The 72,089-nt window shown below is 42.2% G+C and overlaps 1 protein-coding gene across 1 annotated transcript; it reads right to left on the bottom strand.

Annotated features, from left to right (window-relative positions):
• Positions 8,357 to 23,214, bottom strand: ARRDC4 (arrestin domain containing 4). The gene is made up of 8 exons (XM_018066402.1): positions 22,769 to 23,214; positions 17,493 to 17,559; positions 16,633 to 16,780; positions 14,611 to 14,713; positions 13,409 to 13,665; positions 12,299 to 12,461; positions 11,518 to 11,672; positions 8,357 to 11,140 (listed from the first exon to the last, which is right to left on the bottom strand). Exons 1-8 carry the CDS (start codon positions 23,058 to 23,060, stop codon positions 11,084 to 11,086), a joined length of 1,242 nt encoding a protein of 413 aa, XP_017921891.1. The 5' UTR covers positions 23,061 to 23,214; the 3' UTR covers positions 8,357 to 11,083.

A 72,089-nucleotide genomic window follows, 5' to 3' on the forward strand; every position in this document is an offset into this window, starting at 1 on the left:
CGCAAACCTTTGTAACCTACCCTAAGTCAGAGTTGAGGTTGATGTTACCCTCAGTTCAGTTCAGTTCAGTTCAATTCAGTCGCTCAGTCCTGTCCGACTCTTTGCGACCCCCTGAAGTGCAGCACGCCAGGCCTCCCTGTCCATCACCAACACCCGGAGTTCACTCAAACTCACGTCCATTGAGTTGCTGATGCCATCCAGCCATCTCATCCTGTGTCGTCCCCTCTTCCTTCTGCCCCCAATCCCTCCCAGCATCACAGTCTTTTCCAATGAGTCAACTCTTTGCATGAGGTGGCCAAAGTACTGGAGTTTCAGCTTTAGCATCATTCCTTCCAAAGAACACCCAGGACTGATCTCCTTTAGAATGGAACCCTCAGTGAGTGTTTATTCAAGGGCTACCTAATGCGAAGAGATGACTCATTGGAAAAGACTCTAATGCTGGGAGAGATTAGGGGCAGGAGGAAGAGGGGACGACAGAGGATGAGATGGCTGGATGGCATCAGCAACTCGATGGACATGAGTCTGATTGAACTCCAGGAGATGGTGATGGACAGGGAGGCCTGGCGTGCTGTGATTCATGGGGTTGCAAAGAGTTGGACACGACTGAGCAACTGAAATGAACTGAACAGAACAGAAGAGAGCCTTTAGAAGATAACTTTAAAGGAGAATAACAAGTTTATCTTTCTTTAAAGTGTGTGGCAACTTGTGATGGCTTGCAAAATGGATTGTGATCTTTCCCCAGGGTCTCAGAAAAAATACTTCTTTTTAATGTTTTCTTTCACTATCTGTTCATTTATAGCTGAGTAGCTTCTTCTCCAAGTCTTGTCTCTTGAAGGCATTAGTCATCAGAGTTGAGACAAGCTACGTCCAGTCACAGAGTCCTGTGTCTTCTGGGGTTGGACCCACAGGAGGCAAGTTGAGGGTTTCTTGTTTCTGACATTGTTAAAGAGGTTCATGGGGTTTTATGGGAGTTTATGGAATTGGGGTTCCAAGTTTTTGGAAACTACCTGAAATTCCTCCAGTAGCCCTCTTTACATGTTTTAGGGATGAGAAGTTCCTGCCCAATCGTGCTTTCAAAGGAGAGAACCAGGGATGACGTGAGGGAGTCATGAGGCTGGGTAGCTTTGAAGGTATTTCTCGGTGTGGACTTCAGCATCGCGGCTCTAGTTCAGCGTCTACCCACCCCCACCAGATCTGGTGTCTCATTGCCTCTCGTGCTGTAAAACCCAAATGAGAGGCTTTTAAATTATTTCTGTTGCCTAGAAAAGAGAAATATTATCCCTGGTGACAAAATCATCAAATTTTATTATGTGCAAACCAGTGCTATATATTTCAGAGTTTTGCTTTAAAGGATATCATTTAGAAAAATGGCATGGCTTTTCATGGGCTTGGAAGTTTCTATTGTCAAAACATATTACCAGGGAAGTACAATACATTGTAAAATTACAAAGAATCGCAATTCAGTCCTGTTTTGACTTTATTTATAAAAAACAGATTAATAGCAAATGAATAAAACTTTTAAACCATTCTCAGGGTAATAATACTAAACAAAACAACTAATAAAACAGCCGCATTCAAACAGCTGTTTAAGAAACCCCGATGATATTTCATCCATTGTCAAACTTGGCATTTGGGCAGAATAAAGACCAAAGTAAATATTTATTGATTCATGGGAGAACACTGAAAATCCCTCCTTTATAAGTAGAATAAGCAAATAAACCATGATTTATAAAAACCCTGGCTAACTAAATCAGCTAATGGGTCTATTCAAAAAATTCTTATCATGTAAACTGTGAATTGACAATTATAATTGAAAATTACCAGTTTCTCTATGAATTTAATATACATATAGTTAACCACCTGCTTAACTGTTATACAGAGCCATTTAAACGTGCAAATGGAAGTACAAATGTTTGAAGGCTTTTGAACCAAACACATTAATTGCCAGTGTGTGTTAATGGAAGCAGGCAGAATGGATGCTTACTTCTCTCTGTAATAAACATGAAATTTCCCTGGGCTTCTGAGCCTGTGCTGGGCACAAATGGAGGCCTTTTATAAGAGACACTCGTCGGGGAAATTGAGGCCTGCAACCCCAACAAAACAGGTGAAAAGGAGACAGGGTGGAGGCTGCAGCAGCAAGATTCACTACAAGTGCCACACTCCTCTCACAGCTCTGTCCAAGCGGGGGATCGGGGGGCTCCCTGTGAGCCCAGAGCACTGAGGAATCGGCAGTGAGGACTGGGATGAAGAGTGAAGCAGGCCCGGGGCCCATCCGTGCCTGGCTCACTCCTGCCGACCACCTGTCAGCACGTGGCCCTGTGCTCTCCCTCAGCGGCCCTGTTTCCAGCTGGACCTGCCCTCACTGGGGTAGGTGAAGCATGAGTAAGGTACCACATTTGAACATTTTTTCAGAGCCAGCTGGTCAACACCCAGGAGGGCACCCTGCTGACTGCTGTCCCCCACCTCTGCTCTGGCCAGTTTAATCAGTGCCCCCTGAGTCCATCACTCAGCTTTACACTCCAGGCTAGTTTCTGGATGGTCTTTCAGTTCAGTTCAGTCGCTCAGTTGTGTTCAACTCTTTGTGACCCCATGACAGTCTCAAATATAAATTCCAGTCTCAGAAGATAAAGACTTTTCATCAGGGAGATGTTGAGAAGACTGTGCCATAGGCTCTAGGGGGCAAGTTGCAGAGAAGAAGGCATCCTGTGGGCACAGCAATGCCACAGCACTTAATGATGGGTCCTCCTATGCAACAGCTTCCCAGCTCACCCCAGTCATTACCCAGCATGTTGGCTACTCAGTGAGAAGGGCCAGCTTACCCTGGACCCAGGTCTCTGTTGGGATTGCTGCAAGAGGAAGAAAGGGACCCCAAAGCTCTTGGGAAATCAGGCTCTCCTTTCTTAGAAAAGAGAGAGACAGAAAAGGAGAAGTCAGCCTGAAGAGCACCACTGGCCTCTGACCATATGCGTCTATGCACAAAGCTCACAGCCTGGGAGGAAGTGGCTTGCAGAGACGTGACCCAAGGTCCAGACCCTGGTCCCGGGGAGCCCAGAGCCGGCCTTGGGCGGGCTGGGGCCTCTGCAGCAGAGGGAAGAGGAGATGGGGGAGGTGGAGTCTGGACCAGCTGTTGGGCTGGCCTCCAGGGGTGGGGTTCCCAGTCCCAAACCCAAAGGCTTAAGGGTCCTGAGCTGCTTCGCCCTGTCTGCAGAGGACCCTCTGCCGCAGGGAGCCGTTGGGTGACAGTTGGAGGGGTTTGGGGCTGGAGGCGCACAGGCAGTGACTGAGGAGAGGGTGCTGTGGTGCGTCCAGGAGCGCGGGGCTCGCCCCCCGGTAGCCAGGCCAGGCTAGGTGACCCACTGGGCCCTTGTGTCTGCGATCGAAGGGGTCCTGGCGTGCGGGGAAAGTCCCGGGCCAACAGGACAAGTTGGTTTCCCTGGACAAGGATGAGCAACCACAGGGCAGGGCACTGAGGCTCTGGCACGCAGGAGGGGCGGCATCTGAGATATAACCTTCTCTCACCAAATTCAGGGACAGATCTCATACCCCAAACCAAAACCACCGCCCAAAGGGACAACTTCCTGTCAGCGAACTTATCTGATACAGGGAGCCCTCAATTCTGCTGATGGCAACCACTTCTGATTTATCCCTGGATTGAAGGAATTTCTTGTACCTTCCTCTCCCTGGTGTTGGGATTGAGGTTCTGGGTCTCAGCTCTGCAGGCCGGGGAAGCCCTGCCTCCCAGCACAAATCCAGTTCTTAATGTGAGCCACACGGTCAGCAAGAGGCGATTGAAGAGCCAGGGGATAAACCAGGCTCAAGGCAAACTTTGGGCTGCGAGAGACATTCCACCCCAGTATCTGCCTCGGAGCCTGCCGAGGGACAGTTTATCTTGGAACCAGCCAGGCAAGGCTGAGAGGTCAAAGGCCTGGTATCTATGACTGGGTGAGACTGCAGAAGAAGGTTAACATGTAGATTGCCCAGCTACCACCAGCTCAGTTTTCCCCGAGACCTCTGTATTGTAATCTGAAACAAATCTGAGACCATCAGAAATCCCTCTGATCAATGCAGATATCATTTAAAACATCTTCCTGTTGGCAGCAGGGGTCATTTTTATTTCTGGGAGGACAATTCTGAAGGTGGTTGTTTTAAGATGGTTTCAAGTACAACGCAACTAATTTTCTTAAAAATATCACATTTATCGGATGCGATCCTACAACTCTCTTAGAGGAACAGTTGTTGGGTTTGCATCCCTCTGTGTTTGACATAAGCTATCTTTTGACAGCATTACTGAGGTTTTTTTGTTATGTCAGATAAGATAAAAGTAGGTGTTTGTTGCTAGAGTTTCCCTTAGTACCTAGAATTCTGCATTTATTAAAATCTAAATGTTCCATATGTTGATTTGAGGATGGAATAACAAACATTGTGATTTGCTTTTAAAGACACAATTGTAGAAGTAGGCTCTCTTAAGGGATTTACAGGGAATCTTGGAGTTCATCCTTTCCTAAAGAAGATAAACTAGATTTTTGCTCAGTATTGTATTCCTGCTGTATTGGCCTTTTGGCTAAGATCAAGTGGTGGCTCAGACGGAAAGCGTCTGTCTACAATGTGGGAGACCTGGGTTCGATCCCTGGGTCGGGAAGTTCCGTGGAAAAGCAAACGGCAACCCACTCCAGTACTCTTGCCTAGAAAATCCCATGGACGGAGGAGCCTGGTATCCACGGGGTCGCAAAGAGTTGGACACGACTGAGCGACTTCTCTTTTCACTTACACTTACATGTACTTGTGTTTTAATTTAGGAAGGAGAAACAATTGTAAAAGAACTTAGTTCCTAAGCTGTTTTTTCATGATCTCAGGTCTCTCGAAACTATTTAAACGAATCTGCATAAGGCTCTGATAGTGAAAACTTGGTGTACAGTTTCTTACGTGTTCTCACGTGAGCTCCTGGATCCTTCTGAATTATGCCAGAGATTATTACGGTTCAGTACTAGCGTTTTGCTTTCAACTTTCCGAACTGCAGTGACACGGGCTGTGTGTGAAATATGGAAGTGTTTCGTCGAAAGCTTCCTTCACTCTTATCTGTTTACTGCCCACCAGTGTATCAGCTACCAAAAATAAGGCTAACCCTTTGTCTTCTAGTAGAGGGATGCTTGGTGATGGTAATGTGTCCTTTCTTGGCTTCCCAGATACATAAACAATATAATTCTTGATAGCTATCTTGCCTGCAGAGGGAAGTTTCCAGGTAAGAAATTGTGTGTGCACACGTGCACACACACACCCAATATATTTTGAAGTAAGCTAACTATACACCATAAACCTTTACACTTTATATACATGGGCATCCCTGGTGGCTCAGAAGGTGAAGAATCTGCCTGCAGTGCAGGAGACCTGGGTTCGATCTCTGCGTTGGGAGATCCCCTGGAGGAGGGCATGGAAAGCCACTCCAGTATTCTTGCCTGGAGAAGCCCATGGACAGAGGAGCCGGGCGGGCTACAGTCCATGGGGTCACAGAGTCGGACATGGCTGAGAGACTAAGCGCAGCAACTATAGACCATAAACCTTTATACTTTATGTGTATTAACTCAATAAACCAGTCAAGACTGAATATTTGCAGTAAAAGATACTACAAATAAGGTATCATATACCAAATGCTTATCAAGTGGACTCAGATGGATTCTGGTATCTAAACGACCAAATTAAAAAACAACGGACATTTTTATGTTATGATAAGGAGTGTCTATATGTAAAGTTAGCATTTTTAGAACAGTTTATATCCTTTAGTCATCAAATAGGTATGGGGCTGGGGTCCCAGTGGGGAAATGGCTGAAGTATCAGGAAGTAAATTTTTAAAGAAGTCTTCCCCTAGATAGTACAAGACTAGTAGAGAGGTATTTGTTGTTGTTCAGTTGCTAAGTTGTGTCTGACCCTGTAGCCCACCAGGATCCTCTGTCCATGGGATTTCCCAGGCATGGATACTAGAGTGGGTTGCCATTTCCTTCTCCAGGGGATCTTCCCGACCCAGGGATCGAACCTGTGTCTCCTGCATTGGCAGGTGGATTCTTGACCATTAATCCATCAGGGAAGCCCCAAGAGAGGTGTTGTGTGCTCAGATGTGTCTGACTCTTTGCGGACCCATGAGCTGTGTAACCTGCTGAGCTCCTCTGTCCACAGCATTTTCTGGACAAGAACTTTGGAGCGGGTCGCTGTTTCCTCTTCAGGCCTCTTCCCGACCCAGGGATTGAACCTACACCTCTTGAGCCTCCTGCATTGGCAGGCAGGTTTTTTATCACTAGTGCCTCCTGGAAAGCGCCAAGAGCAGACTGGGGAAATATTGTTAAATGAATAAATTCAGGGCAGTTGATGCCCTTTTTTTTGTATTTATGTTCACAGACTTCATGGATTTTGGCAAGCTGAGTACCAAAGGTTGTGGAAAGCTGCACTTCTGTATTTTCAGCATAAAAGGTAGTTTTCAAATGTTAAACCACAATATTTACAAAGGTAGCCTGTGCACATATGTGTTACATATTTTCTTCGAAAATTGCAAGATGACATTTTAAGTAATAGCCAGTTTCTTTCGAAATTTTGTAGGTAGCTGAAACACAAAGGGAAAAACTCTCCATGTGAGTATGTACAACTTGTATGGATCTTCAGGGTGTTATGCTGAGTGGAAAAGGCAGTTGCAAAAGGTATCTAAGCTAAGCATTCTCAAAATGGGAAGATTACAGAGATGAACAGTCAGGGATTAGGGAAGCAGAGGGTGTGAGTGCCTTAGGGCAGCCCAAGGGAGTTTCCTTGCGGTGATGTAGTTATCTTGATTTGTAATGGTAATATAAACCCCAACATAGAATTATATACAAAACCAAGAATATATATGCATACATACATGCATGAGAACAATGAGTACATTCAAAAACTGGTAAAATCTGAAAAAGGCCTGAACACTAATTAATCAATTACTGTCAATGTCAATTTCCTGATAGGGTTATAGCTATGGGTGGGAGAGCCTGGGTGATGGGCACACAGGATCTCTCTATAGTGGTAATGCAACTTTTTGTTAAACTCAAATGCCTCTGCTGAAGAAAGGATTCCAGCTACCAATCAAAAGTACTTCAGAAGCAATTCAGTCAAAGACTGGTATCCTTTCAGGACAAAGGTTTTTAGATATAAATGCTGTGACTCCTCATTTAGGATATGCTTATGAATACCCGGGTCTGTAAGTCTTAAACTGTGTAATTTAAAGCAATTGCTGTTTACGTAACTTCTATTAAATTGATAGAATCAGGAACTTTTAGAGTGAGCAGCAATCTTACAGAGAATGTAGGCCAAATTTTCAGGTTACACCTCTGGGTTTTGGTATCCCCATTTTTAATCTGAAGGTTATGTCCTAGATTGCAATGCCCTGCCTAGTTCTAAATGTTATAACCCACAACTTTACAAAATAAACGACAGAAACTTTAATGGTGATCTTATAAATTTTTCCTCGCTATTTAGTGCATGAGACAAACTTCTTAATTTATGGCTGACTGCAAATGTGGATGCAGAAGAGACTCATTTAACATCATCTCACACATCACAGGGCTTCCCTGGTGGCTCAGACAGTAAAGCGTCTGTCTGCAATGCAGGAGACCCGGGTGCGATCCCTGGGTTGGGAAGATCCCCTGGGGAAGGAAATGGCAACCCACTCCAGTATTCTTGCCTGGAGAATCCCATGGGCGGAGGAGCCTTGTGGGCTACAGTCCACAGGGTCGCAGAGTCGGACACGACTGAGCAACTTCACTTTTACACATTATAGACACTTGGAGAGTAAATTATCTGGGTTTATGTTTACCACTTAGCTAAGGTTTATAATTTTCCAGGACAGAGGGTCAAGGCAGTTTTCTGAGATGACATATTGTTACATATTTCCTGTACAAAATGTATGACTTTGTCCATTTGAGTATGTATCTGGAGAGAGGAGGCTACTTAGACCTACCTAGCAGGTCTGCCACCAGACCTACTAAATTAATCCTGCAAAGATTCTGGCCAAACAAACATGACAACTCAGGAAACTTTAAGAAGTAGTCACTATCATTTCAGAATAAATGGAGATAATGCTCTCTCAATGACCAATAGAGCCTAAGCTTTATCTTTCACATCAATTACTCTTTTTCCTGGAATGCTAATAACTGATTACCTTTTGGGGAAACTCAGGCCATCACAGAAACAGGCTCAGAATGCACCAGGGTTGTGTCTGGCCTGATGACAGCACACATCTACAGAAAGATCTTAGTGGTAACGCTCTGTATCATGGTGTTGATTTCCCTTAAATCTGTAACAATCTGAGTTATAGTCTTAACAAAAACAAAACACAACTAGTAACTCACAGCATCAGTGGAATCATTTTATTAACAAAAGGAACCCATGGGGTTCAGACAAGAGTACAAAATACAATTATTTTTTTTTCCTTGTGGGTTAAATTGTTACATTTTTATAATAAAAATAAAAAGCTTTGATAGTTAACTTATCAAAAACATAACCCCTGCCTATTGAGTTTCTTATTGTGCAAAACAAAAACATCAAAGTTCTGCCCATGGAAGAATTGTGTGAGCCAAAAGATGCACATTTTCAATTTCAAAAAATTCTGCATCAAAAAGAAAATTCTAAGGCCACGGTTTCTTTGCAAACGAAACAAGAGGAGAATGAACAAGCAAATAGCAGCTAAATTTTTATCGTCATTCCCGAGTATTCTCTATTCCAATGTAGAGTCTTCTACATTCATCAAATAACTTCTTGATTATAAAAAGGTATGCAGTTTCAACCTACTGCTTAAGGTCAGATATACCAATATCAATTCAATAAGGCAGATCATGCCTTTTAGCTATTCTTGGTAAGTGCTAGAAAATCAGCTCTGTTTTACTTTGATGGGTGCGCTTTATGACTTCTTTAAAAGAGGTGGCAAGACAATCCAAGTGAAGACCCTAGTAAGCAGCTGCCTGTCTACCTGCAGTCAGATAGTTAAACTTGCTCTTCCTCCGTACAATTCTGTTGCTTCTTTCACTGTGTTTTGGTATCATGGAGATGGACCATGTCTTGACGAAAACATGTAAACTGTAATTCAGAGGTCAAGAAATAGCTGGAGATGATCTTTTTTTAAAGTACAAATAAAACTGTTCAGACAACACATGGCTACTTACACAGAAAAACAAAGCAGAATAAAAGATCACCAAAAAGCCAAAGGAAGGAGCAACGATCCAGGACAATTTCAGTACCACACTTATTGGGAGAACAGTTTGCACTGTGATTTTCAACAGGGGCGTACAACAGAAGAACGGCTTAAGACGCTCACGCGATTACAGAGAGGAGAGGTGTGCCCAGAAGGACTAAGTGTACATTTACCTAATGGTTGTATAAAAATCCCTGACCAAATGTCCATCTAATTTTTGCACACAAAATTTAACCTTAGGACTTTTCTAACCGAGTACACTGACCGAAAGAAAAGCTCCTCGTTCAGTTGGGTGAAGTACAGCATTTGGCAAGGGAAGCACCAGGGTTTGTAGAGCAAACCCTTAGGACGTGGAGAAAACCAAAGCACTGGGCTGGCCTGAAATCTCTATCGCGGGGATCCTGACCTCCCTTCCGCTCAGCATCCAGAACTACTCTCAGCTCATGAAACCAGCAGACTAAAGTAAGAACAAGTGGACGTTTGGCTCTGACTAGGAGGTGACAGAGGGACATGAAGACACTGCTCAGACTTTCAGCAGCAACACAATCTTGTTGGTCTGAATATCCTGAGGTTAAAGGATAGTAATATATTGCACCAAAATGATAAAAAAAAAAAAAATCACAGTTTAAATAGAATGACTAAAGAAGTGGAATAACAACAGACAACACAGTGACTGCCATCGTATTAGTACACTTATGTCTCTTGAGAGGAATTAACTTTATGACTTTAAAAAAAATGGTGTTTCTGCCTTCTTGATTTTACATTACCTTGAAATACCCTTTGGTATACACATACTAACCTTCATCTAATGCTAACCTTACCAGTTTTGCCTTTAGTCCAGTTTCAGCTTTGGGGATAGGAGAGAGAAGACTGCTATAGACAATTGAGCAGAAACTCCAGAGAAGACTTCTCAGGCCTGGAGCTTTAAACTGAATCTGATTCTGATAACACCATTAGAGGTAGGTAAGAAAAGGCCTTTTCCCCCCCACTGTGCAGTTATCAACGCATCCTAAGGATGCAAGCTTTTTTGTTTTTTTTAACCCTTTTTAAAATATGCTCCTAGGTAATTAAGACATGAGGAAAATCAAACATGTACCGTGCTAAAGTTCTGAAAGGGGGTTGGTTAAGAAGTGGCAACTTCAACAAAATGTGTTCTCCAGTTGAATTCACCTTTCCCCTTTCAACTGACAAGCCTTTTAAGGAACTCATTCTTGGTTTCATAATACTGTAGAGCCAATTTATAAACTACTTCTTAGACTATCACTAAAAGAGTGAAAACTGTACTTCATCAGTACCTCCAAAGACCGTGAGCTCAGAAAAGGATTCTTTTAAGGACCTTCAGTCCCATCGAGCATGGGAAGAAATCACGCCGACCCCGACACTGGAGGGTCTCGCTCCGTATTGAGAGTGGGCCCCTTTCCCGCGCATGCACATTCTTGCGCTGCTACATTCTCTAAAATCAAGTCTCCTCCCGACACGTCCACACTGCCTCTGAGCTTAAGATACAGCGGCTCCACTTTGAGAAACCTTCTAAAGACACGCCCACAGTGTTTCCCCTCTTCACAGGCACCTTTCTTTCTCCTGGGTTGGCACAGGCACCCCTTCAACTTACTCTGTCACTGTCTGGACTTTCAGCACATTCTGAGACGTCTCACATCACATCTTCATCCCACTGTTCAAAGGGAACACAAGACCACATCACAAACTTGCGCAACACTCCTGCTGGCCCACTGGAAAGTTCTCGTTGCATTTTTTTAATTTCTTCCACCTTCGGTCTTGACGTTATGTTCTTAAGCTAATCTTCCCTCCCTATTCCCCAAAAAGGCAGGGGGGAAGAACCAACATTCTAACTTGATGACGAACACAGTGATTTCTGAAATATGTTCAAAGAATGAAGGAAACAGGCTGGGTCTCTTCTACATCACTAGGATGTGGGTCAACCTGAAAAAGCGAGCAGACCAAGATTACTACTGCAATGTTCTCTAACATGACTGTAGAACCTGCTTCTAATTACATGACGACAGTTAAGCCAAGCTGCTCAAAGCTACTATTAAGAAGTCCCAAAGACTTCTAAGTTCTAAGAACACTATTAAGTTCTCTGTATTCCGGGTCCTTAGAGGCAATTCATGGTTCTCTACAGGCATGCTAGAAAGCACCAAGAAAGTACTGCAAAATGAGGTAAATGGACCAGTGATAATCTATCATCATCATCACAGAAAATTGTTGTATGTATCTTTCAATAACTGGGAATCAACAACGGACACAAGATTATTCACAAACAGAATAGCACAAGCCTAGTTTCCTTTTAATGTGTTTACCTCTGAATACAGCGGCGGAGGCTGAAATCGGAATTCCTGGATGCAGGCAAACATAGGACAGCACGACTCTCCCTCACAATTAGGGGGCTGAGGGTAAGGAGGAACGTGTCTAGAGAATTCTTCCTCTGACACCACGTCTGCATAATTTGGTGGTGCTGAAAAAAAACAAAAAACAAACAAACAAAAAAAACAGTTGGATCTAAGAAATCCAGGCAGAGACTAACTACATTAATGTCTTCTGAACTCTGATAAAAATAAGAAATTTAGCTTAATTTGAAAAGAAAACAAATGGTATTCTTCCTTCTAATCAGGAAGCTTTTATGCCCATTACAACAAAAAATATTCAATAGATCCTGCTTTTATTAAGTACTACACAAAGAGTTGGACACGACTGAGTGACTGAACTCAACACTGATTCTATCCTAGTCTCTTGAGTTGCATACATTACAGTCTAGGCAAAAAAAAAATCATGAAATGTGGCTACAAAAAATACATAACCACACTCTGATTATTTTTCATTATTTACCTATTATCAACAGCAGTCGGGAGATGTCGATGGATGGTATTTCTGGACATGCCATTGGGAATTCTGTGTCTTGGCTAGGCCAGACTCTCAAGTCCCTGCCTAGAATAATGTTTGCTGATTTCGAGTAATAAGCAGAGTGAGGACAGCCACAGTGGCAGTAGTGATTATCATCTGAGCACTTCCTATCTCATAGGCGCTGCTCTTGCGTACTCTGTACGTGTGACTTCATCATGAAAGAACCTCAAAACATCTTACCTTCGGGCTGTTCCGGCAGAGTCAGTGTCAACCAGCTCATATCCATAATGAACTGGCTGGCAACGCTGGAGTTTCTGCTGCCAAAACCATTGTATGGAACTGTGCCAATCACTAAGGGCAGCTCAAGCATCAGCTTTTTAGCACCAGGAATGTGAATGTACACCTAATACGCCAAAAACCAAACCCACAACAAGAGAGAGAGACACAAACGTAAGTTAAACCTCATAGTGAGTAACCCAAGTATTTTTTCATTAAAAAAGCTTCTTTTGTCTGCTACTATTCCCAACACAATCGCAAACTGTCCTGACAGAATAAAATGAGCAAGCTGAATGAAGAGCCCACAAAATACAGAGAACGCTCTGTGCTGGAGAACTGTGGCCTGAACACGCTTCACTGTCAGTGAGCATGGCTCACACAAAACCACAGGAAGTTAAGGACGCATCTTCACTGTAGGGAGCAGCCTTAATTATTTAAACCCCTCAGGGGGCTAGTTTCTGATGAAAAAACAGAGGCCGACCCTCTATTTCACAACCTGTTGCGACAGTGACATAAAAGGACCCCCTTCAGCAGCGGCACAGCACCGGGCCTGGCTCCAGCCCCACGCCTCATGCCCCGAGCTCCGCACTCACGGCTAAGGGGCAGTGCACGCCCCACGTCTCATGCCCCCGCTCCGCACTCACGGCTAAGGAGCAGTGCACGCCCCGCGCCTCATGCCCCCGCTCCGCACTCACGGCTAAGGGGCAGTGCACGCCCCGCGCCTTACACACACGGCTAAGGAGCAGTGCACGCCCCGCGCCTCACGCCCCCGCTCCACACTCACGGCTAAGGAGCAGTGCACGCCCCGCGCCTCACACCCCCGCTCCGCACTCACGGCTAAGGAGCCGTGCACGCCCCGCGCCTCACACCCCCGCTCCGCACTCACGGCTAAGGAGCCGTGCACGCCCCGCGCCTTACACACACGGCTAAGGGGCAGTGCACGCCCGCGCCTCACACCCCCGCTCTGCACTCACGGCTAAGGAGCAGTGCACGCCCGCGCCTCACACCCCCGCTCCACACTCACGGCTAAGGAGCAGTGCACGCCCGCGCCTCACACCCCCGCTCCGCACTCACGGCTAAGGAGTAGTGCACGCGGATAATGCAGCAGTCCAGGATGGACGGCGTCACGGGCGGGATCTTGAGGGTCTTCCCGTTCCAGGTGTCGGTGCTCCCAGAGGCGATGTGGTTCCCGCGCACATTGGCCACCATGAGCCGCACGGTCTTCGTCTTCCCGCTGGCCAGGTACGTCTGAGTCTGGAAAATGGCAGCTTTGGGAACAATCAGACGAGAGGAACAATTCTCTATTTCTGCATAGATCGGAATAGCTTCTCCTAAAAAGAAAACAGAAACACCTTCAGAGACTGTTCAGGAAGTTCTCACCACAGTGGAACAGAGCTGTCCCTGACAGAAGCTGAAATGTAGCAACGTGACTAAGAAGTTGAGAAGCCTCATGGAAAAATTTACCCTGCAAATCTGGGTCAGAGAAAAGAAAATTCACTGCAGCTTGTGCAGATAATGTTCCTAATTATTCCATGATTCACTTTTCTCATGTAGCAATATTAGGCTACCAGTTCTAAAGATCTATGAATGACCATGATCTATAAAAATTGAGAGAAGATATACAAATAAATGATTTAGTACTATCTTAAGTACCAAACTCATCAATGCTTAATAAAATCTGCCCAAAAAAAGAACAAAGTTTGCACTTTAGGAACAGATGTTAGGCAATAGATGGTGTAAACAAATTTCACATCCACATTACACACCCACTGTCGTACTATCCCATACCACCCCTGTCTCCAAACAGCCAGAATCCTGGAGCAGGGCCAAATCCACTGGATGGAAATGGGCCTTTCACAGATGGTTGTTCTGGTATTAGTCTGAGTGTTAAAGAGTGTCAACATTCTACATTTTAGCCCTGTGTGTACAATACCCAGCATGGAGTCAGAATGTCTAACAGTATTTTCATACAGCAACAGCTCTCTTCCAAGCAACACTGCTTGGAACAGTCTTTTGCAACATTAAAATAAATTCTGGCATCTTCTCATTTTGGTGTTAGTTATGAATGTACCAGGACTGAAGTCAGAAACATTAGGATTGTTGGGATCTACTCATCTATTTACAAATATTTAAATATCAATGACTTATACTAGAATCATATTACTCATGTTTTAAAATAGTATATACTTCATTAATCACAAAACATATTATTGCAAATTACTTTCAATTAGCTAATTAATGAATCTTGCATTTGGAATTGTAGACAGTTTGCTTACCATTGCAGTATCCCTTTCTTTCAATTTTGGCACTCAGCGATACTGGACCAGAAGTGAAAAACCAACAGCCAACCATTTTCTCTTGAGTTTTCAATACAGGGGTCTTTAAAAGTTCAAATAATAGAATTACTTAAATTGATCTAGAAAATTCATACAACTTATATCATTTTTTAAAATAAAATAGTTGTAAAGAAATGTCTTCCAAAAAACAAATCAACCTTTTTTTATCTTCCTGTGACATTTTATGCAACATACTGAAAGAAAGCATTAGAAATCATTCCCTTTTCAAGAAAACTAAGTGAATTTTCAGATTCAAATTAGGGTGACAGCATGCTATTTTATTCTATACTTTCATTGTGTTTCTGGGAAATGATACATCATCCTTTAAAAAAGCAATCAGAACCTAACTGTAGCAGTCCCTATTAACACGACAGAACTACCTTTTCTAAAAAAGGACTTTAGGTGTAGATCAGGAGAAGGAGAAATGGCATTCAAATCAATAATCAGAATGTTCTACTTGTCTTGGCGTTTAAAATGTTGAATAAGCAAACAGCCTTTTGTCCTCACTTCACATGCATTAGTAGGCTGAAATTTCAAGGGTACTTAGAGTAATTTGGGGCTTCTGTGTTATGGCAGGGCAACAACACACCAATGTAATGGGTCTAAAGGATTATTGAACTCAGCACCCCACTTTCTATTCTATATCAGCAAAACAAAAAACGAAAGACACAAGGTTTAAAATAACTCAGTTTACAAGAGGCACAAGCCAAAATTCACTGTAAAACCCAAAGTTGCAATATATAGCTTTTTAATTGTTGAAAGATAGTAAAGGATAATTAGCATCTCTTTTTGAAAAAAAAAATAAATAAATAAATAAATTATTTGCCACAATGGCCCCATAAATAAATTAGAATTAGTTAACCACCCAATTCTAAGTAGTTTTCAAAACCACAAGGCAGTCATTAGCATCATCAATTTTCAAAATAGGTGCTGAACAGGTGATAAGTCACAGCTCTAAGCTGGGTCAGGCTATTGCATGATTTTGGCCACAAGGAATCATGCAGCTAGGACTTATCTGTTACATTTTCATAATAATTTCGTAACAGAGTAAATTCTATTTTATTTTTGTGTGAAAATAGAGTTAAACAACTTTTAACTCCTGTTTTTCATTCCCCTGATGTTTAAAAACACTGGCTAGAAAGAAGAAACCTCCAGTACTAAAAATACATCTTTGCAACATCAGTATCATGACGGAAAGTTTACATTATTAAGTTAAAAAAAAATCATTCATTCATATTTAAATGACGAACCATTAGGTCCTTACTAGCTATCATGAAAGTATAAGGTATAATTTTATATTATTTTGATAATATGGGTTTAGATAAAAGAATCTACCTCATTAGCTCCCATCTTGCCTATTCTGTTGTTACTTACAGCCTGATCTTTCTTATCAGCCTACAGTATTTCTGGTGATTATTAGAAGTTCAATGCTTTAATGCAGCCAAATCTGTCATAAGGAAATGAGAAGTGAAAGGAAGTCCAGAGCAGCTGCACAGACTCACTTAGCATTAGAGAATGACATGCAAAATGCAGGAGACACAGCATAATGGCCTGAGCGTCAATAACAGGCTGAGCGTGATTAGTACTCTTCTGTAATTACTGTTCCTCACCCTGCTATTAGGGAAGAGTTTAGAATACCACAGCCCTGTGACTGTGGCTGCTCTGGAAAAGTAACTGCTCTGTGTGTGCGCATTATTATTATTAAGCCTTATTAATGCATTTCGAGCCCATGTAACTTCTTGGCAAAAGAAGCCCTGAATAACAGGGACACAATCAAGAGTATTACGGCACACACTTCGTAATTTGCCCGACTCAGAATCATATACTTACAGTGAATGCATATGGGTTATAAGATTACATCAAAAAGTGACAGGACAGGCGGCCGCTAGACTTGCTAAATGCAGGGAGGATGGCTGAAAGCAGAGGACGAGGGGCAGGGGAAGGGAGGGTGGAAGAACGTACTAGCAATGCTGGTGTGTTGACATCGATGTGACTGACCACCTGGAGTTCCCGCTTAACGCTCTGATCAGGTGCCTGGGGTCGTTCCAAAACTGCTCTCACACAGTACTGAATGCTTCCATATTTCCCAGTGAAGGAGGTTACCAGAGGTCTGCAAGAAACCGAAGACGTGATTTTTAAAGTTTCTTTTTCAGTTCAAAACAGGGAAAAACTCTTAAAAAGTGTTGTGGTGGTTTAGTCGCTCAGTTGTTGACTCTTTGTGATCCCATGGACTGTAACCTGCCAGGCTCCTCCGTCCATGGGATTTTCTGGAGTGGGTTGCCATTTCCTTCCCCAGAAGATCTTTCCCACCCAGGGATCAAACCTGCATTTTCTGCTTGGCAGGCAGATTCTTTAACACTGATCCATGTGGCTGCTGCTGCCAAGTCACTTCAGTCGTGTCTGACTTTGTGAGACCCATAGATGGCAGCGCACCAGGCTCCCCCATCCCTGGGATTCTCCAGGCAAGAACACTGCAGTGGGTTGCCATTTCCTTCTCCAATGCATGAAAGTGAAAAGTGAAGTCACTCAGTCGCTCAGTCGTGTCCGACCCTTAGTGGCCATGGACTGCAGCCTACCAGGCTCCTCTGTCCATGGGATTTTCCAGGCAAGAGTACTGGAGTGAGTTGCCACTGCCTTCTCCAATCCATGGGGGAAACCCCTTAAGTGTCAGTTTAAAAAAAGAAAGGTGACAGGGGTGGGATCTATCAGGGGTTAGTTAGGATAAATATCTACACCTGAATGTTAGAAGGTACTCAGTAACCATACAATGTACAGACTCGTTCAGGGAAACAAAACCCCCAAAGCTTCCCAGTTTCACTTACTCAGATGGAAGTTGAAAACTAAATGGAAATTCATGTTTTCCAGGCTGTAGTAAGAGGATGCCTTCCCCTAAAAAAAGACAATATATTTTTATTTAAGTTTCATATTAGATCAAGAATTTTCAGTGTAAATCACAATTTTTTTTAAAGGGAGGTTTTCCTGGCTGTACCACTGAATACACTTCAAAAAGTACATTAACCCAAGATTTAGAAAATTATTGATAAATTTTGAATCAACTTTTACGAAGCTCAATCAATTTCAAATTACATATATATGTATATAAACATATATGCTATCTGCAAATAGACCAATTACATAATTGCCATCAAGTACCAGAGCTCCCACATACATATGTATGTATACACAACCATACATACCTATATACACATAAACATTTATTTTCCCCACCTGTATACTAGCATGAGTATAATATGTTAGTATACTATTATACTAACCTGAGATACAAATATTACATAGGACCCAAAACTAATTTAGAAAAAAAAAACAGATCTATTTATTTTAGGCATATCACAAAAATCAGACTATATACTCTTTGGGCAGAGCTGGAAAAGGAGGTGAAAAGTTTCCTTGGTGCGCTATGCATATTGGGTATAATACTTAACAGCCAATTCAACAGGACCAGTTACTAGGCAGGAATCACTACTGATCAATAGAGAATGTTGTTTCGCTTGGGACAGAGAGGTGTGGATGACCAGGCATGGCCACAGCTCCTTCCTCCTGCTCTGGGGTCAGCTGGCCCCATTTCGTTTCAAACAGCTTACCCCTGACCATAAGAAAGCTGGGAGGCAGACTGTGGATGGACTGAGCAAGGTCAGAGGCACCGCTGGAGTGCCAACTGAGTGCCCAGACTCTTGGTCAGCTTCAAAGCCAACGCCAGGGACGTCAGTGTTGGTTGGGTGGCTCCCCAGAGAGACCTATAAACGTTCCCTTCATTCTGTGTGCACAGATCCAGGTACAGAACTAAATCCCCCAAGGGTGGGGTGTCTTGAGATGAAAAAAGTGCAGCACAGATTGAGCACTTTCTCTATTGTGGCCATTCATTAAAAAAAAATTTAAAGGTGAGAAATCACTAGTGAAATGGTTAAATAGTTAACAGGTCTTAGAACACAATAGTCTAAGCCCTTCATCAATTCAGTTAGTATTTCAACTCTATACTTTTGAAAGTTATAAGTGTTAGTCACTCGGTCATATCTGACTCTTTGCCACCCTACAGACTGTGGCCTGCCAGGCTCTTCTGTTCATGGGATTCTCAGGCAGGAATTCTGGAGTGGATAGCCGTCCCCTTCTCCAGAGGAGCTTTCGGACCCAGGGATCAAGCCTGGGACTCCTGCAATGAAGGCAGATTCTTTACCGTCTGAGCCACCAGGGAGACCCTTCTCACTTTCAACCTTGTACTTTTAGGAAAAGGGAACGCATCATTGGCTCATTAACTCTCCTAAATCTATCTCCGATTTTCAATGTGTGATATATTAGGTGAAAAAAATCGTAACAGCATTTGCCACTTACAGTCATTCAGATAGGAATATTCAACAGGTGGTTAACTTGGAGGCAAAGTGATAAGCCATAGGGACACATTAAATGTTAATAGCATGTTAAATAATAGTGACAGAGTGAGTCCCAGGGCTCAAGTGTGTCCAGGGCCACTAACAAGCCCCAGCACCAGAAGGCGGGAAAGCCTCTCTACTCTGTAACTATCAAGTACGAGGCTCAAGGAATCCTGATACTCCTGAGACCTGGGCTAAAGTTCCAAATTGTAATCATCAGATAGCTCAACACAATAAAGGACTTAAAATGTTTAAAGACGTGGATTTCATTACGTCCAAAATCTATAGTGATTGTCAGGTACAAAGCTAAGTAACTTCAATCTCCAAATAGACCTTGGGAGGAAAGATGGCTGCAGACACTTGTATGCAAGTAATGACCCTAGGCTGGACTGCAAGGAGATCCAACCAGTCTATTCTAAAGGAGATCAGTTCTGGGTGTTCACTGGAAGGACTGATGTTGAAGCTGAAACTCCGATACTTTGGCCACCTCATGTGAAGAGCTGACTCATTGGAAAAGACCCTGATGCTGGGAAGGATTGGGGGCAGGAGGAGAAGGGGACGGCAGAGGATGAGATGGCCGGATGGCATCACTGACTCGATGGACATGAGTTTGAATAAACTCCAGGAGTTGGTAATGGACAGGTAATGGACAGTTGGTAATGGAGGCTTTCCCTCCAACACAAGTTGGAGGCCTTGTGTGCTGCGATTCATGGGGTCACAAAGAGTTGGACACAACTGAGCGACTGAACTGAACTGAATGACCCTAGGATGCCCAGTCTATTGCGGTGGGGGGGGGGGAAGGTTGGGGTTGGGGGGTGAACCATCTCCGCAGTTGATGTAAGGGGTTGGCATGGAGACAAGGGTTAGGTGAAGGGAAGGGCATGGCAGGCAAGCATGAAGAACAGAGTTGTGCAGGACACTGGAAGGGAATAAGAGAGATGAAGTTCTCTCTTCAGGAAAAAAAACAAATAGGAACCAGAACATTTAAAATGACTTTGATGTACACCCATGGCGGATTCATGTCAATGTATGGCAAAACCAATACAATATTGTAAAATAATTCGCCTCCAGTTAAAATAAATAAATTTATATTAAAAAAATAAAATGACTTTGAACTACCTCAAAACATAAAGAGGAAAAAAAAAAAAAAACTGTTCAGAAAGTTGGGTAGCTCAGCTGGTAAAGAATCTGCCTGCAATGCAGGAGACCCTGGTTCGATACCTGGGTCGGGAAGTTCCACTGGAGAAGGGATAGGCTACCCATTCCAGTATTCTGGGGCTTCCCTGGTGCCTCAGACGGTAAACAATCCGCCTGCAATGCAGGAGACCTGGGTTCAATCCCTGGGTTGGGAAGATTCCCCTGGAGGAGGGCATGGCAACCCATTTCAGTCTTCTTTCCTGGAGACTCTCCAAAGGACAGAGGAGCCAGGCAGGACACGCCCCGTGTCTCCATGGGGTCACAGAGAGTTGGACATGACTGCGTGACTAAGCACATAGGGCAGCACTGGGATCAAATCTTGGCTTGCTTTCTTCCTCTTTATTAACTTTTGATTAAGAAGGTCCATAAACTGAATCATGTGTCCATTTCTGCTCTCAGGGTTTATTACCTTTGCCTTATGCAATGACACCTACAATGTCCCAAGATGCTTTACTCACTCATGGTTCCTCAGCCCAAGCGCAGAATTCAGGGCACTGCTGAGTCCTAAGCTACCCGACCAACACAGCGGCAGAGCCTGGAGCTCCGAGGCTGAGGAATGCGCACAAGGTCATCCTCCTGGTGCGCCGCCAACATGCGAAACCAACTCTCTGATGCGTCTTGTTTTTCTACCATTACTGATAAAAATATGAAGGAAACCAACCACCAAAACAGCAAGTAGTTAGATTAACAAGGCTAACAAATTATCCAGGAGATTTTTTGAAAACACATCCCATCACCTAGACTTCAAAAAATCTCTTCAGCTGACTGGAATTCAGCTAGATCTTGAAATTAAACAAACCTAAGATCTACAGTTATATAATGTTGCTAACTTTTCCCAGACTATAGATATTAGGAGGGTCCCCCCCCCCATTAAGTCAACTAAAATAGACTTATGATTTTACTTTTCGCCAGTGTTTGTTACTGTATGTTCTAAAACAAGCTAAGATTTTTCAGGTTGTCTAGAATGACCCATTCTATTTCATCAGAATAACAAAAAATCTGACTTGTGAATCAGAACACTATTTCAGTCTGTATTTCACCAAAGCGTTTTTCCCACTGCAAATCCCAGGTCTAACTTCTATTAATCTTATATCTATTTACTCAGTAGTTATGGGCACAGACATACAGGCAGTTCAAAGCCATGGACAAAAACTCAGTAGATATGGACACAGAGAGTCTGAAGTCCTGGACAAATCTCAGTTACTTCCCTCTTCCATTGCCCTTGACTCCAGTCAGCCATCTTGAAAATCTGTGTTGTCTGTTACCTTTGGGGAAGGCCTGTGTGGGCTGATTCTGGAAACCATACTGATGAAAGGGCATAAAGTAAGAAAGAACTGTCACCTAATATACTGCATTTATTAATCCCAGAGAGGGCTTTGGTTCACATGTGCTTTCCTCACTGAAGTTTTTGGAATTAGTTGATGCTCACATACCTTAAAGATTTAACTGTGAACTACTGTTCCATAGCAGGACAAGGCAAAACTGCGTTTACTATTGATTTTTGTATAATACATAGCAAAGGGTAAACACTGATACACTGCATTTTACTCTTCAAAGGCGGACAGTCTACATCACTGTTTCATTTTACAGATAAATGCTGAAGCTGATGAGGCAAAAAGGTAAAACAGTTTAAAGGAGCTCCTCAACTGAAAGGAGAGTAAGACTCACTGTCCCTCCTATTTTAAGGTAATCTATTTTTGCACCAACATTAACGGAATCCATGCTGTGAATTTTCACATGGGTACTTCTGGAAAATCCTACACTATTAACGACTTCAGAAGCAGGGTCATCATTCCTCCACAAACTCTTTCAGTGGCCAGATCCCATTGTAACTCAAGATTTAGGGGCGGGGGGGGGGGGTGTAAGGAAGGAAGGAAGAAGATGCAAAGGGAACAAAAAGAAGCGAAGGATAAAGACAAAGGAAGAACTCTTAAACCCGCTCCCCCAAAGCGGGGAATCCCGGGATGATGGATCAAGTCAAAGAGCACTTCCTTTGAACTCCTAATGCTCAGGGAACGACTTCCCTCCTAAGATTTGAGCTTTTTGCTAACTCATCATGAAGCAAGAAAGATACGAGTTGGGGGTTGATGGCGGGGCAGGGAGGAATGCTGGTGAAGGGAAGACCCGTAAAACACCGGGCACATCAGGACAGACTGGTTCTGCCCTCCATTCCTTAGGCCACAAGGAACAGGACCTAGAGCCCCAGATCCTGGTTCCCATGGCAACGGCTCACTCCCACAGCCTGCCTAGACGGTCCTGGGACCCCGATGCAGCTCCCAGCGAGGCAGGGGCGGGGCGCCAGGTGGAGAGGAGAACCTTTTCCCCGGGGTTGGGAGGTGGGGGTGCGCAGGCATTGTTGCTCACCCGTCACAGCCCCCAAAGGGATGCTGGGCCACCCCGCGAGCGGACCCCACCCCCGGAAACCTTCTCCCCGGCCCCCTGGCCGGTGGGCGTCCCCCGGAGCGCTCCTTCCCCGTCCCCTCCGGCCCCTCTCCCAGGCCGGGGTCGGCGCTCACCGGCCGGGGGCTCGCGCAGGCTGAGGCGCACGTTGAGGTACTCCACCTCCGAGGTGGCCGCCGGGGCAGCGGCACCGGTGCTCGGGCCCCAGGAGGCGGTGGCGCGGCCCTGGGCCTCCAGGCGCAGCGCGCGCAGGGCCACCGGCTCGGCCGCCTCCAGCAGCACGTGTCCAGCCACGGTCTCGCCGCTCGAGTAGCAGCCCTTGCGCTCGTCCTCGAACACCAGACCCAGGCTCTTCACGCGGCCCTCGGAGCCCGCCGCCGCTGCCGCGGACCCCGCCTCGCCGCCCATCCTACCGGGCGACGCGGCCGCGCCGAGGCGGTCGGCAGCGGCCCGGAGCCGAGGTCGCGAGCCGAGCGGCGCCGCTGTCACGGGCGCCAGGCGCACGCCGAGGGCCCCCGCGCCCGCCGTGCGCTGCCCGGTGGAGCCCCGGCGCGCCGTAGGGCCTGTCGCTTTAACAAACCCAGCTGGCGAAGGCGAGGGGCCGGGACAGCCCACCCCCGGCGCACGCCCATAGGCCGGCTGGGAGCCCCGCGACGTGCCGATTGGTTGTAAAGGACTACTGAGTCATTTCATTGGCGCCCCCGCGCACGGTCTGGAGCAGGACGGCAGTGCGTGATCAACGAGTGGTGACCAATCAGGGCACGCGAGGGTGCACGTGCACAGGCCGATTATTGGCTGGGGCGAGGCACGGTCCTGGAGCCCTGACCAATAGAGAGGCGTTGCGCCCATGTGGACAGCTAGTGGGAAACAATATTTGTTAGGGAGGGGGCGGAAACAGGAATCTCCGGCTTGCGGCGTGTCAGCCGTTCCCATGGTTACAGGTGGAGGCGGGGTTTCTAGTAGCCTGGGCTTAAGGGGATTCGCACTGGAACGTGAGGTGGTGCCTGTAAATGGTTTGTGGTTCTGATTACATCTGTATTAAGAGGATGTACGTGTCCTGGAGAAACGAACTTAACAATATATCCTTGTGAGATTTGGGGGCCGGCCGCCTCGGAATTTCGGTTCCCGAGCCCCAGCCACTCCCGCGTTTCAGAATTGCCCGCCTAAGATAGAGCTGCAGACAGGGAGACTGAAGGCTGTGGTTCTCGACCTGAAAGGACCCTAAGGAGTTGAGCTGCCCATCTCCTCTTTCAGCCTCTTTAGACTGAGAGTGGTAGGAATGGTCGTTCTTCCAGCTCTGAATAAGGTCGTCAACCAGGCTGTTTCTAAACGTCTGCCACCGAAGTTTCTGCCCCTCCCTAAAGGAGTTCCTGACCTCCGTGTCATAATTCACGAAAATTTCCAGTTGCCTTGATGACTTATTCTGCTTGTCCGCAGCTCCTGTCACCTCTCCTTAGTTTTGTTTTCTTCTTTAATCCTTCATTCCTTCTTGATTCTGATTTTATTATTATTGTTATCCAACGTCTCTGCCACTATCAGGCCATCATTTTCTAACCCTTATAAATTCTTCCCTTATAAAAAAAATAGCAACGTTGTGAGGATCACGGGATGCCCAATCTTATACTGAGATTGAAAAATCGTCCCTGATATCGATGTTTCTTTTGTTTTTTTAAAATGATCCCAAACTAAAGGTTGATTTTCTGCTCTAAATTTAACGTGTTAACATGGAACTTTAGTAAGGTTTTACAAGGTTTACAACTTTTATCTCTTCCTAAAGAACATGGAAAAGGCCCTGTTATGCCCAAGTCACGAAATCTCCCAATGACCACCAGGGAGCCCATATCCCATGCAAAAGCAAGAGAGTTTTTAATTACCAAGCTGGAGCTGGGGCTCCCACCCAATACTGACTCAGCGGCTATAGGGAGGAGCCTCGAGTTCTGGGTTACATTGCTTATATAGGGTATTCTCACTTGAGAAATTTGAAAAACGGGAGTTTCTGGGTTGGGAGACATCTAATTGGTTACCTTCTGTGGAAGGGTTAGGTGTTGGTTTCTGATTGATTCTCATTCCCCCCCCCCCCCCCCCCCCCGCCCCCCCCCCCCCCCCCCCCCCCCCCCCCCCCCCCGGCTGGCCCTGGGTTCTGATTGGTTCCCATTACCTAGGTAGACTATGTAAAGTCAGGAGATTTTGGTCTGGGGTCTGATTGGCTCGAGGGTGGTGGGGTGAAGTGAGGGGATTTACAAAGGCTCTTGGAGTTTCAAAGGCTCTTTTCCTGGATCCTTACAAAATGGAGTTTTTCTGTTAACAAAATGGAGTAGCTTAGGTCCTTCAGCCCCAAATCCATCTCTGCATAAATTCCTGAAATAGCTGCTCTTCTCTTTTTTCCAGTTTATCTAGGTTTGCCCCCAGAATGATCTTATTCCACCACTTTTTTCTTTATCGTAACCTAACCTTGTATACGGAGGCTTCCCTGGTACCTCAGGTGGTAAAGAATCCGCCTGTCATGAAGAAGACCCCAGTTCCATCCCAGTGTGTTAGGCTAACACAATCATTAGTATGGTTGATTTTAGGGTTTTAGGTGTATTATTTTATTATTTTCTTAGTTTGTGCCTGTGGTGGATGTTTCTCTTTACACCTTTCTTGTCTTTTCGAATATTCCTATATCTTTTAGTAATCTATTTAAATGTATCCACTGATTTTGAACTATGTCTCTTTGTAGTGTTTTCGCTTTTGCCTTCTTTAGGAGTCAGTAACCCTTTGATGCCATAGTTGGCGTGTATATTACATCCACATGTATTGACAACTCCATCAGACAGTGTTTACGTTTTTGCTTCAGGTTATAACATGTATTTTAAAGAATCTAAGAAAAAAATCGTCTATTATCATTTCTGTTACTCTTTCTTTATTCGGAAGTTCCAAGTTCCCTCAGGGAATGGTTCAGGTTGAAGGATTCCGCCTAGTAATTTAGTGAAGGCCTGCTGCAATGAGTACCCTTAGTTTGTCTGAGAAAGTTTTATTTTGACATCATTACTGAAGGATATGTGTGCGAAATATGGACCTCTGGGCTGGCGATTCTTTTCTTTCTTTCTTTCTTTTTTTTTTTTACATTGCCATGTTCCTTATTTTTAAAATTGAAATATAGTTGGTTTACAACATTATGTTGGTTTCAGGTGGACAGTGTAACGTTCTTTCTTTTAGCACTTTACAGAGCATTGCCTTCTCAGAACCTTGGTTTCTAATGAAAACCAAACAGTCCTTCCAGTTGTTCTTCCCATGGACATACATAAAGGGAATTGTTTTTTCTGTCTACTTTCAAGATTTTTTTCTTTATCTTAATTGTCAGCAGTTTAATTATAATGTGGATAGGTTTGGTTTCCTTTGAGGTTATTTTGTCTTACAGCTGTATATTTATGTTTTTCACCAAATTTATGTTTTCTTTGATAATGTCTACCTTTTTTTCCTGCATTTATCTCTTTCCCATTTCCTGTTGGGACTTAAATATGAATATTAGACCTTTTGATATTGTCCCACAGTACCTTGAGGATGATTTTTTTCAATCTTTTTTTCCTTCTTTTATAGAAATTGGATGAATCTGTTGATCTGTTTGCCGGTTCACTGACTTTTTCTTCTGTCACCTTCATTGTGTTATTGAGATCATCCCGCGAATTTCTTTGTTTAAAATATTGTATTTTTTAGTTCTAAAATACTCACTTAAAAAAATAATTTTTATTTCCCTGCTAAGAACATCAATCTTTCTGTTTATTTCAAGAGTATCTACCTTTGTCTCATTGAACATGATGATTATAGTTGTTTAAAAGGTCTTCGAAAAAGTTTCTATATCGGGATAATCTTGAGCTTGACATCTGATTGTCTTTTCCTTTGAGAATTGGTCACATTTCCGTGTATTTTGTATGTTGAGTAATTTTAGATTATACCATAAACATTTTTAATCTCACACGATTCTGAGTCCTGTTAAAATCCTCTGGAGAATGCCAGCTATTTTCTGTTGACAGGTAGTGAACCTGTGTGTGTTCAGACTGTCCTGAGCTCTCCTTCTGTGGGCAGAAGTTCCTACGTCAGTTCACTTCTTAAAGACTTTGTTCTCCTGCTGTGGGTCTTTACCCTATGCAAGCAGCTCAGAGTGAGCCGAGGACTCTGATCAGTTCATACACAGAATTAGGGGCTGCCTTTCCCTATTTCTTTACCCTTTGTTATTTTCCCCATTTCCTGTGACTCCCAGGGGCCCCTTCATCCAGCCCTCTGGGTAGAAATCCGGTGTTCTTCTAGGAGTTTTAGCTACATGTACTGTTGTGATTGGAGTTACTGTCAAGGCAAAACAGTGAGGGAAAGGAGAAAAGAAAATGGGATCTTCACACTCCAGGCCGCAAGGTCCTCCATCCAGATGGACAGGTTTTCTCCTTGAGTTTAGGTTCCTGTGCCACCATGGCCTCCTCAGGGCAGAGCCAGGAGGGAAAAAAAAAAAAGAGAGAAAAAATCCCAAATCTATGTGACTCAATACTGATCGCAATGGTTATGTAAACTAAAACATGGAGGAGAAGAGACAGATCTTCCTTACAGAAGAATTCTCAGCCTTTGACGTAGATTCTCTTCCCTCCCCTTGAGCGTGCCCTAGACTGAGTCACTTGTCTCCAACCGGCAAACACGTTAGCCAGGTTAACACCACCAGCGATTAGTTATGTTGACAGAAGGTACCCTTGATGAGAGAGCATGAAAAGGACACTTCCCTTCTTTAATGTTCTTTGCTAAAACCCATAACTCCAGTCTAAACATGAGCAAAACATCCAGCAAACCCAATCTGAAGGACATTCTACAAAGCACCTGATGAGTGTGCCTCGAGACTCAAGGCCAACAAAGCAAGAGAAGACCCAGAGACCCCCAGAGAACCACGGAGACATGATGACAATGAAATGTGGTGTCCTAGAGTGGCGCCCACAACAGTAAAGGACAGTAAGTCTGGAGTTTAACCATAGTCTAAACATACCGGCACTGTTTTCCTGGTTTTAAAAAATGGAACATGTTAACATGAGATGTTAACCATGGGTGAAATAGAGAGAGCAGGGCTCAGGGACTCGAAACCATACAGTTTTTCTGAAAACCTAAAGTTATTCTAAAGTAAAAGTTTACTGGAAACAACAACGACAGCAACAGGGATTTCCCCCATACTCTCCGGCTTGTGGCAACACTTTTTGTTAGTTCTCTGACTAAAAGCGAAGTGTTCTGAGTGTTCGCTGCCTGTGTCTTCTTTGTACTTCCACACAGGGGCCACCCTTGGTTTCAAGTCAGGAGATAAAAGAAAACCCTCCACAAAGCTCACTTTTAATATGGTTTGCTTTTTAAGTTTTGACTTCCCTCCCTAAGCTGCCAACTGTTATTGGTGCTCAGATACTTGCTGTTATTATTACTGTTATATTGTTATTGTTATTTTAACCATTATCAGAATTTTAGTTGTTACCACTGCTTTTTGTTACACCAAGTTGTTACACCAAGCTTTTTGTATGCTGACTCCAAGTTGCCCAGTATCTTTCCTGATCCAGGTCTTATGGTGGCGGTGGTTTAGTTTGTAAGTCATGTCCTGCTCTTGTGACCCCATGGACTGTAGCCCACCAGGTTCCTCTGTCTGTGGGATTTTCTAGGCAAGAGTATTGGAGTGGGTTGCCACAGGGGATCTTCCCGACCCAGGGATCTAGCCCACATCTCCTGCAATGCAGGTGGATTCCTTACCACTGAGCCGCAGGTCTTATAAAGGTAATTAAACCACTACATAGGTACCAGCTCCCATTCATTCTCGTGCCGTGCACACATGCACCTTGCTTTTGCCTTTTGTATTCAGCTTATGCTCACCCATACCTGGATCTTAATTTGGGGGTGGCACTGACAAGCTTGCTGACATTTGAGATGTGTTTGCTGTCTGCATTCCTGTTTCAGAGCTGGAAATTGAGTCCACAAAGCAAAGATGTCTAGGAAGTAGGAGAAGGACCTAAGCTTTATTGCACGCCATTGAATGCCAGTCAGAATGTTCAGTGTATGCAGTCCCATTCAGCCTCACAGTAACCTGGTGAAGGGGCGCCTTGGAATGAGGTCTAAGATTACACGGTTGGAGCTTGAGGTTCAGAAAGATGGAGCAGCCTGCTTCATTCCACAGCCAGTAAGTGCAGGGCCAAGGTCAGAACCAAGGCCCTCCATCTTCATTAAACTGTCTTCAGTGTAAGTGAAGGGAAAAAGATAAAAGAAGGATGGAAGAGAAAGGAGAAAGGAAAGAAGATGAACTTACTTTAATAAGGAATGAGATCAGATGTTGACCACTACCAGCATGGATTCCCTACTATCACAGTGTGTGTACACTTGACTGTGCCGTGCTCCTCTCTGAGTTAGTGATGCCCTTTTGGACATGGCCAGCACTGTTCTGGAGCACCCTGTCCATACCTGCATACTCAGGTGCTTCAGTCGTGTCCAACTCTGTGTGATCCTATGGACTGTAGCCCGCCAGGCTCCTCTGTGCATGGGATTCTCTAAGACAAGAATACTGGAGTGGGTTGCCATGCCCTCCTCCAGGGGATCTTCCCGACCCAGGGATCAAACCTGCAGTGTCCCCTGCATCTTCTGCATCACAGGCAGATCTCTTGGCAGCCACCCAAGAAGCCCACCCTGTCCATCCATGGACCCAAATTGACCCTCTGCTTTCTTCCAAAAATGATTTGTGGCAACTGCAGAGGAAATAACTGAAATGAACTTTTTTTTTTTTTTGCTTCAAGGAAAGTTGGAAGGGAGAAGGCATATGAGGGAAGAAGGCAACTAAGGACAGGGATACAAGAGAAAATAAAACACAATTCTATAAAGAAGTACTGCAGACAAGTTTTATTTGATTCTCCATTTTGGTGGAGAGACTGGAGTTCACATAAGGGCAGAAGGACTGTTTTGCTAAAGATATCTTATTCTAAACAGCATAAGGATCCTGCCTTCTTCTTGCATGGTTTCAGTTCAATTCAGTTCAGTCGCTCAGTCGTGTCCGACTCTTTGCGACCCCATGAATCGCAGCATACCACGCCTCCCTGTCCATCACCAACTCCCGGAGGTCACTCAGACTCATGTCCATCAAGTCAGTGATGCCATCCAGCCATCTCATCCTCTGTCATCCCCTCTTCCTTCTGCCCCCAATTCCTCCCAGCATCAGGGTCTTTTCCAGTGAGTCAACTCTTTGCATGAGGTAGCCAAAGTACTGGAGTTTCAGCTTTAGCATCATTCCTTCCAAAGAACTCCCAGGGCTGATCTCTTTCAGAATGGACTGGTTGGGTCTCCTTGCAGTCCGCATGGTTTGCTGCTGCTGCTAAGTCACTTCAGTCGTGTCTGACTCTGTGTGACCCCATAGATGGCAGCACACCAGGCTCTGCCGTCCCTGGGATTCTCCAGGCAAGAACGCTGGAGTGGGCTGCCATTTCCTTCTCCAATGCATGAAAGTGAAAAGTGAAAATGAAGTCGCTCAGTTGTGTCCGACCCTCAGCGACCCCATGGACTGCAGCCTTCCAGGCTCCTCCGCCCATGGGATTTTCCAGGCAAGAATACTGGAGTGGAGTGCCATTGCCTTCTCCACCACATGGTTTACACACAGGTAATATAGTGTCTTGTGACGACAACTGAATAGAGCAAGGAAAGTTGTCTCCTGCAGATGAACTTAATAGCAGATTACAATTCCATTATGAAAGCTGAACAGGCAGATCAGAAAGCAAGGCATGTGAGATAAGTAACCATTAACGATCTTAGGTAAATATAACTAGATTTGTATCGAATGCAGGCTCGATGGGAAAAGCTCATTGTGACCCAGCATCATTCGTTCTACATGACTGCCTCCTACTCTGCCTTGGAGACGGTCATGTGGTAACAGACTTGTTGGTTTCACAAAACACCTCCTTGCAAATATCTGATACTCAGGAAGAACTCTAATTAAATTAAGTAATAAAATTATCACGAAAGCAATGTAAATTGTAATAACATTTAAAAATCACTTTATGACACTGAGTCCAGAGAATCAAGACTGTTTTCCAGTGGACTCGTGCTGCGAACACGTGAATGGGCGCCAGTCTCAGACCCCTGTTCCGGTCCCATTCAGACTCTTCCGCCACTGGAGCCCTTCTCCCTGGTCTGAAGCAATAACCACTGTTGTCAGCTCAGCATGTACTTTTGTAAGCTTCCCTGGTAGCTCAGGTGGTAAAATATACATCTGCAGTGCAGGAGACTGGCTTCAATCCCTGGGTCGGGAAGGTCCCTGGAGAAGGGAATGGCTACGCACTCCAGTATTCTTGCCTGGAGAACCCCATGGCCAGAGGAGCCTGGCTGGCTGCGGTCCATGCGGTTGCAAAGAGTCAGACACCGACTGAGTGACTTAGCATGCACGCATGGTGTGTCTATTTAGTTTCTATGTGTTTGTCTGGCACACAGTCACATATGTAAATTATCTCTTCACGGCGAAGTATCCTGGAGCTTTTTTTTATCAGTACCTAAAGGCCTGCCTTTATGTAATGCACAATTCCATTTTGTAAAAGCACCATTGTTTGTATAATCGCAGTACCCCTAATAGGCATTCAGGTAGCTTTAGATTTGGGGTCATTAATAATAACAGTGCTGAACATCTCGTGTCTCTTGTATATGTGTGTAAGTATTTCCCCTAGGATAGAAACCTTACAGTGTAGTTGCTGGGTCAAAGGATGTGTCATTTTAAATGTAAATAGATGCTGCTAAAATGTTCCCCCCAAAATCATATCCTCTTAATGAGTGGACGGCATCAATTTTTTATCTTGTCAACACTAGATATAACCAGTCTGAAATATTTTCCACTCAGATGGGTGAAAAATGGTATTTCATTAGGGGTTAAATTTCCCTTTTTTATGAATATGAGTGACTGTGAGTGAAACTGCATATTTTCACATGGCGTGTTGTTCTGGGAGATGGCAATTCATCTTGTCCTTTTTCTCATTGAGTTGTCATTTTTTATGTATTTTGAATATTGAAACTTGGTGTTATACATTGTAAACATTTTCTCTCCTCTTGTGCATTTTAGTCTTTTATATATTACAGATGCTTTAAATTTAAATATAAATTCATTTGCTGTGGTCACATGTATCAGTCATTACATTATGTTATCAATTGTTTTAATCATAAAAAGACCTTCCCTTTCTTGCAACTATAAAGCCTTTCTCTATTTTTTTTTTCTAAAATTTTTAATTATTTTTTATCTCAAGCTCTTAAATAATCTGAGTCTCTTGTCAGGAAAAATACTTATTTTCCCCCCAAGAGATAGCTAGTTCCTCCTACATAATTTATTGTGATTGGTTTATCCCCATTCTTCAGTTTGAGAATATGTCTTTCTATCACACAGTGAATTGACAAAGTCCATCAGCACGTTTAACAAGAAAAATTCTCTCTTGTACTGCTCCATTGGCTGTGCCTACACCAAAGCAACATCTTTGTTTATTTCAGGTTTTTCTACTGTTTGCTTTGGTAACAAGTAGAGCAAGTATCACATCCTTTCTATTCTTTAAGCATTTTATTTTAGCTATTTTTAATACATGCTTTCTTCCAAAAGATATTTTAGGACCAACCTGTCTGGTTTTCATTAAAAAAAACAACAACTGTATATATTCAATAGGGATAGCATTGGAGAATAGTGAATTTATGTTAAATTGTTGGGAATGAGCAGTTTTAAACACCTTCCAGGACTTATGTGTTCTTCAGTAAAATTGTATCTTTTCCTTCATATGGGTCTTGCACATTTTTGGTGAGGTTTATAATTTATATTTTCTCTGCTGTTTTGATGTGATAAGATTGTTTTCCTCCTATATGTTTTCAGATTGCTTCTTGCTATGGGCTATTGCTTATTGCTTATGGGCTTCCCTTGTGGCTCAGCTGGTAAAGAATCTTCCTGTAACGCAGGAGACCTGGGTTCAATCCCTGGGTTGGGAAGATGCCCTGGAGAAGGGAAAGGCTATCCACTCCAGTAGTCTGGCCTGGAGAATTCCATGGACTCTATAGTCCATGGGGTCACAAAGAGTTGGACACGACTGATCAATTTTCACTTTCTTTCAAGAATAATAAGAATGCAGATGACACCACCTGTATGGCAGAAAGCGAAGAACTAAAGAGCCTCATGATGAAAGTGAAAGAGGAGAGTGAAAATGTTGGCTTAAAGCTCAACATTCAGAAAACTAAGATCATGGTATCCGGTCCCATCACTTCATGGCAAGTAGATGGGGAAACAGTGGAAACAGTCAAAGAGTAGGAGTCAAACCTTATTTCTAGCATTTACTGCATAAATTTGAGGAAGGGACTAAGCTCTCTGAGCTTCTGATGCTAACACCTTCCTCGCTGTGGGTCACATTATTGAATGAAAAGTGCCTGAAAGTGAAAGTCACTCACTTGTGTCCGACATGGAATTCTCCAGGCCAGAATACTGGAGTGGGTAGCCTTTCTCTTCTCCAGGGGATCTTCCCAACCCAGGGATCGAACCAGGTCTCCCACATTGCAAGTGGATTCTTTACCAGCTGAGCCACCAGGGAAGCCCTGAAAAATTCCTGCTGTCCAATAAATGCCCAACAAATGGTGGCCTTTGTGGTGCTTGGTAGAAACGGACTTTGAGTCTGACAGGGCTGGTTTTGAGCCTTGGCTCTGCCACTTCCTCATGACATGTACCTTGGACAAGCCATTTGGACTCTTTAAGCCTCAGTTTCTTCAAAGTCAGGCTGGTCATAATTAAAGGATTCAGTGAGAACACATATGTGTCAGTACCTTGTAATATTTCATGTGACAGTAGCTAGTAGTCATGTCACTTCTGACAGTCTTCCTTCTCAAGGCAAGAAAAACAAATGCTTTTGTTGAGGTGTAGAAGACAAATATATTTTACTCAGTTCAGTCACTCAGTCATGTCCGACTCTTTGCGACCCCATGAATTGCAGCACACCAGGCCTCCCTGTCCATCACCAACTCCCGGAGTTCACACAAACTCATGTCCATCAAGTCAGTGATGCCATCCAGCCATCTCATCCTTGGTCGTCCCCTTTTCCTCCTGCCCCCAATCCCTCCCAGAGTCTTTTCCAATGAGTCAACTCTTCACATGAGGTGGCCAAAGTACTGGAGTTTCAGCTTTAACATCAGTCCTTCCAAAGAACACCCAGGACCAATCTCTTTTAGAAGGGACTGGTTTGATCTCCTTGCAGTCCAAGGGACTCTCAAGAGTCTTCTCCAACACCACAGTTCAAAAGCATCAATTCTTTGGCCCTCAGCTTTCTTCACAGTCCAATTCTCACATCCATACATGACTACTGGAAAAACCATAGCCTTGACTAGACAAACCTTTGTTGGCAAAGTAATGTCTCTGCTTTTCAATATGCTATCTATGTTGGTCATAACTTTTCTTCCAAGGAGTAAGCGTCTTTTAATTTCATGGCTGCACTCACCATCTGCAGTGATTTGGGAGCCCCCCAAAATAAAATCGGACACTGTTTCCACTGTTTCCCCATCTATTTCCCATGAAGTAATGGGACCAGATGCCATGATCTTCGTTTTCTGAATGTTGAACTTTAAGCCAACTTTTTCACTCTCCTCTTTCACTTTCATCAAGAGGCTTTTTAGCTCCTCTTCACTTTCTGCCATAAGGGTGGTGTCATCTGCATATCTGAGGTTATTGATATTTCTCCCGGCAATCTTGATTCCAGCTTGTGCTTCTTCCAGTCCAGCGTTTCTCATGATGTACTCTGCGTATAAGTTAAACAAGCAGGGTGACAATATACAGCCTTGACGTACTCCTTTTCCTATTAGGAAGTCCCTGCTATGAGATACTGAGTATGTAGTGCTGTGTGCTATATCGTTGTTCCGATTGTATACACAGTGGTTTGCATCTGTTAGTTCCACATTCCTAATTTATTCCTCCTCCTCTCCCCTCTGCCTTTGGTAACCACATTTGTTTCCTATGTCTGAGTCTGTTTCTGTTTACATTCAGTGATATAAAATCCAAGTTTAACAAGTACCTGTCAATAAGTCATGAATCTTAGCCTTCACCACTCACCCCCATACGATGTACAAAGGTTTTTCACAAGCAGGGTGGGGACGTGCCTCTGACTTCTCTCAGAATCACCACTAACAGCTGTGAAACTTCAGGTGAGTCATCTGGTGTTTTGTAAACAAGTGTCGGTATCCCAAAGATACCTGCTTATGACTCCACCTCTGGTCTGTATATGCAAATCATTTCCATGTGCATTTTATGAGAACATGGATTTTTCCAGTCAACGCTTAAAGTGTGTTACTTCTCTGAAAATCATTGAACAATAAATGTAAAGCTCAAGGGTATTGGCAAAGAATGTGAGGAATTAATTGGCAGTCTTAAAAGTTCTACTTGGAAAAGTTCATTACTTCTAATGGCTTTTTTACAAAATAATTTGTTTCAAGGTTAGAATAGATGGTTGTCACGTTGATGGATGTGGTTCATCGGGCTTCACCTCTAGGATGTTCAAATCAGCCACTGCCTGATTGCAGAATCTGCCTGGATATGATATTATGAAAAAAAAAGTCTCATCAATAAGGTTTCCTTCAATCAAATGTTCTTACACTGCAACCCACTATGTCCAATTTCAAAGAATTTCTGGCACTGTTTCCACTGTTTCCCAATCTATTTCCCATGAAGTGATGGGACCAGATGGGACTCAGACATGTCTGAGCGACTGATTTCTTTTTTAATCTTGTAATGATCTGTGAAAGTGAAGTGAAGTCACTCAGTCGTGTCCGACTCTTTGTGACCCATGGACTGTAGCCTACCGGGCTCCTCTGTCCATGGGATTTTCCAGGCAATAGTACTGGAGTGGATTGCCATTTCCTTCTCCAGGGGATCTTCCCAACCCAGAGACTGAACCCGAGTCTCCCGCATTGTAGACAGACGCTTTAGGAGACAGAAGACTTGAGGAGCCATAGGGACTGCAGACACTTTTCTTCTCTCCTGGCTGGCCTGCCAACCTTAACATAGCCTCTCTCCTGGCTGACGCAGCAGCCACAGCATAACCATAACATAGCCATAACGGAGCCATAACAGTCATGGGGTCACTCCAATGCAGCCCCAGCGCAGCAGCAGGCTGGGCTTTCATAGTGACATTCATACAGGGGTACTGCACAGACACTAGCCCACAACCAAGGAGAACCTCGTGCTGCGCATGTGCGGTGCTAGAAATGATCCCAGCTATTACATAGTCATTATTTACAAAATGTGGAGCAGGAGAGCCTGAACAGACCATCTTGGCTCATTTGCTGTCTCCCTACACTTGGGTTCCACCCAAACAAATTGCATCAAAGACTCTGGCCTTGTCACTGATGTTTATTTCTGAGCCTTCCCAGAAATCCCAGCTTAAATCGCGTATCTGGTGCAAGGACCATGGCTCTGAGTATTTGTTGTCTGAAAGGTGAGTTCATTCTCATTGGAAATGGAAGACAACCTGGTAATCCTTATTTGTTTAGAAACAATGGTAGTATCCGGGCTTAAAGTTAGGGATTCAAAGAAGAAATAAAAATGTACGGGAACTGCCAGGCTTGAGTTCTTAACCTGAGATCCCTGAAATCACAGGGCTTCTGTAAACCCCTGAAATTATGTGCCAAGTTTGGCGTATATGGGGTCTCTGTGTTTAGGGGATGGGATGTTAGTCACTCAATCGTGTCTGACTCTTTGCAAACCCACGGACTGTAGCCTGGCAGGCTCCTCTGTCCGTGGGATGTTCTGGGCAAGAATACTGGAGTGGGATGCCATTCCCTTCTTCAGGGGGTCTTCCACATCCAGGGACTGAACTTGTATCTCATGTCTCCTGCATTGTCAGGCAGGTTCTTCTCCACTAGTGCCACTGGTGATGGAGAGAGAAGGGTAAAGATTCATCCCTTAGAGAGGATTCTCAAAAGAAGCCACAGAGGGAAAAGGCACTTTCATGAAATTCATACCCACACAAAGATGCACAGTGTTAAAGAAAATGTGGGTGGGCCCTGAGTACTTCCCCAAATTTTCGCTTTTCTTCTGTTTCCTTCACATGCTCTGATTCTTTCAGTCACTAGTTCCTTGTTCTCAGGGGACTGCTGTGGCTCCCATCTGCCGTCCTGCCCTAGAGAAAGTCATCTTTCCTTGGAGCACCTTAGCACAGCTGAGTGGGTTCCATCTCAAAACTACAGATGTTGAAGTGGAACAGACAAGATGAGCCAACAGCAAAGACAGTTGATAAGATGCTTTATAACACACAAGGGTCACATGAAGTGTCTTCTAATTTTTACCATGTTCCTGCTCTGGATGTCTGTTCCACTTTCCAGAGATCTTAATATTTGACTTCCTCCTGACCTTCCATCTCCTCTTGGCTGGGGCAGTCTTAGCTCTGGCTACCGGCAGCCTTCTCATGAGCCAGAAGTCTCTGGCAGACCGCTTAGAGATTCCCGTCTTGTTTCTGAAATAAGGGACGTCTTCATACCTTCAGCAACCTACGATTTCCGTCTGTTTTCATAGGGAGGATGGCAAATAGGTTTGAACTCACATGCTAAACCCCACCAATTGGTAAAAGCATCCTCACAGAACTTCTTAAACTGAAACGTGTGGGTATTCTGTGAGCATCTTGCTAAAATGCTGATTCTGATTCCCTCTGAGACCTGCTGTGAGTAGCAGGCTGTGGGAGAGTTCTGTTCCTTTGGCCATGTCTGTCCAAGGATCAAGGAGAGGGTGGCTGAGCCCTGAGGTGCCCTGAATTTGCCAGATGAGATAACAGCTCTTGCTCAGGTGCACAGCCCGGCTCCTGCCTGGATGCTTTGTGGCTGCCACAGACGTCCTGCTCCGTAGGCTCCAGTTTTCCTTTTCCTTGTTGACTTGTTATTCCTTTCCTTAGCACAGAGAGGAGGCTCTTTATTGTTCCTACAGCCCAGGAGCAGCTCACATTACAGCCCTGCCATCAGTGTGCTTGAGATCTGGCCTTGGCAGCCCTGTAAGAACTGGCTCCCTTCTGTCGATTGGATGGGTCTGGAGAGTTTCTGCTGCCCCAGCCGGCGCCCTGTGGCCAGAACCCCGGGTGTTCCTGAGCTTCAGTCGGACCCTTGCAGCTGTCTTGTTCCTTGCCCAGGTTGAGGCATCCACTCCGTTTCTCTGCTGAGTCTGGAGCCCAGCCTTTCTGAGGCTTGGCTCTGCCTCAGGTATGGCTAATCCAACCCAGATGGAGTGTGAAGGTGAGATGCTGACAGCAACTAGCGATGGAACTTGGACTCCGAGCCGCAGCATTTCGCCCTGCCCCACTGGATGCTGCCCTTAGGGGCTGGTGCCAATCCTGCCTGGGCCAGCAGTAGCTCTGCTACTGCAGCTTGGTGAGTCAGATGTTGTTGGGACTTGCTGTTCCAGTCCTGGAAGCTGCTGGCATGCTAAATGATTATTATTAACAGTAGTGGTATTAGTACTAATAATAATGATATAAGCACTAACAATTAGCACTTATTGATTGCTTCCCATGTTGCAAGCTATAGACTAAGTGTATTGCACATATTTTTTCATATAATTCTCTGAAGAACCCCATGAGATAGTTTCTCTTTTTGGCACAATCTTTGTAATAGAGAAACTGAGGCCCAGGGGGTCAAGGAACTTGCCTCAAATCACTCAGATAATGAGAGGTGGAGCGAAGACTGGAACTCACAGTTTTCACTCAGTTTTAAAGCCTGTGCTCCTAATCACTAGGACACACTGTCTCCACTGCCAAGTGCCCAAGCCCATTGCTGACTGACAGCTGCTATAACTTCAGCAGTGAAAAACCACTAATGAGTTTCCTTTAGAAGCTGCTGAATGTCAGAGGGAGAAATGTTTGGGGGAGGCATCTGATTCTGCAACATTTGTGCTCTGGAACTCTGCATAAGCAAAGTTCTTAAAAGTTCGTGGGCACACTCTTTGCATATGAATGACTACTCACAGTTTAAATATCCGGGAAGGGAGTTGATACCTTCTGTCATTCTCGATTGTTTAACAAATTAATAAGAAAGCATGACCAGCTGAAAGTGGAAATCATTTCAGGCTGGGAGTGACTATAAAGCTGTACTGCAGTAGATGGGTGGAGACAGCAGCCGGAAGCAGCCATATGTCAACGGGAAGCAGGAGGTGCGATGCCATCGCATTCACAGCCTGAATATGAGTATTTGGTCCAAGGGCCAGAAACTTTGACCTCTCTTGCTCTATGATTTCCCTGGCAGACAGTCACACTGCCGCATGGAAATGCTGCCAGACAGTGCAGTCAGCCCTTGCCAGATACACAAGTTCTTTACTGATACACAATCCATCAGGCTTTTTTTTTTTGCTGTGCCATGCAGCATGTGGGATCTTAGTTCCTTGACCAAGGATCGAACCCACACCTCCTGCACTGGACTGCCAGGGAAGTCCCCAGAAAACACCACCTTAGGGTAGTTTCTATACCATTAATTATGATTGCTTTGCATTTTTATTACAATTGTCCTTAAGGATATTTAAAGAGTTTTCAAAGATATTTTTTAAATGCCAGTGATCACCTGAAGGATCTCCCGGCGCTTTGTTTGTGGCGTCTTCTGGCCCCTAACTTTGGAAGAAATACTGGAGCTCGTATAGTCCTGAGCTGAGTGCTGCCAAGGTCACTGGGTTCCTTGGCTGGGTTTCTTGGTGGTAAAAAGAAACTGACTCCAAACTAACTTGGGGAGGAAAGAATGGGCATTTGTAAGAAAGCATCTACTAGTTTACAGAAGTGATGGCTGAGAACCAGACGGGACAGGAAGTAGGAGAGCTCCGGAAATCTAGGGGTCAAGAACGAGTGCTCTGCCTTTACAAACTGCTCACGGTCAAGAGGAAACCATTCATCTTTCCTCTTGAGCCATACAGTCCTGGGGTGGAGAGCGCTTTAAATGTGCTGCAGTCAAGAGCTCACTTCCGGGACCAAGGCGGGGAAACACCTTGGCTGACAGACAATGCTGTTTGGGTAGCTTGACTGGCAGTACAGCCCCAATTACTATCCTCCCTTTATCCATGGCCCTTGAAATGACTTCACAGCTTTTTCCCTCCAGGCGGAGGTATTGTTTCTTCACCCTTGAACCTTGGCGGGCCTGCTTTAGTCGGTGATGTTTTGGGCTTCCCTGGTGGCTCAGCAGGAAAGAATCCTCCTGCCACTGCAGGAGAGGCAGGTTTGATCCCTGGGTTCAGAAGATCTCCTGGAGGAGGGCGTGGCAACCCACTCCAGTATTCTCACCTGGAGAATCCCATGGATAGAGCAGACTGGCGGGCTACAGTCCACGGGGTCGAAAAGAGCCGGATACGACTGAGCGACTAACACAGCAGCCATAGGTGGCATCTCTGGGGGTGGGCCACAGCAGGCTCATAAGGTTCTGCTCTCTCTCTTTGGAAGCTGCAAGTCCTGAGAACAAGGGCAGGCCAACATGGTGGGGCATGAGAGGCTGTGTGCCGTGCAGAGGGCCCATCCCAGCTGAGTCATCCTAGCCAGTGAGTCCATTAACTCCGCTGTGCCTCAGACGGCTCCCCAACCTCAGCAGTTCAAGGCGGTGGTCCATGTTTATTACCTCACACGGCCTCTGAAGGTCAGGAGTCCACATGCCACATAGATGGGGAGCTTCAGGCTGGGGGTCTCTCGCGAGGTTTGGACAAGATTTTGGCCGGCCCTGTAGTCATCTGAGGCCAGAACTTTCTCTTCTGTAAGTTGCTCTTACAGGCCAAGTGGCTCCCTCACTTGGCTGGTCAGTCGGCATTACTTGTTTACTAGACAACTTCCTTACCCCTCACAGGGGCCTCTCTCCCCCTCTAGGCTGCTTGTGTGTCCTAAGAACAAGCCCACGCCCCTCCCCAGAGCAGACCATCCAGGAGAACAAGCTGGAAGCAGCAATACCTTTTGCGACCTCAGAAATCCCACACCATTACTCTGCCACATTCAATTAGAAATGAGTCTCTACGTCTGACCAATATCCAAGGGGAGGAGAATTACGTGCCACCTTTCAGAAGAAAGAGTGTGAAAGACTTTTCAGATACATCTTGAAACCAGCACAAAAAGCCAGCCTCTAGTCACCTGTCCAGCTCACTAAAGAGGCATGGGCCCCTGGGATCAGCCAGACCAGCCCACATCAGCAGAAGGCCCCAGAAGACCACATAAACTTTAAAATAAAAATTGTGTTTTAAGCCACAAACATTTACAGTGTACAGTTTGTCATGTGTGTGTGTGTTAGTCTCTCAGTCGTGTCCGACTATGTGACCCCATGGAACAGAGAGCTGGTCTGGCTCTTCTGTCCATGGAATTCTCCAGGCAAGAATACTGAAGTGGGCTGGCATTCCCTTCAGGGGATCTTCCTGACCCAGGCATTGAACCCGGGTCTCCAGCATTGCAGGCAAATACTTAACTGTTTGAGCCGCCAGGGAAGCCTCACTGTTTGTTATGTAGCAGTCATGATTAATACACTTATTCATACCGCATGCGGTGAATGGCTTCTCCAATGGCTCAGCAGGTAAAGAAGTCACCTGCAGTGCAGGAGACACACAGAGAAGGAAGTGGCAACCCACTCCAGTGTTCTTGCCTGAAAAATTGCAGAGACAGAGGAGCCTGGAGGGCTGCAGTCCATGGGGTCACACAGTCAGGCATGACTGAGTGACTGAGCACACGCAGTGAAAGGCTAGCTCTCCAAAGGAATGCCGGACTTAGACCTGCGGACATACCTGTCTTCAGGGAATGTGCAGTTCTCTGAAGGAATGGCACAGGTAGGTTTCATGAAGTGACAGGACCTCAGTAGAAGCATTGCAAGGCCCAGAGTTCTGTCAGACTGTAAACTCCTACTGCAGATGCTAAGTGATTCTGGTTTTAAACTTAGTTTATGAAGGTAGAGTTGATTTACAATGTTATGTTAATTTCAGCTGTGCTGTGGCTCAGAGGGTAAAGCGTCTGCCTCCAATGCGGGAGACCCGGGTTCGATCCCTGGGTCGGGAAGATCCCCTGGAGAAGGAAACGGTAACCCGCTTCAGTATTCTTGCCTGGAGAATCCCATGGACAGAGAAGCCTGGTATATGCACACATATATGTATCTCACTCTCACTCACTCAGGCAATCATCTCCAGCTCTTTGCAACCCCATGGGCTACAGTCCACCAGGCTTCTCTTTTCATGGGATTATCCAGGCAAGCATACTGGAATGGGTTGCCATTTCCTCCTCCAGGGGATCTTCCAGATTCAGGGATTAAACCTGAATCTCCTATGTCTCCTGTTTTGGCAGGTGGATTCTTTACCATTGCACCACCTGGGAAGCCATATTCTTTCCCAAAATGGTTTATCACAGGATATTGTGTATATTTCCCTGTGCTATACAGTAAGACCTGGTTTATCCATTCCGTATATAATAGTTTGCATCTGCTAATCCCAAACTCCTAATCCAGCCCTCCCCCCCTCCCCCTTGGCAACCACAAATCTGTTCCCCGTACCTGTGAGCCTGTTCCTGTTTCATAGATAAGTTAATTTGTGTCATAGTTTGGATTCTGTATATAAGTGGTATCATATGGTGTTTGCCTGTCTCTTTCTGACTTACGACACTTAGTATGGTCATCTCTAAGTCCATCCATGTGGTTGCAAATGACATTATTTCATTTTTAATGATTGAAAACTATACAGAAAAGATCTTCATGACCCAGATAATCACGGTGGTGTGATCACTCACTTAAAGCCAGACATCTTGAAATATGAAGTCAAGTGGGCCTTAGGAAGCATCACTACAAACAAAGCTAGTGGAGGTTATGGAATTCCAGTTGAGCTATTTCAAATCCTGAAAGATGATGCTGTAAAACTGCTGCACTCAATATGCCAGCACATTTGGAAAACTCAGCAGTGGCCACAGGACTAGAAAAGGTCAGTTTTCATTGCAATCCCAAAGAAAGGCAATGCCAAAGAATGTTCAAACTACCTCACAATTATACTCACCTCACATGCTAGTAAAGTAATGCTCAAAATTCTCCAAGCTGGGCTTCAACAGTACATGAACTGAGAACTTCCAGATGTTCAAGCTGGATTTTGACAAGGCAAAGGAACCAGAGATCAAATTGCCAACATCCACTAGATCACAGAAAAAGCAAGAAAATTCCAGAAAAACATGTACTTCTTTTTTTTATTGATTACACCAAAGCCTTTGACTGTGTGGATCACAACAAACTGTGGAAAATTCTTCAAGGGATGGGAATACCAGACCACCTTATCTGTCTCATGAGAAATCTGAATGCAAGTCAAGATGCAACAGAACTAGACATGGAAAAACTTACTGGTTCCAAATTGGGAAAGGAATACGTCAAGGCTGTATACTGTCACCCTGCTTATTTGACTTATATGCAGAGTACATTATGCAAAATGCTGGGACGGATGAAACACAAGCTGGAATCAAGACTGCCAGGAGAAATATCAATAACCTCAGACATGCAGATGACACCATCCTTATGACAGAAAGAGAAGAGGAACTGAAGACCCTCTCGACAAAAGTGAAAGAGGATAGTGAAAAAGCTGGGTTAAAACTCAACATTCAGAAAACTAAGATCATGGCATCTGGTCCCAACATTTCATGGCAAATAGATGGGGAAACAATGGAAACAGTGAGAGACTTCATTTTCTTGGGCTCCCAGATCACTGCAGATGGTGACTGCAGCCATGAAATTAAAAGACACTTGCTCCTTGGAAGAAAAGCTATGACCAATCTAGAAAGCATATTAAAAAGCAGAGACATTACTTTGCCAACAAAGGTCCATATTGTGAAAGCTATGGTTTTTCCAGTGGTCATGTATGGATGTGAGAGTTGGACTATAAAGAAATCTGTGCACCAAAGAATTGATGCTTTTGGACTGTGATGTTGGAGAAGACTCTTGAGAGTCCCTTGGACTGCAAAGAGATCACACCAGTCAATCCTAAAGGAAATCAGACCTGAATATTCACTGGAAGGACTGATGCTGAAGCTGAAAGTCCAGTACTTTGGCCACCTGATGCAAAGAACTGACTCATTGGAAAAGACCCTGATGCTGGGAAAGATTAAAGGCAGAAGAAGGGGCCAACAGAGGATGAGATGGTTCGATGGCATCACCGACTGAATGGACATGAGTTTAAGCAAACTCCGGGTGTTGGTGATGCATATCGAGTCCTGGCGTGCTGCAATCGGTGGGGTCACAAAGAGTGGATAACACCTTCATCCATTTATCTATTGATGGACATTTAGGTTGTTTCTGTGTTTTGGCTTAACTGTGAATAGTGCTACTATGAACATTGGGGTTCATGTATCTTTTTGCATTTTAGTTGTGTCTTGATGTATGCTCAGGAGTGAAGTTGTTGGATTATACAGTAACTCTATATTTAGTTTTTTGAGGCTCTTCTATACTATTCTCCTGAATATTCATTGGGAGACTGATGCTGAGGCTGAAATTCCAAAACTTTGGCCACCTGATAAGTAGAACAAACTCATTGGAAAAGACCCTCATGCTGGGAAAGATTGAAGGCAAACGGAGAAGGGGGCACGGAGGATGACATGGTTATACAGCATCACAGATTCAATGGACATGGATTTGAGCAAATTCCTGGAGACAGTGAAGCACAGGAGCCTGGCGTGCTGCACTCCAGGGGGTCACAGAAAACTGGGCAGGACTTAGGGATGGAACAACAACAGAATTATCCACAGTGACTGGACCGATTTACATTCCCACCAACAGTGCAGGAGTATCCCTATTCTCTCATCCTCTCCCACGTTCTTTCTTTATAGATTTTTTTAAGGATGATCATTTTGATTTCTGTGAGGTGGTGCCTCATTGAGGTTTGCTTTGCATTTCTCTAATAAGCAGTCATGTTGAGCATCTTTTCATGTGCCTGTTGCTTATCTGTATGTCTTGTGATTGACTCTTAATTAAGCGACTGGTCAACCCTGGAGGGACATTAACCTCAGCCTTTCCTAAGAGATGCCATCTAAGCAGGGTTAAAAGCTTCATAGGAATTGCTGAAGTACTGAATATTAAATACTGAACTATTCAGAGGGCTTGAATATGCAAAGCCTTAATGGTGTGAAGCAAGATGGCATAGTAGCTCAGAATTCCTAGAACCCGAGGTATAAGGAAACACTGGTGGAAATGCAATGTAAACAGGTGGAAAAGGGGCTGACCATCAAAACCTTCATATGGAGACGAGATCATCCATCTTACTGTTCCCAGAACAGTCCTGGAGGACAGTCCTACTGATTCTGTTTGTATGGCGCCCTTTCAATATCAAGTAAATCTCATTAGGATGATAAATTATATGGGCAACACATCCCTATGTTGGAATAAAAAGAACCAGTTCTCACAGTTTAATCAGTGATGGCGCTTTTCACTCTATGAAGAAATAATCGGGGGAAAACATAACTTTCTGTGAGTTGAAAATAAATTGGAGAGAAAACTAAGAATCAAGAAAGTTAGTTTTGATGAGTGATTAGAAAGGCAAGACTTTCCAAAGAGTCTTCTTAATCCTATTTTTCAAAAGATGGTATTTATTCCTGCAGCTTCCTATTAGAAGTGCAAACTTACTATTTAATATGAACTGAAAGTTTGCTTTTCCTGGATTTCTACCATGTTTTCTTGTTGGCTGTCTCTACTTTTTAAGAAAACTGCTGATACTTTTAGTGTAATTTAAGGTAAGTATGCTATGCTGTTAATGTTCCCCATTAATTACTAAAGTCACATTATTCTGAAAATAGAATTTTTAATAGTTATCTTTTTCTTTTTATGTCTTATCACTAGTGTTTCATCACATACAACACAGATAGTCATATGTGCTAAAACCAAAATACTTTTACGCTGACTGAAAAAAAACTTGCAAACCTCTCTCTCCAGGGAAAGATTTTTAACTCAGAAAATAGCAATTTTGTGATGAGCTACCAGATAATTTACAATATCTGTCAATGGTGGTATTGCTTATGCACTTCCTTTCAGATCCACAGTTACTAAAAATAGAATTCAATTAGTGGCTGGTTCTTAGGAAGTTCTGGCATTTATGATTCAACTCAAAAAGATAGCATTACATGGACAGCAAGTGATTATATAGCAATACTTTTTAGTATATCAGAGGAATTTCAACAGTTACTGAAAAGAAAATAAATTTTCTCATTTCTGCAGGTTATACATTTAGATGTTTTCTGTCTTTAAATAAAAGATTTTAATGTCTCTTCAATGTCTCCAAGATTTTAATTCTTTACCTTGGTCAGACGCTTTTATGGCTGTTAACTCATTTGTAACTTTCTTATATAATTTTTGCAGTCCTAGTTATTTAATATTTATCCTAAAAATTTAGATTGATACATCCTCCCCTTAGTTCCAGTGTAAAATTAAAGCAGAAAATAAAGGGATAAATATAAATTAATGTAATCCAGTATGATTTTATTTTTAATCTGCTTTGCTGGCTTAATGATTTTATAGAGTTTTACCAGCTGAGCTACCAGGGAAGCCCAGTGATTTTATAGCATATATCTTTACTTACCACAGTCTACTTCAAAGTGCTGTTTCACCAATTCATAAACAACCTCATGTTAGTATACTTTCATTTCTCTCCCTTAGCCTTTGTCCTGTTATCATGATGCATTTTGCTTTTTTATCTATTATAAACAGTAAGCTACATTGCCGGGAGAAATATCAATAACCTCAGACATGCAGATGACACCACCCTTATGGCAGAAAGTGAAGAGGAGCTAAAAAGCCTCTTGATGAGAGTGAAAGAGGAGAGTGAAAAAGTTGGCTTAAAGCTCAACAGTCAGAAAACGAAGATCATGGCATCTGGTCCCATCACTTCATGGGGAATACATGGGGTAACAGTGGAAACAGTGTCAGACTTTATTTTTGGTGGCTCCAAAATCACTGCAGATGGTGACTGCAGCCATGAAATTAAAAGACGCTTACTCCTTGGAAGAAAAGTTATGACCAACGTAGATAGCATATTGAAAAGCAGAGGCATTACTTTGCTGACTAAGGTCCGTCTAGTCAAGGCTATGGTTTTTCCTGTGGTCATGTATGGATGTGAGAGTTGGACTGTGAAGAAGGCTGAGCACCGAAGAATTGATGCTTTTGAGCTGTGGTGTTGGAGAAGACTCTTGAGAGTCCCTTGGACTGCAAGGAGATCCAACCAGTCCATTCTGAAGGAGATCAGCCCTGGGTGTTCTTTGGAAGGAATGATGCTAAAGCTGAAACTCCAGTACTTTGGCCACCTCATGCGAAGAGTTGACTCATTGGAAAAGACTCTGATGCTGGGAGGGATTGAGGGCAGGAGGAGAAGGGGACGACAGAGGATGAGATGGCTGGATGGCATCACTGACTCAATGGACGTGAGTCTGAGTGAACTCCGGGAGTTGGTGATGGACAGGGAGGCCTGGCGTGCTGCAATTCACAGGGTCACAAAGAGTCGGACACGACTGAGCAACTGAACTGAACTGACACTGTTATCAGTTTTGTTTTAAGTAATCAACTGCCTATTAACAGTGGAAATCACTCGTCTATTTATCCAGGCAGTCAGTTTCTAGTGCTCTTCATGCCTTTGTGTAGACCCTCTTTCTATCAGGTATCACTTTCTCTCTGCTTTGAAGAAACCTCATTTGGTCACTGGTCATAAATTTTTTTAGCGTTCGTAAGCCAGAAAAAGTTTCTATTTCAACTTCGGTTATTTAAACATCTGATTTGAGTACAGCTGATTTTCAGTATTGTGGTAGCTTCAAGTGTATGGCAAAGGATTCAGCTGTGTGAGTACACATAGTCATTCTTGTTCAGATTCTTTTCTCATGTGGCTTGCCACAGAGTACCGAGTTGTTTTCTGTGCTCCACAGTAAGTCGTTGCTGTCTACTGCTGCTTATATATAGTAGTGTGTGTGTGTTCCTCTCAAACTCCTGATTTATCCCCCCATCCCCCACAACATTTCCCCTCTGGTTATCTTCAGCTTTTGAAAGCCATTTTTCATAGGTTATAGAACTCTAGGTTGGCAGTTTTTCCTTTCACTACTTTAAAGATATTTCTCCACTGCCTGCTTTTCACATTGTTTCCTTGGAGAAATATGCAGACATTTCCTTCTGCTTGCTTTACAAATTTTCTCTCTGTCACTGTTTTTGAGGAGTTGATTATGATGTGAGATGTATGGAGGTCTTAGATAGGTGAATTTAGAGTGTAGATCAAATTTGGGAAATTTTTAGCCATTGTTCTTTTACAATATTTTTCTGTTTATCTCCCTATTCCTCAGGCGCTGCAATTGCTTGTATACTAGTCTGATTGAAGTTGTCCTGCAGCTCCCTGAAGCTCTGTTTGTTTCTGAGTCTTTCTGTGCCTCATTTTAGTTTCTTTTGTTATGTCTCTAAGTTCACTGAATTTTCTTCAATGTCTCACCTGCCATTAATCCCATCTAGTGTTTCATTTTTTAATTTTTAGCTCACACATTGTAGTTTTTCTCTCTCAACCTTTCATTTGGGTCTTTTCTTTATATCTTCTGTCTCTGTAATTTTCAGAACCTATGGAGTACAGCTATAATAAATGTTTTAATGTATTTTTTTCTGACTGTAACATTCATGTTAGTGCTGGGTTGGTTTCTGTTGAATTTTTCTTTATTGTCATCCTGCTTAATTAACTTCCATACAGAGTATATCAGGCAAAATGCAGGGCTGGATGAAGCACAAGCTGGGATCAAGATTGCTAGGAGAAATATCAACAACCTCAGATATGCAGATGATACAATATGCAGATAATGGCAGAAAGCAAAGAGGAACTAAAGAGCCTCTTGATGAGGGTGAATGGGGAGAGTGGAAAGCTGGTTTAAAACTCAACATTCAAGCAACTAAGATCTTGACATCTGGTCCTAACAGTTCATGGAAAATAGAAGGGGAAAAGTGGAAGCAGTGACAGATTTTATTTTCTTGGGCTCTAAAGTCACTCTGGACAGTGACTGCAGCCATGAAATTAAAAGACTTTTGCTCTTTGGAAGAAAAGTTATGACAAAACTAGACAGTATATTTGAAAGCAGAGACATCACTTTGCTGACAAAGTTCCATATAGTCAAATTTATATGTATAGAAAAGGATCTCTTAAATAAAACCAAAGAAATAAGGGAATTAAAGAGAGTAATTGAAGCGTGTTAAATTTTGAAAAAGTCTATTCATTACACTGCTGCTGCTGCTGCTAAGTCACTTCAGTCGTGTCCGACTCTGTGCGACCCGATAGACAACAGCCCACCAGGCTCCCCTGTCACTGGGATTCTCCAGGCAAGAACACTGGAGTGGGTTGCCATTTCTTTCTCCAATGCATGAAAGTGACAAGTGAAAGTGAAGTCGCTCAGTCGTGTCCAACTCTTAGCGACCCCATGAACTGCAGCCCACCAGGCTCCTCCGTCCATGGGATTTTCCAGGCAAGAGTACTGGAGTGGGGTGCCATTGCTTTCTCCAATTCATTACACTATAAGATGTATATACTAGAAGAAGCTAATTTCAAACAACATAACTTTCCAAGGGTCAATATCAAAAATATGTTTTAGAAAAGCCTTCTAAAATCATTGAGACAAAGTTTATCAGTACAAATAAGGGCAAAGTCAGTGATTCTGATAAAATGTTTCTTTAAAAAACAAAATCAAATAACCATAATATACCTTACTGGTCAGAATGTGAATTCATGCAAGCGTTTTGTAAAATATTTGTCATTTTTTAGAAAATTGAAAATGCATATATTAGTCTACAACCCATTCCTAGGGATATACCCAATGCACTGAGATGTGTTCAGGAGTGTTCATAGCAGCAATATTTGTAATAGCAAAGTTTTAACAACAAGAAAAGTCCATTGATAGGAAGATGACTGGATTGTGGTATATTCACATAGTAGAATCCTATGCAGTAATGAAACTGAGTTGAGTACAGCTCTATGTATCTCAATAGGGATAAGTCTCATGTTGGTGTTAAATGAAAGAAGCAAGTTACAATAAAAACCAAATAGCATAATACTTCTTATATGAAGTTCAAAGGCATATGAAGTATAAATAATATATTATTAAGGGATTCATGCATTATGACAGTAAACAAGAAATAATGTATATAAATTTTAGAAGATTAGTTACTCCTAGGAGGTGATGAAAAAGAGAGAGGGGAGTTGGTACAGAGAGGAAAGTTCAAAAGTATTACTAATACTCTATTAACCTTTGTGGAATATTTGAGTATTTTGCAATTATTTTTATACCTTATACCTCTATATTATTTATTTTTAGGATACATGAAATATTTTATAATAATAAAAATTAGTGAAATAATTTTTTATTCATACTAGCTATGTAGGGAGCAGAATTTTAATTGTTTAACTTAATCTTATTTAGCCTCTCAAAAGAGCTGTCCTTAAAACTATAATTTATTCAAATACATTATAAACTAATTGAATTTTAAGATAGTATTTGGAGGTCTCACGTTCTTGAAAATAATTGTGCCTGAAAGATAACTTATGAGCAACCAATTAAAACATTTAATTGAAAATATTAACCTTACATTGACATAAAGTGTGAACACAATCAACTTATTTTAAAATTCCCATTTGAAATAATTAACATCTTTTGAAAATGAAAGTTATAATTTTTATTCATTTAAAAATGAATTCCTAACAATAATATTAAAATACAATTACATTTCAAACCGTTTTAATCATTACTTTCATTTTTAACTGTAACAATACATTAAAAAAATTATAACCTCTTTATTGTTAGAACTGACAAAAATAGCAAAAAAAGTGCTCATATAATAATAAGACACAAAATGAAACAAATTTGTTGTGAGTGTGTGTTCAGTGTGTATTTTACAAGTAACATTCTCCACAAGTTAACAACTTAAGGGAAAAAGATATCATTGTGAGTCCAAGAAATCATGGTTTAGAGTTGAGAGGAAGAATTCAATCTTCTCTCACATCAGGCATGCTGACCACAGGACCTTTTTAGATGTTGCCTTTGCCTGGAATATTCTCTTTCCTTAGGTATCCTCACAGATACCATCTTCACTATGTTCAGATCTCCACTCACCTTTTCAGAGAGATTTTTCCTTGTCATTTTATCTAAAATATTAACTTCAGTTCAGTTCAGTTGCTCAATCGTGTCTGATTCTTTGCGACCCCATGGTCTACAGCACATCAGGCCTCCCTGTCCATCACCAACTCCCAGAGTCCACCCAAACTCATGTCCACTGAGTTAGTGATGCCATCCAACCATCTCATCCTCTGTTGTCCCCTTCTCCTCCTGCCTTCAGTCTTTCCCAGCATCAAGGTCTTTTCAAATGAGTCAGCTCTTCGCATCAGGTGGCCAAAGTATTGGAGTTTCACCTTGAGCATCAGTCCTTCCAATGAACACCCAGGACTGATCTCCTTTAGGATGGACTGATTGGATCTCCTTGCTGGCCAAGAGACCCTCAAGCATCTTCTCCAACACTACAGTTCAAAAGCATCAATTTTTTGGCACTCAGCTTTCTTTATAGTCCAACTCTCACATCCATACTTGACTTCTGGAAAAACCATAGCCTTGACTAGACGAACCTTTGTTGGCAAAGTAACGTCTCTGCTTTTTAATATGCTCTTGAGGTTGCTTATCCCATCCTTAATTGTTCATACCTCCTTATTTCTCTTCATTTTCCCTCCATTGTGTTTCCTGTATTCTTTTTTAAAAAAACTTTTAATTGTATATTGGAGTACAGTTGATTAACAACGTTGTGTTAGTCTCAAGTGCACAGTGAAGTGATTCAGTTCTACATATATTTATTTTTTTCAAATTCTTTTCCTATTTGGTTGTCATGTAATATGGAGCCGAGTTCCCTGTGCTGTACAGTAGGTCCTTGTCAGTTGTCGTTGTCTAACATGCTATTTATTTTACTGATTTTTTCCTATCTGTCTCCAAAACAGAATTTAACTTCTCAAGGATAGGGATTTTTAAATTTTCTTTCGTATCCGTTTATCTATCCAACCATCCATCACTATATCACCAATATATTAATAAATATATTAAATATTTGTCAAATGAACACAAGATGAATCAATGTCATTATAAAATAAGAACTATCCATCTTTAGAAGATCAACAGTTTAGGTTGCTGCTGCTGCTGCTGCTAAGTCACTTCAGTCGTGTCCGACTCTCAGTGACCCCATAGACAACAGCCAACCAGGCTCCCCCGTCCCTGGGATTCTCCAGGCAAGAACACTGGAGTGGGTTGCCATTTCCTTCTCCAACGCATGAAAGTGAAAAGTGAAAGTGAAGTCGCTCAGTCGTGTCTGACTCCTAGCGACCACATGGACTGCAGCCTACCAGGCTCCTCCATCCATGGGATTTTCCAGGCAATAGTACTGGAGTGGGGTGCCATTGCCTTCTCTGACAGCTTAGGTTAAAATAAACTTAAGTAACTGGGTTAAAGTATACAATGGACCTGTATCTTTTACAAGTTCATTAGAATCCAAATTATTACAAACAATGCAAAATGAACTAATTTCATCATAAAGTATTAAGAGATATACGTAAAAATTGTCACAAAAGAGTTTAGTGGCAAGTCTTACATATCACAGTCCTACATTGGTAAGTTTTAGAGATACTTTATTGTTGGAGAAATAAATAAATGTTTATATTTGTTTTAATTAATATTTTATTTAAAGGTATATTACATTGCTTATCAATTTAGAGTAGTTTAGATAGAGAATTAAAAATTCAATTAAGCACATATTACAAAAGTGTTAACAGTAAATTAAAAATACTAGTTTAAGCTCTATATTTGCTATCTCTGTCACCATATGGGAAAACATCACCTATGCTCACAATAAATGATGTGATTTACACCCCTAACCCTAGGTTGGGCTCTAAGTGCTCTTCTCATTATACCTTATCTGGGCTGCTTAGAGAAAATTGAATCCATGTTTTAGAGTAGGGAGTTTTCAAGGTGGGCTGGGGTTTTTGTTGTTCAAAAAAAGCAAAGAATGCTTTTAAAGGTTTCAGTTCAGTTCAGTTCAGTCACTCAGTTGTGTCCGACTCTTTGCGACCCCATGAATCGCAGCACGCCAGGCCTCCCTGTCCATCACCAACTCCCGGAGTTCACTCAGACTCACGTCCATTGAGTCAGTGATGCCATCCAGCCATCTCATCCTCGGTCACCCCCTTTTCCTCCTGCCCCCAATCCTTCCCAGCATCAGAGTCTTTTCTAATGAGTCAACTCTTCGCGTGCGGTGGCCAAAATTTCAGCTTTAGCATCATTCCTTCCAAAGAAATCCCAGGGCTGATCTCCTTCAGAATGGACTGGTTGGATCTCCTTGCAGTCCAAGGGACTCTCAAGAGTCTTCTCCAACACCACAGCTCAAAAGCATCAATTCTTCGGTGCTCAGCCTTCTTCACAGTCCAACTCTCACATCCAGACATGACTGCTGGAAAAACCATAGCCTTGACTAGGTGGACCTTAGTCGGCAAAGTAATGTCTCTGCTTTTCAACATGCTATCTACGTTGGTCATAACTTTTCTTCCAAGGAGTAAGCGTCTTTTAATTTCATGGCTGCAGTCACCATCTGCAGTGATTTTGGAGTCCCCCCAAAAATAAAGTCTGACACTGTTTTCCCTGTTTCCCCATCTATTTGCCATGAAGTGATGGGACCAGATGCCATGATCTTCGTTTTCTGAATGTTGAGCTTTAAGCCAGCTTTTTCGTTCTCCTCTTTCACTTTCATCAAGAGGCTTTTTAGTTCCTCTTCACTTTCTGCCATAAGGGTGGTGTCATCTGCATATCTGAGGTTATTTCTCTCGGCAATCTTGATTCCAGCTTGTGTTTCTTCCAGTCCAGCGTTTCTCATGATGTACTCTGCCTAGAAGTTAAATAAGCACGGTGACAATATACAGCCTTGATGGACTCCTTTTCCTATTTGGAACCAGTCTGTTGGTCCATGTCCAGTTCTAACTGTTGCTTCCTGACCTGCATACAGATTTCTCAAGAGGCAGGTCAGGTGGTCTGGTATTCCCATCTCTCTTAGAATCTTCCACAGTTTATTGTGTTCCACACAGTCAAAGGCTTTGGCATAGTCAATAAAGCAGAAATAGATGTTTTTCTGGAACTCTCTTGCTTTTTCCATGATCCATTGGATGTGGGCAATTTGATCTCTGGTTCCTCTGCCTTTTCTAAAACCAGCTTGAACATCAGGGAGTTCACGGTTCACGTATTGCTGAAGCCTGGCTTGGAGAATTTTGAGCATTACTTTGCTGGCATGTGAGATGAGTGCAATTGTGCGGTAGTTTGAGCATTCTTTGGCATTGCTTTTCTTTAGGATTGGAATGAAAACTGACCTTTTCCAGTCCTGTGGCCACTGCTGAGTTTTCCAAATTTGCTGGCATATTGAGTGCAGCACTTTCACAGCATCATCTTTCAGGATTTGAAATAGCTCAACTGGAATTTCATCACCTCCACTAGCTTTGTTCGTAGTGATGCTTTCTAAGGCCCACTTGACTTCACATTCCAGGATGTCTGGCTCTAGATGAGTGATCACACCATCGTGATTATCCAGGTCGTGAAGATCTTTTTGTGCAGTTCTTCTGTGTATTCTTGCCACCTCTTCTTAATATCTTCTGCTTCTGTTAGGTCCATACCATTTCTGTCCTTTATCGAGCCCATCTTTGCATGAAATGTTCCCTTGGTATCTCTAATTTTCTTGAAGAGATCTCTTGTCTTTCCCATTCTGTTGTTTTCCTCTACTTCTTTGCATTGATTACTGAGGAAGGCTTTCTTTTTCTCCTTGCTATTCTTTAGAACTCTGCATTCAAATGGGTATATCTTTCCTTTTCTCGTTTGCGTTTCACTTCTCTTCTTTTCACAGCTATTTGTAAGGCCTCCTCAGACAACCATTTTGCTTTTTTGCATTTCTTTTCCATGGGGATGGTCTTGATCCCTGTCTCCTGTACCATGTCACAAACCTCATTCCATAGTTCATCAGGCACTCTATCTATCAGATCTAGGCCCTTAAATCTATTTCTCACTTTCACTGTATAATCATAAGGGATTTGATTTAGGTCATACCTGAATGGTCTAGCAGTTTTCCTGACTTTCTTCAATTTAAGTCTGAATTTGGTAATAAGGAGTTCATGATCTGAGCCACAGTCAGTTCTTGGTCTTGGTTTTGTTGACTGTATAGAGCTTCTCCATTTTTGGCTGCAAAGAATATAATCAATCTGATTTCGGTGTTGACCATCTGGTAATGTCCAAGTTTAGAGTCTTCTCTTGTGTTGTTGGAAGAGGGTGTTTGCTATGACCAGTGCATTTTCTTGGCAAAACTCTATTAGTCTTTGCCATGCTTCATTCCACATTCCAAGGCCAAATTTGCCTGTTACTCCTGGTATTTCTTGATTTCCTACTTTTGCATTAGAGTCCCCTGTAATGAAAAGGACATCTTTTTGGGTGTTAGTTCTAAAAGGTCTTGTAGGTCTTCATAGGGAGAAGGCAATGGCACCCCACTCCAGTACTCTTGCCTGGAAAATCCTATGAACAAAGGAGCCTGGTAGGCTGCAGTCCATGGGGTCGCACAGAGTTGGATATGACTGAGCTGCTTCCCTTTCACATTTCACTTTCCTGCACTGGAGAAGGAAATGGCAACCCACTCCAGTGTTCTTGCCTGGAGAATCCCAGGGCCGGGGGAGCCTGGTGGGCTGCCGTCTATGGGGTCGCACAGAGTCAGACACGACTGAAGTGACTTAGCAGTAGCAGTAGCAGGTCTTCATATAACCGTTCAACTTCAGCTTCTTCAGCATTACTGGTTGGGGCATAGACTTGGATTACTGTGATATTGAATGGTTTGCCTTGGAAGCGAACAGAGATCATTCTGTTGTTTTTGAGATTGCATCCAAGTATTGCATTTTGGACTCTTTTGTTGACCATGATGGCTACTCCATTTCTTCTGAGGGATTCCTGCCCACAGTAGTAGATATAATGATCATCTGAGTTAAATTCACCTATTCCAGTCCATTTTAGTTCACTGATTCCTAGAATGTTGACGTTCACTCTTGCCATCTCCTGTTTGACTACTTCCAATTTGCCTTGATTCATAGACCTGACATTCCAGGTTCCTATGCAATATTGCTCTTTACAGCATCGGACCTTGCTTCTATCACCAGTCACATCCACAGCTGGGTATTGTTTTTGCTTTTGCTCCATCCCTTTATTCTTTCTAGAGTTATTTCTCCAGTGATCTCCAGTAGCATATTGGGCACCTACTGACCTGGAAAGTTCCTCTTTCAGTATCCTATCATTTTGCCTTTTCATACTGTTCATGGGGTTCTCAAAGCAAGAATACTGAAGTGGTTTGCCATTCCCTTCTCCAGTGGACCACATTCTGTCAGACCTTTCCACCATGACCTGCCTGTCTTGGGTTACGCCGCGGACGTGGCTTAGTTTTATTGAGTTAGACAAGGCTGTGGTCCTAGTGTGATTAGATTGACTAGTTTTCTGTGAGTATGGTTTCAGTGTGTTTGCCCTCTGATGCCCTCTTGCAACACCTACCATCTTACTTGGGTTTCTCTTACCTTGGGAGTGGGGTATCTCTTCACGGCTTCTCCAGCAAAGCGCAGCTGGTGCTTCTTACCTTGGATGAGGGGTATCTCCTCACCACCGCCCTTCCTGACCTTCAGTATGGGATGGCTCTATGAAAGGTGGCTTTCACTGGAAAGATTGTAATGAAATGTGAACAAAAGTGGAAGTGTGAGTCTCTCAGTCGCATCCAACTCTTTGCAACCCTATGGACTGTAACACTCCAGGCTCTTCTGTCCATGGAATTCTCCAGGCAAGACTACTGGGGTATGTATCCAGGGGATCTTAGGGATCCAGGGGATCTTCCCAACCCAGGGATTAAACCCGGGTCTACTGCATTGCAGGCGGATTCTTTACCATCTGTGCCACCAGGGAAGCCCAGAAAGATTGTGCTAATTTGGCTAATTCGAATGAGAGTAAATTGTAGATAAGACAGCTTACATCTGTAAAAAGCAGGGGTCAGTAATGATATTGGAAATAAATTTCTTTACAGATAACTAGTACTATAGTCCATGTGATTATATTCGAATAGAAAACTATTCTTTGGTTTAATCGTGTGTTGCTACCTGCCTATACTCCTGCTCTCTGACCCTGGGATATGCCCAGGATTCTACAGAACACATTCTTTTTCTGTCAGCTGCCTTCACATCAGGTTTGTGTCACTCGGGGTCCTGAAGAGAGCCTGCAGGCCTGATGGAGGGAGACTTAGCAGGCTCCTTCACCTTTGCTCCTGTGGGTTCTGCATCCGGTTCCTTCTCCTGCCCCTGTAGAAGCAGTTGATGAAGCTTGTGTTTTTTCTCAGATATGAAGAACAGATGCCACGGCACCCCTCAGATTCATCAGCTGGCTAGCATCTAGTCCCGAGACATGGGTCCCAGTCCACAAGACCCCTCTTCTGAGCAGCTCCCTGCAATTGCTCCCCTGGGATACCTCAGAGTTCTCTTTCTGCCTTTTCGATTAACAACCTTATACCTAGTTAACTTTTTTTTCCTATTGCATTCTTTAAAATAACTTATGATTCTGTCTTCTAACCGGTCCCTGACTGATATCTCTCATCCATTCCTACTCTCGCCTACAAGGTAATATCCATCAAAAGTTGCTATGGATCCTTCTGTACGTTTCACCCTGCTTTTAGAATTACACGTGCATGCAAACACACACACACACACACACACAGATACCCACAATGTGTAATCTGCAGAGCCTTGAATATTTTATTCAAATATGCTTAGGGAAGAATATTTGAATATTCCCATATGCTTAGGGAAGTCCAAGCTTCTCCCGGATTCTTTTAAACTTCTTGGACCATCTCTTTCGTGTATCTTTCTCCTCTGTGTCCCATGGCTTTACTGGTTGACTCTGGACCATGTTAACTCAATGCAAAGTCCAAAATCTCCCTGAGTTCCCCTGAGAGAGAGTGCAGTCACACAGAAGCACTAGTGGGCATCAGACTTCGCTCATAATTCCATATGTGTATGAAAGAAAGGTTTACAGTAGTTTATACTAAAGATTTCTACTTCCGAAAGTTTCCTCTAATTTGTTTTAGAAATGAAGGTTTTCACTTTATGTGTAAAAGCTGTATTGTTCAGGGCATAGAGATTCATGATTACTATATGATTTTGGTGGGTTGTACCTTTTATCTACTTTAAAACATTCCTTTCAACAGTCTTTGTTCATCCTAGACGTTTTTGTCTGCATTCCCATTCTTTGCCCACCTCCGCTCTTTATTAAGGTAGCTGCTGCATGAATCTGTGTTTCCCAGGTTCCCAGGTTTTCAGATGGGTTTGTCAGTGGGAGAGGGATAAGAGCCTGCAGGAAAAGAAGAGTTAAGGTACTTATCCCCCTTCCTCCTGTCTCCTGTCCAGGCTGCTCCTCCCAGGGACTCCAGCTTCCACCAGCCAACCCACAGTGGTTTTAGCGACAGGCCACTGCAAACACTGTCTCCTTCCTTTGCCCCTCAGCCTGGGGTCACCACACCCTCTTCCCTTTGGACATCTCAGCAGCTCCACACCGATGCATAGTTCTCGCCATTAAATTCTCTACACTGAAACTATTTGCCGTGGTTTCCATTTTCCTGGTCAGACATGACCAAAGCACCATTTCAAGGCTTCCAGCTTGTCTGACTCAGACACTGCTGTTTCTCGCTGCCGTTTTTAGTGTTTGCGTGGCTTATCTCCATCAGTTCCTCTGTTATGTCTATCTTCCTTCAGTGCTTCTCTCTTAAACAGCACAGAACTGGGTTTTACTTTTTAGCTTATTCTAAAAGGACTTTTACCGTTAAAAGGTAAAGTTAACTATTCTGCATTTATTGTGATCACTTTTTTTTGATATCCTATTTTATAGGATTTTATCTTCTTAGTACTCTTTCTGCTGTTCTTTCAGTCCCTTTCACGATTTTTGACTGATTAATCAAAATATTTTTTTTGTTCCCTTTAACAGTTTGAATTTTCTAATCTTGTATTTAGGCATTGAGGTTTTTTTTTTTTTTCCTTCCAGACTTTAGTTTTTAGAGCAGTTCTAGGTTCACAGAAAAATTGAGAGGAAGGTACAGATTTCTCATATTCTCATGTCCCTATATATGCATATATTTCCCCCATTTATAACAAATAGTACATTTGTTATAAAAGATGAACCAACATTGATGCATCATAGGTATCCAAAGTCCGCAGTTCACATTAAGGGTCACTCTTTGTGTTACAATTCTATGGGCTTGGAGAAATGCATAAGGACATGTATAAGGATACTTACCATTATAGTCTCGTATAGGATATTTTCACTACCCTAAAATTTTTCATCCTTTTTCCTTCTACTGCTGATCTTCTTACTGTCTTCATAGTTTTGCCTTTTTCAGAATATCATATGTTTGAAATCAGTAGCTCATATCTTTTCAGTGCTGAATAATATTTCATTGTTTGAACTTACCACAGTTTATTTATTCATCTACTGAAGAATATCTTGGTTGCTTGCAAGTTTGGGCAACTATGAGTAAAGTTAAAAATATCTAAGTGCAGGTTTTTGGACAAAGTTTTCAAATGCTTTGGGTAAACACCAGTGGGCACATTGCTGAATGGTATATCGTTTAGTTTTGTAAGAAGCCACCAAACCATCTTCTAAAGTGGCTGTGCCGTTTTGCATCACACCAGAAGTGAATGAAAGTTCCCGTCACTCCCACATCCTTGATAGCATTTGGTGGCGTCTGGTTGTTAGCCGTTCTGCTAGGTATGTAGAGGTGTTTTAAAAAATTATTTGCTTACATAGCTTCGGCTGTGCTGGGTCTTCATTGCTGCACGCAGGCCATCTCTAGTTGCAGTGTGTGAGCTTCTCCCTGCGGGGGCTCCTCTGTGGCAGAGCACGGGCTGTAGGACATGCGGGCTTCAGTAGCTGTGGCCCACGGGCTTAGCAGCCCCATCACCTGTGGAATCTTCCCAGAGCAGGGATCCATCCAGTGTCCCTGCCCTGGGGGGCAGACTCTTAACCGGTGAGCCACCAGGGAAGTCCTCTGTTGTTTTGATTTACATTTTCCTGATGATGTATGAGGTAGAGTATCTTTTCACATACTTATCTTACATCTCTATATCTTCTTTGGTATAGTATCTGTTAAGATGTTTGGCCCATTTTTTTCACCAGGTTGTTTATTTTCTTACTGTTGAGTTTACGATTTTTGGTCTATTTTGGAAAGCCCTCTTTACCAGATATGTCCTTTACAAATATCTTTTCCATCACGTGACTGGTCTTGTCATTCACTTGGCACCACCTTTGACAGAATAGAAATTTTAAATTTTAGTGTACTCTAACTTATTCTTTCATGGATTGTGCCTTTGGCGCTGTAACTAAAAAGTCATCACCATGTCCAAGGCTATTTAGGGTTTCTCCTATGTGGTCTTCTACAGGTTTTATTGTTTTGTGTTTTATATTTAGGTCTGTGATCTATTTTGAATTAATTTTTGTGACAATATCGAGTCTTCCTTACCACTAATATAGAATATCTCTTCATTAATGTGTCTTTGATTTTCATCATAGGTTTGGAATTTTATTTATATAGATCTTGTACATATTTTGCTAGATTTATGCCTAAGTATTTCACTTTTTAGATACTAATAAAATGTTATTGTATTTTTAATTTCAAATTCCACTTGCTGGTATACAGAGAAACAATTGATTTTTATATATTAACCGTGTATCTATCCTTCAAGTTTTATTTAAAGTGTAGCAATTATATAAAATTATAGTACTATAATAATTATATGTTATTAATTATGATAGTATATATAATCACTCAAATCAAAAATGTAATAATATAATTACAATAATATGATTATTGTTAATTATAATGTATATATAATTGCTCAAATCAAGAGTGTAGAGCATGATGACTTTTTAAAATGTGAGCACACTGTAATCAGCACTCCAGAAATGTCCTTGTTCTTTTTCAGTCGCTTTTTCCCCCAAAAGTTACCCCTAATTTTTGGCAACCTTTTTTCAATTTATGTTTTTCTGTTACATCAGTATCTATAATCTCTGAAGCAAATAAAACATTTAGCATTTCTATAAGCTTGTTTCCTGCTCCAAGACTCAGTTTTTTTATATTATCTGTAATTTTAAAAAATGACTATTTTAGCTCCAGAGTTTTAAAACTGTTTTAAATTTTTTGTTATACCTCTTGTTTTTGTAAGTATCTGTTCTGAACACTAAGCTTTAGAAGTACATTATCACTCTTGTTTTGATGTTACTCTAGGATTTACTGATTGCTTTTCTCTCCAGTGTGTTTTATATCCAAGGTTTTTCTCTTTTTTGGATATATGCATGTAATTCTTTATTTTGCTTGAATATATAATTGGGTAATTTTCCTTTTCAGAAAAAACCAAATTTGCTGGTATATTTTTGAGTCCAAGAAGTGTTTAGCATGTCTTCACGAGCTAATGATAAAATACACTGTTAAAGGATTCAAGGATCACAGTATTTTCTTCAAAGCAATATAGACATTTCTTCACTGTGTTTTAGTACTTAGCATTTTATGATACATTCAGTATATGTTTATTTCTCTTTCCTTTGTAATAAAATTGTTTTCTCATAGCATTTTTTTTTTTTTTTACTGCTCTGAACCTCTGAATTCAGAAACAATAGCAGGATATATTTGGGAATGTGTGTCTTCTTTCAATATTTCTTTTTAGTGTTTAGATGACACTTTAGTTATGAAAACTCAAGTCTTTCCCATATAGTCTATACATATCACTTGTCTTTTGCTTTACATTCTTAAATTGGACTTTTAAATAAACTACTTTGGATTTCAGTGTATGTGCATTTTGTTATTCTGTCTTCCACTGTGTTTCATTTTATGCTAATCATATTTTTATCTGTTTAGGTTTTTTTTTTTAACTTTCTAATTGTACTTCTTTATCAGCCTGCTTTTAATATGCGGATGCAACATTGCTTTCACTATCCCAAGGAATATTTCAATTTTTGGCAACATTTCCTTCTCTTCTCTACATTAATGCTGTTTTCTTGGGAAAACATTTGCTTTGCTTTTACAGGGTAATACCTCACTTTCATGCCATTATTTTTCTTTAAGTTCCTGTTGACTCTTGCCTGTCTAGAATAGTCAACGTTAGTAGCTGATGTAGAGCTCTACCTTAACATATATTAAATTTACCTGAAAATACTAAATACTAAAGCATAATGAAGAAATTCCTATATAGCAACCTTAGGTCCTTCTTCCTCCAGTCATAAATAGGGATGTTATCTATAGTTTTATGGGGTTAGGGGACGTGGGCCAGCTTCTTTTAGGCTGTCTAGGCTCACACTGTGGTGGCCTGAAGTTACCTAAAACTGCTGCATTTCTCTTTTTGGCTCTAATACCCACTCCAGCTAAAGAGCCTCTTGATGAAAGTGAGAGAGGAGAGTGAAAAAGCTGGCTTAAAACTCAACATTCAAAAAACGAAGATCATAGCATCCGGTCCCATCATTTCATGATAAATAGATGGCAAAACAATGGAAACAGCGAGAGACTTTATTTTCTTGGGCTCCAAAATCACTGCAGATGGTGACTGCAGCCATGAAATTAAAAGACTTGCTCCTTGGAAGAAAAGCTATGAACCAACCTAGACAGCATATTTAAAAGCAGAGACATTACTTTGCCAACAAAGGTCTGTCTAGTCAAGTCTATGGTTTTTCCAGTAGTTGTGTATGGATGTGAGAGTTGGATCATAAAGAAAGCTGAGCACCAAAGAATTGATACTTTTGAACTGTGGTGTTGGAGAAGACTCTTGAGAGTCCCTTGTACTGCAAGGAGATCCAACCAGTCCATCATAAAGGAGATCAGTCCTGAATACTGGAAGGACTGATGCTGGAGCTGAAACTCCAATACTTTGGTCACCTCATGTGAAGAACTGACTCGTTGGAAAAGACCGTGATGCTGGGAAAGATTGAAGGCAGGAGGAGAGAAGCAGATGGTTGGATGGCATCACCGACTTGATGGACATGAGTTTGAGTAAGCTCCGGGAGTTGGTGATGGACAGGGAAGCCTGGCATGCTGCAGTCCATGGGGTTGCACAGAGTCAGACACAACTGAGCAACTGAACTGAACCCACTCCAAGAACACTCCAGCAGCCCACAGCTTGCTCCTGCTCCCTCATCCTGCTAACTCTGTATTTGAAGATTTGGGGGGCCTTCTTGAAAAAATTATTATTCACTCCTTCAGTCACATCTTTGTTTGTCTCGATTAGGTTACAACTCAACTTTGATCTCAACCTCAGTTCTGTCCCAATATTTTGTGTCCTATAGATAATTTCCAATGTTTCTTCTTTTATAGTGGAAAAGTTCTTGGCTCTTTATTCTTTTATCAAATAATTACTGTTTTTCAATTTTGTGTTTGTCATGCAGTGGGAGTTTTTGGAGGATAGATTGGTAATTTTTAAAGTGTGTTGTTCAGGGTACTGAATAAGATGCTCTTTGGTCAGTTTCAATGAATTTCTACTACCTGAGATGACTTTAATCCAGTGTGGTTAGTCTGATGAAGCATCAGCACCTGACTGATAAAAACATCCTTTGAGAATTTGGAAATACAGCAAAAGTGACCCATTCCCAATGCTTATAAAGTGACAACAGGATCTTTACTAGTATTTTAGTATCATTCAATTCTGGATATTGAGGGTATTCAACCTGTAGTCTCTGAGTCTAGAGAACCAAGTTTGGCTTAGATGAGGGATCTGAACCAGACCAACCATTAGACATACCCCAAAATTATGTCGTGCCAACTTTTTGAGAGGTTCTCTGAAATCCAGGTTCCTTACTCATCTCAGTGATAACACGCATTTAGCTAGGTTCATGCACGGTTCATCCTTGCCTATGACACAGGCTTTGACATTCAGCCTGTTTGAACAGGACCCTAAACCCAAGATTGACCCTTGATAGGTATTTTTCTCTAGAGACGTCAATGCTATCCCAGTACTTATAGCTGCTGCCTGGAATCATGTCCAAATCCAGACAGCTGCTTGAGCAGAAAGATCCTTCTATTTGTCATTGACCCAGAAACTGCAGAGATGATCACCTAGCTGTTCAGGCTGTCTTACTGGGCATCGAATACAAGCTTCATACACAATACTTAAGATTACTAACCACTTTCTTTGGAGGTCAAACTCTGTTTCTACATCACAAAATTAGTCTTTGTCCAACAAAATCCCATATACTTGGACAGCCTATGGCTGAGGTCCAAGCAAATCTCTTGACTAAGGTAATTTTATGGCAATTCTCAGGGGATTGCTTTAATTTTAGAAATGTATTTGATGGTTAAAAATTGATATCTATGGCTATTAATCTTGTGAAAGATTCTCTTTCTTTCCTTCAGTTCATTTCATTCGCTCAGTCGTGTCTGACTCTTTGCGACCCCATGAATCACAGCACGCCAGGCCTCCCTGTCCATCACCAACTCCCAGAGTTTACCCAAAGTCATGTCCATCGAGTCGGTGATGCCATCCAGCCATCTCATCCTTTGTTGTCCTCTTCTCCCCCTGCCCCTAATCCCTCCAAGCATCAGGGTCGTTTCCAATAAGTCAACTCTTCTCATCAGGTGGCCAAAGTATTGGAGTTTCAGCTTTAGCATCAGTCAGTCCTTCCAATGAACACCCAGGTCTAACCTCTTTTAGGATGGACTGGTTAGATCTCCTTGCAGTCCACGGGACTTTCAAGAGTCTTCTCCAACACCACAGTTCAAAAGCATCAATTCTTTGGTGCTCATCTCTCTTCACAGTCCAACTCTCACATCCATACATGACCACTGGAAAAACCATAGCCTTGACTAGAGAGACCTTTGTTGGCAAAGTAATGTCTCTGCTTTTAATATGTTATCTAGGTTGGTCATAATTTTCCTTCCAAGGACTAAGCACCTTTTAATTTCACGGCTGCAGTCACCATCTGCAGTGATTTTGGAGCCCCCCAAAATTAATTCTGACACTGTTTCCACTGTTTCCCCATCTATTCCTCATGAAGTGATGGGACCAGATGCCATGATCTTCGTTTTCTGAATGTTGAGCTTTAAGCCAACTTTTTCACTCTCCTCTTTCACTCTCATCAAGAAGCTTTTTAGTTCCTCTTCACTTTCTGCCATAGGGGTGGTGTCATCTGCATGTCTGAAGTTACTGATATTTCTTTCCTTAAATCTACAGTAAGTATATATTACATTTTAAAGAAATTAAGCCCCAAACTTATTTTGAACTACTGTTGACAATAATTACATTTCTTCCTAAGAATGGAATGCAGGGATACTAAAAGATGATATAACTTTTGAAGGAAGCAGCTTTGCAGACTGTGACTCAGTAACTTGGGGGTACTTTCCCACTTTCCACTGCTCCTCTCCTGATACTCCCAGCCTATTTTTCTACCGAAAATTATTAGAATCAAATGATTTGAAGTATATTTCATTAGTGAGGATGTAGAGACTTAATGTGTTACAAACTATTTTACTGACTGTGCTGTTTGTTACCTATGTTTCAGTTGTAGAAATGTCTAAATATTTAGATTCTTGACTTTGATAAATTGATCAATAACGTATAGTCTGTTGACATTTCTGAAGCTCTGTTCTACCCCAAATCACAGTGTCTGCTGAATAATTAATATCCAAGGCTTTATATTCTTCTTGTTCCTCCAGTGGTATCATTTGAGTTTTGGACCATAGTTGGTATAGTAGCAATAACATGCACTTTAACAACATTCTCATTTGAATTTCAGTGTTACCAGTTTCCAGGCTGGTGAATTTGGTCAAGTCACTTAATAGCTCCAAGCTTCTTTTTCTCCATTTTATAATCATGAGATGAGTAATATGACATATAATTATGAAGGAAGTAATACCTACTTCATAGTGAAGATTAAGAGAACAGAGTCTGGAATTAAATTGCTTGAGTTTGAATCCTCACTGAATGCCTACCTATCTAACGTGTCAAAGCCATTCCTCTCTCCAAGGCTGTTTCCTCATACATAAATTGAAAATACTATGATATCTTCCTCATAGGATTGAAGTGAAACATACAGGCATATTTTATTTCAGAGTTAAACATAATATAAATATGTAAAACATTTAAATATTTTATGATTATCACAATACATTAAAAATATGGTTATTGGCTTTCCTTTCTCTCTCACGCCTCTTGTTGTTGCACCTCTTATTTTACTGTGGTACGGAATACAATCACATTCCACTCATCTATTGTTTATCTACATCATACACTGTAGGGAAATCTAGAAAGAGTCAAAACAGTTGTGAAACAGGTGCGATGGAAAAGGGCTTCCCTGATAGCTCAGTTGGTAAAGAATCTGCCTGCAATGCAGGAGACCCCAGTTCTATTCCTGTGTTGGGAAGATTCCCTGGAGACTGGATAGGCTACCCACTCCAGTATCCTTGGGCTTCCTTTGTGGCCCAGCTGGTAAAGAATCCTCCTACAATGTGGGAGACCTGGCTTCGATCCCTGGGTTGAGAAGATCCCCTGGAGAAGGGAAAGGCTACCCACTCCAGTTTCTGGCCTAGAGAATTCCATGCAGACTTGACAGTTATTGTATATATTGCGATTGAACAGTTTGCAGAAGAAACAAGCACTTACTCAGTTTTTATTCAGTTATTATTGCACATCCTTCAAAGACTGTTTTTTTGTAAAGTTGCATATTTTTCTATATATCTTATAGTTTGCTTATTTATCAGTATTGTTATTTTAAATATTTGTTCTTTTTGTGAGATAGCTCGCAATTAGATCATGCTGGTTTATAAAGATGCTATTGATTTTCTGTACACTTCTTGAGCCCAGTTAAAGTTTTTTTTTTTTTTTTTTATTCTATTGGTTTGTTTGTAGATCAGAGGTGTGTAAACTTTTCCTGGAAAAGGCCAAATGGTGAGTATTTTTTTTAATCAAAACTACTTAACTCTGTAGTTGCAGGATAAGAACAGCCATAAACAATGTATAATGCATAATGGTACCCCACTCCAATACTTTGGCCTGGAAAATCCCATGGATGGAGGAACCTGGTAGGCTGCAGTCCATGGGGTCGCGAAGAGTCAGGCACAACTGAGCGACTTCACTTTCACTTTTCACTTTCACGCATTGGAGAAGGAAATGGCAACCCACTCCAGTGTTCTTGCCTGGGGAATCCCAGGGACGGGGGAGCCTGGTGGGCTGCCGTCTATGGGGTCACACAGAGTCAGACACGACTGAAGTGACTTAGCTGCAAACAACGTATAAAGAAATAGATTTGGACCATGGAAGTTACTGAATTTGGATCATGATAGGTTTGATTTGTCCGTGGACCTTATTTTACAGACCATTAATGCATGTAGTCATTTAGGGCATTTTTGTTCTTAAAGATATACTCTACGCCTTATGCTAGTGGTAAAGAATCCACCTGCCAATGCAGGAGACACAAGAGATGCAAGTTCAGTCCCCAGGTCAGGAAGATTCCCTGGAGTAGGAAATGGCACCCCACTCCAGTATTCTTGACTGGAAAGATTCCACGGGCAGAGGAGCCATGGTATTTGGGCAGAGAAGTCCAAAAATTCCATAGGCAGACTACAGTCCATGGGGCCACAAAGAGTTGGACATGCCTGAAAAAGCAATGCTTATAGTCATTTAGGGTATTTTTGTTCTTAAAGACATCTTAAGCCCCTTGTTTATTTTTCTTATCATATTTCATGGGCTAGGATTTCTATATTATAGTATTGTTCAGTGACACCAATTACCAATACCAGTAATTCTTGCCCTTTTCTTTAATTTATTGGGATTCATTATAAAATTTGAGGTTAAGAATGATGTCATCTTTAACTTAAGAGAGTTTCTTTCTATTCCTACCTTGTCGAAGATTTTATTCTAGACAAATGTTTCTATTTGAAAATTTTCTACATCTGTTGAAATAATTGTATTAATTTGTCCTTTACCCTTAGTGTTGATTGATTATATAATTTTGAAATATTTTTGCCTTTATAAAATAAATCCAGCTCATTCATGATGTATTATTTTTATACACTATTGATTTAACTTGATACTATTTTGTTATCTTTACGTTTATACTTGTAAGTGATTTGGACTTAATTTTCTTTTGCAGTGCTCTTGATTGGTCTCAGCCTAGGGATATAACAACATCAAGAATGAGTTGGAGAAGTTTCACTATTTCAGTGTTTTTGGAAAATTTTGTAAAGCAGAGAGGGAGAGAGAGGGATTTTTGGGGTCAAGTTAACAAAATTATCACATGAAATTCGTTGGGGAGAGATGGTTTTTAGATTGTTAGTTCAAATTATCTAATGTTTGCTGGCTTATTAAAAATTTGTTTTTGAGTAATTTTGGTGATTAAAGTATTTTTTTAGGAAATTTTACATTCCATCTATGTTTTCAAAGCTACTGGCACATAAACACACACACGCATACATATTTGTAGTATAAGCAGCTTTTGGCAGGGAAGAGCTCTCTGCAGGAGGCACACTTTCATCTTAACCTTAAACTAGGCACCCCCATGTTCCACTCATCTCTGGCTCAAGTACAGCTTTCAAGTCTTTAAATCACGTAATAGTTTGCCTAGCTTGTCAATTCTTTCCATAGATCAAAGAGGTTGAAATGATGAATAAGTAGTTAAGAGATGACCAGGTCTCTTTCCTAGCTTCCCCCACAGGAATCTCCTGAACAAACTATGTGAATAAGATAGCATCTACAAGAAGATCACCAGGAGTGGACAAGCCTGCACATGATGGGGATTACGACAACCCTGATCCCCATCTCAGTGATTAACTGAGATTCTTTCCTTGTTTCCCTTTAAAAATTTCAAGGCCAGGCAGAATCTTTGCAGGCGGTTTCTGAGGGACACTGAGTCCACCATCTCCCCAGATTGCTGGCATTCTGATTAGAGACACCTTTCCTTTCTACCATTTGTATTAATTTTGTAAGTGACTAGCATTGAGACCCCCTATTCAATAACAATAATTTTAACTTACAACATCTATAATTATGTATAAGTTATCTATAATGTTTCTTTTGCATTCCTAATTTTGCTAATTCATGATCTCTCTGTTTTTCCTTGATTAGTCCTGCTAGAGATTTATAAATAGTACTCATCTTTTTAAGAAACTTGATTTCAGTTTTGTTATTCATCTTTGTCTCTTTCTCTTTCTTTGTATATATATACATATAAAGTTTGAATAAATATATAAAGTATGAATTTTTATTTTTATGCTTATTTCCTTTCTACAACTTTATTTGAATTTTTTTCTTGGCCTTTTTTATGTCTACTTTAGTTGAATATTTTGTTCATTTATTTTCAATTTTTAAAAGTGCTTATTATGGGTTCAGAATTTCCTAAGTACTCATTTAGCTGTAACCTAAAATTTTTACATTGGCTATCAGCAAATTATAGATATTTTATAATGTCCTTTCATTTAGGAATGCATCTTTCAGTCTCCAGTGTATGGTGGTATTTTGGGAATTTTACTGTAAATTAAAATTTTATTGTATATGACTAAACAACATTTTCATTATATCAGATTTGTGTTGAGACCACGTAGCCCTGTGTAGGATAAAAACCTCTGTCTTATGTTTCATACACTCCTTGGCTTGCTGGGGTGGTGCGGCATTAAGGACCAGGGAATTCACATATGGGTAGGTTCAGGAATGCCGGCAGGTAGATGTCAGCTAACCAAGGAAGCAAGCCTGTAGTGTTCCTCAGTGATCTTAAGCTTTCTCATCTGTCAACGTATCAAACTTTATGATGCAGATTTTTGTTGTATAATGTCTTGCATTTTTACATTCTATTTCTTGGCATCAGGTATGTGTTTTACTTAAGGACAATTTACAAATCAAAACAGAAACTTGCAATAAACTCCCTTTACAGTTGTGGATATGAGAAGACTCCAATCCCCTTAGGCTTGATTGATAAAACATGGCATTTATCCTATTCCTACGATGATGTTCAGCAAACTTTATGACAGAGGGAAACAGCTGGTAAAGTGGGTTCATTGAAAGGTGAAGGTAATACAGCCATAAAAAACAAGAGGATAATGATTTTAAAAGGGATAATAGTTGTAACAACACCATTAACCTTTTGCTTCAAATTATTGAATGTGTGGTCCTTTCCAGAGGTCTAATCAAAGGTTTTCAGTAACTGCAATGTGGGAGAAAAAAGAAGTGATATAGAAATTGCTGTAATTTTTTTTCCTTCAAATTATTCTTTTCCCTAATCCATTAAGAGATCAAGACCATTGCTGGATTTGGACTTTTTTTTTTTTTTTGAGAGTTTATAAATTTGCTTTGTAGTGAAGGCGTATATCCATACAGTAGACCAGGATTTAAATACCTGATTGTAAGAACACACAGCAATGCTGAGAGGATAAGGCATTTTTATGAAGCTTAAGCATAGCACTGTTTTCTATTCTAGGTTTATGAATCCATTTGGGAGCTTGTATGACATTTGGGCAACAGTTCAACTTAGTGGAAACTGGAATCAGTCTCCTTTTTGACTTTGTGATTTTAGAACTGATGGAGGTTGCATATTTGCAGGAAAGGTGAAATTAATTGCAAAGTGAATGAGATCAATGAAAACCAGATAATGCAAACATTAACGGGACTAATTTAGATGATGAACTGTGTTAACAGAATTTTTGCTGAGAGAAAGGAGAGCTGTTGAGACTGTGGGCTCTTAAATTGCATCCAGGGTCAGGTCAGTATCCTTGGGTTTTTGTGAGTCTCTTATATTCTGCACAATTCTGTAAGGAAGTATGTGCATGGATCCCTTTTGGAGGAGGTTTACAGCATTCATCAATTTTTCAAAATTATGGAGGCAATGGGTCTGTGACCCCCCAAAAGGTTAAGAACAACTGATATAGATTTTTTCTTTCCATATTTACCTGATAACTGCTCCATTTTCTGTTTGTAGTTCTATAGCTAGAGATTTGAGATTTGATGCTTCTCAATACCCCCCTCTCCCCAAACTATCTATTAAAAACCCTCTTTGGCCACATTCTCAGAGACTTGAATTTATGCGGAATTTATTTTTCAAACTAATTTTGGGGTATTTGGTCTGTCAAGTAAGAGAGCACTTGTAAGTTCAAGAAGTTGAGATGTTGAAGAGGATTGGCCTATCTTGGAAAATCTGCGGCAAGGTTCCTATACACACGTGAATTTCTCTGCTTTATGTATAAAATATGAACCACATACACATGCCCTATTGTCAAGGTCTTTGCTCATTTTTTTAAATAAATGCAAATACCATATTTTAAATCCTATTTGTTTTATATATGACTCCTGTACAACTCTTACATTTATCTCTATTTTTTTAAAAATGCCCACTTTTGTGAATTGAGCTTAGGCCAGATTCTCTCCAGCTGTAGAATGTTATTACTTCAACTCTCGAATGTTTTGGACTTCGCTGAGATCCAGGGGAAAAGTACTGAGCCTTTCCTCAAAGACCCACTCATTCCCACATTTGGAACATGTGGCTCGAGGGCGTTCATAAATCCTTCAAAGAATGTCGATCCCGGAGGAAGGACTCTCAGTTTAGACTCTGCTCAGTTTTTACCTGATTGCATGGCCTCTGACTTAGGAAACCATAGTCCCCACTTCCACAGTGGTCTTTCTCAAAGGCCAACGTGGGTATTCTGTGTACCTGCTATAAAAGCTTCCAGTGGCTCCCACAGCTTACAGGCTAAAATCCATAAAACCTAGCTTCACTCAGGGGCTGCAAGCTTCTGAAATAGCTTCTTGGGACCATCTTGTCTACCTCGCCTGTGGTCCTCCAACTCACTGTATACGCCAGGCATGCCACGCCCTGCCTTAGCTACCCCTATTACACATACACACTGCCTGGCTTTTTCTGAACTCACCACACTGTTCTGGAATCCCCACCCTGGTTCTGGCATTTGCTTCTCCCTTGGCTAGCTGCCACTTGAGTGAGCTTGGTGATGGCCCACCCACCCTTTGGGACCCAACCATCTCCTCTTTAGTAAAGTCACTCGGACATGCTGTCTGCCCACACCCTCTTAGTATGGTGGCTTTTGGTCCCTTTGGATAACCATAGGTCCTTGTACTGGCCCCTCTGAACACAATGGCGTTTTTCTGTTTACATGTTTATAATTTTTCTATAACTAATTTTTTATTCTTCTGTGTAAATTTTTTATTCACCTATTTCCTGGTAGGGTTCCTTTCAGTCAACTTTTTGGTTCAATTTTAGGTTTGTTGAGTGAATGTTTCATTTGGGCTAGAGCACCAAGGGAAATTTATTAGGGAAGACTCAAAAACTTGAAGAGAGACTCATTAGTAGATAATATACAATCTCTCTGTTTTCTTCCTATTTTGTCTTTGTTTTAGCACACGGCACCATAATAGTTCAAAGATTCAAGAAAGTCTGTCAA

Source organism: Capra hircus, chromosome 21 (genome assembly GCF_001704415.2).
Source record: "Capra hircus breed San Clemente chromosome 21, ASM170441v1, whole genome shotgun sequence".
NCBI lineage: Eukaryota > Metazoa > Chordata > Mammalia > Artiodactyla > Bovidae > Capra > Capra hircus.

Bases quoted from the DNA above. Each gene is read 5' to 3' on its own strand.
- ARRDC4 (XM_018066402.1), bottom strand. From the start codon at position 23,060: ATGGGCGGCGAGGCGGGGTCCGCGGCAGCGGCGGCGGGCTCCGAGGGC. The intron at 14,714-16,632 runs GTACGTTCTTCC...GAACTTTTAAAG, and splicing joins TCAACACACCAGCATTGCTA to ACCCCTGTATTGAAAACTCA. The intron at 12,462-13,408 runs GTGAGTGCGGAG...TTGGCGTATTAG, and splicing joins GCGTGCACTACTCCTTAGCC to GTGTACATTCACATTCCTGG.